Source organism: Lissotriton helveticus, chromosome 3_1 (genome assembly GCF_964261635.1).
Source record: "Lissotriton helveticus chromosome 3_1, aLisHel1.1, whole genome shotgun sequence".
NCBI lineage: Eukaryota > Metazoa > Chordata > Amphibia > Caudata > Salamandridae > Lissotriton > Lissotriton helveticus.
Window position 1 is genome coordinate 1,992,103,504 of NC_136061.1, and position 72,089 is coordinate 1,992,175,592.

Below are 72,089 nucleotides of genomic sequence, written 5' to 3' on the forward strand. Positions count from 1 at the left end.
GTGGCACTGACAAGCTGCGGCCTCCTTAAGAATGGATGGATGGATGGAGGAGCCTCTTGGAGGCGTGTGTGTTGCAGAATCAGGGCACTCGGTGTTGCGGTGTCACTGGGGAGGCAGCAGCAGGAATGTGTGAACACATGACGGCAGAAGGTGTGAGACACCATCTAAAACTAGCACACAAAGACAAGGATTTTTGCAAGGCACCATGTTACATGTGTATGGAAAGGAAGGAGTGTCTGGTTACTCATGGGTCACTGCAAGAAAATGGATGAACAATCACCGAATATGACGGGCACAGTATCAGGCACCAAAAGGCCAAGCGGGGCACAGGACAAACAGCGTCAGCAGGTGTTGCCTGCCCGTTGTGGGTATCAAGTTAAAACAATACATATACAACCATGTACATCATGCACATTATGGACCATAAGCCATTACACACACCATGCACGTTGCCACAGTACACATAACCACGTATGCACAATCATTGTAAAGTATGCCATAGATGACGCATGCAGACTGGCAAGAGATCTGCGGTGACAGTAATGAGGCACAATGTACAGTTGGGAACACATTTTCAACACAAATGGATCAAATTTGTTCTAAGGCCATGCTGCTTTAGCCAATGTACATGGCCAGTGGCATTGCTCTGAAGAAAATAACAGTCATGCAATGAGGTTACCTGTAATGCTGGTGAAAAAATCTCCACACGACTGCCAGGGACTGTGGTACCTTTGATCCTCAGAGTCATGCGATGCTGAAAGGGTCCATCTCTAGATAGCCCCTTGGTCTGAGTATAAATAACAGACTCAAAAGGGTGATCAGGCGAAGGAAGGAGAGGATAGGAACAGCAGGGAGGGAGATCTGAAACAAAGGTAAACAAGCATAACAATTCAACACTTCTTGTCACTGAATCACCTAATACCTCATTACCTATACTGTAACAGTTACACCTGTGTAGTTTAACCACAGCCACTATATCCAATTTGGGATCACAGGTTTTGAAATGATACTAGATCTGAGATTTGAACAGGGACACATAAAAGGTAGCAGAGTTTGTCATCTAAATGAAAGGGGTGTAACGCTCACCAGGATGCTTCCATGCAATTAGAACCATCCCCTCATCAACTAAGTCTCAGTGAATGAATGAGGCTCAAAATTACAGTAAATTGAATGTGTAGCAGTGCTACTCACACAAAGCCAAAATTCCGTAATTAGCCGTGGGAATCAGTGAGGGTCATGAAGGTAAGTTACACATCACCCTCAAGAGCCGTAATTAGCTCATCTAACGAGGAAGGGAATTATTGAAACACAAGGAAGCCCAGCAAGAGCCAGTCATTGGCTCTTCCAAATGTGCCTTACAATGCCGAACATGACAAGCAGGTGGGACCAAACTCTACAGAGAGTAATGAGGAACAAAGCCACTAAACCACCCCTACCGTGACCAGGATATGCAGCACGGCACAAGAGAATCCTGGGATTAACGTCAACCGACTGGTGTAACGGAAGTGTTTACATTTGCCACAACACTACGTTGGGACTTTATCAGTGCAACATTCCTGGCATCATGGGAATAGAAAGTTAACATCAACTTACAGAGAAGGCTTGCACAGCAGAGTTCTCTACCGGCACTGATGTAGCGACGTGACAGTGACATTACATACTGGCACAAGGGGCAATGCATCCATACGAACAGACTCACTGGACAGTTGTCAGAACATGTGAGACATACAGTGGCCCACACCTTCACAACATGTTTTTTGGTAAGCCAAACTTTACTGGGCCACAAGATTAATGGGATGAGCCAGACACATCCTGCTGCACACAGTGAGGCTGCAATTCCACACAGAGCCTGTGGTTGTGATTTCACACACAATGTCAACCGGTGACATCCGCAATGTGTCAGGCCGAAGGTTTACACACATTGATGCATTCACCAGAGTCAACACTCAACAACAGATGACTGTCAAGAAGGGTGACTGTCCTGTCATGGGAGTGTTGCAACATGCAATTTGATCCATGTTAATGAGACATGTATGTATGTATGGTTCTACAACATGCACAGAAACAGTTCCCACACATTCCCAAACCATACCAACCCAAAACAGCCTGTTTTGATTTCTTACCCGAACTGACATTTCCACATGTCCGTGCATGGAACGCTGATTCGGCACACGTTGCAATCATCAGGATGAATAGCAGGAGTACTAAGATGAACAGGCACCAGGCAGAGCAACCTGGGAATGACAGGCACACAAGGGGACACGTTCAAAAGATTTTCATACAGACATGGTCATGTAAAAAAACATCACAATGTAGTACACATGTACATTCCAAGATCTCTCATTGCGCATATGCGTGTGGCATGACATCATCACTTGTGTGACACATCACAACAAACATCAAAGTGACTTCGCATACAGTCAGCTGGACACACAGTATGCAACACATGCCACTCTATGCCACAATCTTGCACACTAATTCCCAGTGACTCACCATTAAGAGAAGAAGTTGCGTATCAGCTGACTCCGGATATCATCCTCCTCCTCCTCATCACTTTCATCGTGGCCAAGCCCTTCTTCTTTAACGGGTGGATGTTCCAGCACCTCAGGATCCAGGATGAGTGGCACGGTCTTCTCAACTGCCATGTTGTGCAGCATGCAGCACACGGTGAAGATGTTACACACCTTGACCGGGGCGTATGGGAGGGATCCGCTGGTCTAATCGAGGCACCGGAATCGGCTCTTCAGGACTCCAAACGTCCGCTCAATCAATCACCTGGTCTGCCCATGTGCATTATTGTACCGCTGGTCTGCAGCTGTTCTTGGGTTGCGGAGCGGTGTCATGAGCCACGGCATGTTGGGATATCCTGCATCTCCTACAAATATACATCATGTAAATAATTGGTTAATGAGATGCCGTCAGAGCAAAAAAAAAAATGGGACATACAGGACAAACAGAGTTTACCCACCAAGACATGCCCGATCGTTGCGCAGCTGCAGCACAATCTGTGGTACCCAGCTACGCCTCATGATGAATGCATCATGGCACGATCCTGGAAAACATGCACAAACATGGGAAATCAGCATGTTAGCAAGACACACCACCAGGGCATTTATTGAGTGGTAATGTTTCCTGTTGCGGTAGGCCTGCTCCTTAGCCTGTGGTGGCACCAAAGCCACATGTGTTCCAACAATGGACCCAATGACATGTGGCATCCCTCCCAGGGCATAGAATTCCTCCTTTACATCTGTTAACTCTTCAGGAGTTGGAGATTTGATGAATTCATCAATGTGCTCGAACATGGCAATTAACACATTACGTAGGACATGGCTGAACATGGTTTCTGACATACCCCCCACATCAGCTATGGTAAATTGAAACGTACCTGTAGCAAAACAATGTATGGCTGCCATCACCTTTAGCTTCGGTGTCAGCGCAGTCGGATACCTGTGTCACGGTTGGAGATGTGGTTCCTGCTTGTCCGTGAAGTCCTGAATCAACTCTCGAGTGAATCTTTAACGTCGGATGCAATCACGTTCCCTCATGGTCTCCAAGTCTGGAAAAGGCCTTGGTAGAGGCGGTGCCCTGCAGGACATATTTGGGAAGAATGGAGAACAACTGTCAGCCAACAAACATACCAATGTACATAGCACATGCAACACTGCGACTACACATCAAGTCACTATGGGATCTGTTGTACGCAATACATCCAGGACACATATGCCAGCTTGCTGGCACTCCAGCGAAAACCCAGATACAGCTGTCGTTTGTGAAATGAACATTACATGCACACAAAAGAGCTGCTGGGCTGGTCTACATGAGCAGAGCAAGATATCACTGGAGTGACGCACATCCCCAGACCTGCATTAGAAGGTTGCCATCCCATACAGACAGCTGACTGCAAGGCCCACACCCAGGTCACATGGTATATCTATTGTACATATCAGAAAACTTGCTAATAAGGTGTGCATGTGACAACGCAACACCACAGCCATTGTCAGGATGCAGACATGTATGCATGGGGATCAAAGATGTATGATGTCATCAGACCCAAATGCCGTTGGAAATGCACATGTGGCATGGTGTGCGTACATGTTAAACCATTTCAATCACAACACAGACCCATTATAGATGCACCAACAGCAGATGCATTTTACGGAACACAAACCGCAAGACCTATCTTTAACATGACACACACATGACATTGTCACATAGGGTCATGATGAGAATTGTCAAGTGAGAAAGTGCCACGGTCCCTGGCATCGTGAGACAGGTGCCCGTAGTGATGACTGTGCCATCCCAGTGTTGATATGCATGATGATACATATGGGACAAGTGTAAAGGTGATGTGTACCACACAGTGCCCCATCACACATGACATGTGTCAACAGGTCATCACACATCGATTGTGCAACAAGATCAGATGCCCTGTGTTATATCACTGCCTGGCACACCTAGGGCCTGCTCATGTAAGTTGTCAATCACAAGAACTTGATAGACATCCTTGTTTTAACCGTACACCTACATCCCTGCCATGTATCACTATTGTGATGGTGCCATACGTGAGCGTGTGCAACGTTCCGTCCCCCTGCTTTGACATCAGCGTGTGAAACGCACCGTGTAAAACGCACTGTACCCCTGCATTCACTACAGCGTGTGAAACGCACCGTGTAAAACGCACCGTACCCCTGCATTCACTACAGCGTGTGAAACGCACCGTGTAAAACGCACCGTGCCCCTGCATTCACTACAGCGTGTGAAACGCACCATGTGAAACGCACCGTACCCCAACATTACGCGCGTGTGTGCGCCTCGTTTCACGATTAACATGGTGCCATACGCGGGCGAACCGTACCCCGACATTACGTGCATGTGTGCGTCTCGTTTCATGCTTAACATGGTGCCATACGCGGGTGAACCGTACCCCGACATTACGTGCATGTGTGCGCATCGTTTCACGATAAAAATTGTGCCATACGCGAGCTTGAACGCACCGTAGACATGTGTTGATGTAAAAAAAATACTTAGAGGACACCTAGGGGACGAGTATTAGGCCCTGAATGCAGCCTGGTTGTCATGGATACTGAGATTTGAGTGTGTGCTACAGGTGGCCTGCAAAAGTCAGTTGGGCAAAAATATACAATGTTACAATATGTATTTTGAGCTGAGGCTCACATTTTAAACCATGCAAATGTGTGTCAGGGCCTTATGATTAAAGGGATTGGATGAAACGTAGGATGCAAAGTAATCTGGCCTATCACACTGTACTCCTGGAACTGAAAGCCCCTCAGCAGCACTGATTTAAGGCTGCATGTGTCTGTGAGAGAGCGCTTGCCTGCACAACATTGGAGTGGACCACACTGCTGCTGTCTCTGCATTCCCTGGACTCTGATTTTGCTTACCATGGAGAGGGCACCAGCATTCAGTGAGGAGGAAACCAGGCCCTGCTGGATGCCCTCCTACCACAGTACAGCAAGCTGTATGGGAGACCAGGCGAGCAGGTGAGTGATGACTGCACTAGCTTTGACTGCGCACCTGTTGTGTGAGTGTCACAACAGCCATTGTGTATTGGTTTAACAGACATGCAATGTGGTTTGGAGTGAGTGCCGGGTGTGTACATTGTGGTGTCTCCCATGCAGAGCATGATGTAGTTCAAGTGTGTTCACTCCTCACTTGCATTATGCTAACTGTGACATTCAATGCATAGTCAATGACACATTCTGTTGTGCCACACCTTGCTGTTTTTTTATTCTAATTTACTGAGGTGTAACAGTGTTCCCCCCAGAGTGACAGCTGAATGTACTCACTGATGTTTATGACTTTTGGGGACCTGTGGTGATGTTGTACAAATGCTGTGTTTAAACTCATGGACATTGAAGAGTGTGAATGTTCCTTGTCACCTGGGCGAGTGTGTATGTGATGTTTTGTAACACAGCTGCATGGCGTATGCAGCAGCTGTAGCCATTTGATGTGGCAAGTATGCAGTGTTGTGTGCCTGACTTGCACAGTTAGCCCAACACCTGTGGCACCTCTTTGTCAAGTGGGACATGTGCAAAGTGAGGGTAGTATACACTGTTGACACTGACAGGCGAGTGATCTGTGCCAGGGTGTGTATGTGTGGTCTGCTGAGGGTTCTTAGGTGGAGTGGGATAAGTGACAGCTTGTCACGTTCTGTCCCACACCCTGCAGTTGCATGTGTTGTACAGTGTGTGCCATGATCAGTAAGTGTGTTGCACCCCTTCTGCCATCTGTTGCCTTTCAAAGGCATGTAGTGCATTGGGGTTTGCCCACAGGCCGAATTCACATGGACAATGATGCAAGTCCTGTCAGCATTCTATGCCCTATTCACATCATCAATGTAGTACAAGTGTGTGTCTCTGTGACATGGAGCAGGTGTAGTGATGTTGTTTCACTTTGTCTTCCTGACGTAACTGCCTACGAGAAGGGCGAGATCTGGTTGGACGTTGTCAGGGCTGTCAGGTCTGTGGGGGGCTCTTGCCGGCGGGTGAGCAACATCAGGAAGAGGTGGCAGGACATCCGGTGCTGGACCTGGCGTATCGCCCAGGTCCAGCTGAAGCTGTCACCTCCACGCCGGCATGGTGGAAGCCGTCCCCTCACCCCCCACATGCTCCGGGTCCTGGAAGTGGTCTTTCCAGACCTCCATAGGCAGTTGCAGGAGAGACAGCAGCAAGGAGGAGGTAGGTACATGTCTGTTTGTAGTGTTGTGTGTCACCTGCTACTTGAGGTGCTCTGAAGCCTGGAAACACCGCCACAGTTGGGGGGGGGGTCTAGTCAGACAGGCTATTTGTGCATTGTAGTTTAAATTCCCCATATTCAGCTGATGCTCTTTTTCATCCCTTCCCCTCCTCCACATGTGTCCCCTCGTTTGTGTTTTTTTTAATTTGCACATGTTCTTCTAGGGTGCAAGGTAATTAGACTACACATGGATTAGCACATCATGTGGGAGGGAGGTCTGTGACATGTGTTGGTACCTTCCCTGTGCCATGACCTGTGCACTGTGTTTAGCCTTCATATTTGTCTGCACTGATGATGAGTCTCAACATAGGAGTGTGAGGTTTAAAATGCACACCCTAGCAGCATGCATGACCCATGTTGCGTACTCAGACATGATGTACATCATTTGCAAGATATGCATAGTGCCAAGACGGTTAATCATGAGACAGTCAGCAATTTCTAGACCCATGGATCTGTGTGCCCACTACAGTCCCCTACAACACCCTGGCCTCCTAATCATGTGTGTCATCCAACACTCTGCCCATTCTATGTGAGTTCAGCATGGGTCTGCCTCAGTGGCATTGGTCCCTGGCATAATTTGTATTTATCATGTGTCAGCTACATGTGCACACTGGCCATGGATACAGGATTTGGCTTGTGCATACTCGCACTGGGCAGTGCCTGTGTGCCTATTCACAAGAATATGTTGCTGGTTGTTTGTGACTAATATGTATTGCCAGCCCCACAAGGTGACCTTGGTTTACTTTAAAAAAGTTGCTGCACAGTTTTTGTTACCCTGATTCTGAGTGTTCACATCTTGAGCTGTATCAATCACATTAACTGAGTCATGGGGGTGTTGTGCAGGAGAGGTGTGATGGGCCTGCCTGTTTGGCCTTGGCAGTTGTGAGCTGTGGATGTAAATTGGGAGGTAGAGGTATCACCATGCACTTCCCCTGTGATGCTGGACAGTAATGCCATTAGGGGGTTTACAGGCAATGTTGTTTGCTTACAGAGATGATTGTGCCTCAAAGATTTTTGCAACATGTATGTAGTTCTGGTGCAACGCTGTTTTGTCTTAGTGTGCAAACTACTCTGTTGACATTTTCAATGTGGATAAGGGTGTGTCCACGATGCAGCAATGATTTTGTTCTTCACAATTTCAGGCACATTAGCTTAAGCATTGTCCACCCTCCACTCTTATGTCTGGGCACTGCTGGGAGTCATCTCCACCCACCACTCTTATGTCTGGGCACTGCTGGGAGTCATATCCACCCACCACTCTTATGTCTGGGTACTGCTGGGAGTCCTCTGCACCCACCCCTCTCATGTCTGGGCACTGCTGGGAGTCCTCTGCACCTACCCCTCTTATGTCTGGGCACTGCTGGGAGTCCTCTGCACCCACCCCTCTGCTGGGAGTCATATCCACCCACCCCCATACTGTTGGGCACTGTTGGGAGTCATATCCACCCACCCCTTTAATGTCTGGGCACTGCTGGAAGTATATCCACCCACCCCTCAGATGTCACGCACCGTACCCCAACATTCATGGCGTGTGTGCGGCTCGTATCACAATTGTAATGGATATATACGCGAGTGCGTGAACCGCACCGTACCCCAACATTCGCGGTGTATGTGCGGCTCGTATCACTATTGCAATGGTGATATACGCGAGCGTGTGACGCACCGTGCTCCAACATTCATGGCGTGTGTGCGGCTCATATCACTATTGCAATGGTGGTATACGCAAGCGTGTATGACGCACCGTACAGGTACACTTGCATTGTTGAGGTACGTTGTACTCACCATCTGCGCCGTCGTCAGTTTCTATGCACCAGGTCGTAAGCGTATAGGACTAGGATGACACGGCCGATGGGGTTCATGGCATGTCTGTCGCATTCCAGGGTGCGAAACGGGCGGGACTCTGCTTTTACGGACGTTTTCAGCTCCCGTAGCAATAGGGTTGTACCGAGTGTCGTCGACACGGATCGTACTTGCTGGGCAGTAAACTGCTGCCTGTTTACGTACGGACGGTGCGCACTGCGTGACCCGGATATGAATCGTATGTATTTTCTGGTCGTATGGGGTTAGGTACGAATCGTACGTAGATCTGCTTTGGGTTAGGATCGTACTTGATCGTACGTATGGGGACGTTGTAGGTGTACGAATCGTATGGGAAAAACGATCCATACGGCGAATCGTGGGGGATTTTACCAAATCGGAATCGGCCCCCAAATGTCCACTGTCCCGCATCAAATATTCAGCACCTCCCAAACAGTCACAATGTACATTGTCATACAGTCTGCATGTAAACAAGAACAATGCGCCAACATACATGTCAACACAATGTCAACATGCATCTCCCCTTCACATTGCAGAGGCACAAAAAACACCTCCAGCAGAGCAGACCAGACAACTCATCAGTGATGCTGGAGAGGACCACCACGCCTTCGACACTGACACCCTACAACAGCTCATGGACATCTGAGGCAACCCACCCCCAGGAGCAGGGCAGCCAAGCTACATAGAGGAGACCCCAGCCCTTGCACAGACCACACAGCAGGAAGCACCCGCCACCATGGCTGACTCCCAACACTTCACCGAGGCACACATCACGTTCTGATGCTAGGTGTTAGAATGCCAAAAGGAGGGGGCCAAACAGGTGCGGGTGGGGTCAGAGCTCATGGGAGCCGAACTAGATCACATTCTTGGGTGTCTAAGTCCCATCAGGTACCACCTACACCCCACAAAGGAGACCCACACTATGACAGAGACACATGCATTTGCACATTTCCTGTACTGAACCACGCCCAGAGCCCCACAATCATCATTCACACACCCATGCTGGACTTGCGTACCACGACCCAGTCTACTCCTCCTACGTATTGCATCGGGTGACGACAAAGCTACATGTCCAAGGTGTTACCCGCTGGCTGGGGTGACATGGTTGCGTCCACTGTTCAATACACTTCATACACCAGCGGTGTATGTCGACATGGATATATGTGTGGTCTGCATACTGCAATCTGGCCATCACATCCACGCCACACGTGGCATTGCGTACATTCTCATTCATGGGTCACTTGCCTCCTTCGCACATGCCTGGTTCCCAACTCTCCCCACAAGCTGCTATTGTGTGGCTGAGGTGCCATGCCGTTGATGGCTTATGTACATGGCTGACCCAGGCTCCCACAGTAAGTTGTGCTGTTGTGTCTGGTGGGTGAGCATGTTGTTTGACATGTTGTATGTGAGTTTGTAAGTGTTGTGAGTTGCATGATTGTGGAGTTGAGGTGTGTGGTGTGTTCATTTGGTACTTGCTAAAATGTAGTGCATTTCCATGGGTGCCATCCTGGTAGTGCTGGTTGATGATGAACGTTCGATAGATGTAGGAATCATGCACACTGCCTCGGTAGTTGGCGACGACGTTGGAGGAGATTCCCCTGCTGTCCACTCTTGCCTTCACATTGATGGAATGTGTGTGTTTTCTGTTGCGATAATTGTGTGCAGTGTTACCTGGGGGTACAAGTAGGACATGTGTGCAGTCAATTGCCCCCTGACATGTGAGGGAAGCCAGCTATGGCGTAGACTCCTTGCTTGGTCTCCAGCTGTTCCTGCGCAGTGTGGGGGAATTATAGGTAGTGTGGTACCAAGCTGATGATGGCATCCAAGACAGTTATGAGGAACTTGTATTGGGCTGCCTGTGAGACTCCTCCGAATCTGGCAGTTGTTGGTTGGAAGGTATCAGAAGCCAACAAGTGCAGCACGGCCAGCAGCTTTGTCTGAGGTGGGATGTTAGTTGTCCACTGTGTTGGTACCATCAGCCTGTGGGCAATAATGGACAGGATGCGGAGGATGGTTGTCCTTTTGAGCCTGTAGTGGGCAATGACATTCTCTGGTGTCTGGTCTGTGAGGTTGGTGCGTTTTCTGAAGATCCGCTGTCTTTGTCTGCGCTGCCTCTGTGGTGGTCCAGGGGAATGTGGGTGGGTGTCCGGGGTGGGATGAGGGGGGTCCTGGGGGTGGTGGGTGTTGTAGCCCTTTTGGGGCTCTGTGCTGCACGATCAGTGGCTCCATGGCATCTGTTGATCTTCAGGTGTGGCTCTGACCTGGTCTCCCTTTTCTGGTGCAGGTTGTCATGCGACTTTACACCAGGTTGGATCAGGTGTTCTTTTCCTGCTGCTAAAGCGCCTTATCACCTATTTTGGGTTCTTATCGCCGATCTGGCTGGTCATTGTGAATGTTGCGGAGTGGTGTCGTCAAACAGTGGTTTGCACAGGAACGCCTACTCTGCATCTAATTAGCGATCGTTGCCGGTGTCATCTGTGGCAATTTGTTTTGCGGCTGCTTTTGCAGGTAAACTCGTGATATGGGCTGTTAGCACCAGCTTGTGAATGGGTTGATAAATTTATCGCCACTTTGGCTGCGATGAAGTGCAGATAACTCGACGATAAATCCTTGAGAACATGCCCCTAAAATTTTAACATGTTACGTGAAACAGGAAGCTAACCAGCCTTTATAAAAGTGGAATATTTTCATACATTCTGCTGCCTTGAGAGTGGAGTGAAGCAGAATGGGTAGCCATATGTCATGTGACCTCTTGTACTGACGGTGCCATTTCAAAAATATGCAGTATTTACAAGGTCCAGCTCCCAGGGTATGAATGTCACTCTGCTGTGATGGCCTGCTTCATTTAAACCTTTGGTGATCCCAACATTTGCAAATTATTAAAATCATGTAATGTTGTATCGGCTCAAATTTCATGTCTGGTATTTTTATTTTCTCAGTAGTGGTATTTTTGTTTCACTATGAGTAACAGTGAACCCTAAGAAAAATAGGGTATACAGATGGGTGTTAGGGGATTATCTTTGCAACAGATCATTGTTTCGGACAGTGCAGAACAGTGTGGTCTGCAGTCAGAGTGAAGTAGGTGAAGAAGTAGGCAATGTAGCTAGATGACAATATGTTTACTGTGGGCACACACAAAAGCTCGCTGCACGTTGTATAGATGAATGGTGTATAAACAGAGCTTGGTAAATCCACACAGGTTGATATGTTGCTGACTGTACCTACAAATGTGTCTCATACGGTTGAACAGTAGAATATCGACAAAAATATTTTGATAAGAAAATATCTCAGAAAAGTTGTCAAAGTCCAAGATATCTACCTTACAAAAATATAATGTACAGTACCAGAATATCGACTACAACAGTAGCATGGACCAAATATCAATATTACATAGCTAAGTATAAATGTTTTTAATATACCTAACCTTATTGTCACCCAAAAAAAGCTACATTCATTTTTCCAAAAAGTAAAAGATTTTTAGAAAATATGTAAAAGAAAATAGTAAACTATATTTAAATGAATTAAAAAATGTTTAATTCATACAAATTAATATAATTTTAAATAACTTACCAAATAATATACAAATTTGAATATTTAATTATCAATTCAAATACTTGTACTCGACTAATACAAATGTAATACAATAAACTGATATATAACAAAGCGATGTAAACAGGTGCATTAAATATTGTTCTCAACATATATTAATATATTATACACATATATTGAACAATTAAATATACATTGTAAAACTAATAATTATCAAATAATAAAACCATAACAGTAATATAAAACAATGTTAAAAGATTATTTTTAAAACAAAACAAATAAACAAAAGACATCACAAATTCAATTAATTACAAAATTATTATTTTTAAATATGTTAAAAATATTTTATGAACAACGGAATAAAAAACAACTAACCAAAACAATGAAAAAGCAATAGAAATATCTACATCAATGTAACTATTGTAACTACATTAGAAACAACTACATGTGTGTTGGGGAGTAGGGGATCAGATTTACTATTGTAGGTCTAAGCAAAAAATGGTATGGGCAATGCATGGGGGAGACAAATATACTATTCTTACTCCAGTGCAACCAATGTAAGGAAAACTGGAATCATGAGAGGTGGGTCAGATCTACTGTTGCAGTCTAGTCTTACAAACGTAGCAGAAGTTTAAACAAGGAAGGGGTCAACGTTTCTATTTTAACTCAAATCTAACAAATGTTGGGGAAAGAACATACATTCGGGAGGGGTAAGATTTACTAATGTAGCTCCTGTCTAACAAATATTGGAGACACTGCTAGCACTGAGAGTGGGAATAAATGTACTATTCTAACTCCAATCTAACAAACTTTGGGGAACGTCTAAACGTGGGGGACAGGGAAGATTCACTATTCTAAATCCAATCTAATAAACATTGTGAAAAAGTCCAAGAAACACTGAGGAAGTGCATAGATTGAAGGATAGGTGTAATATTTACTATTGTAACTTCAGTGTAACCAACATTGAGGAAGGTGATACACAGGGAATGGGGGTGGTTAGGTGTAATATTCTAACTCTTGTCTAACGAACCCTGAGGAAACTAAACGGTTACTTTCAAAATATATTTTATTTATTTACTTAGAGTTTTCTATAGCGCGGACCAGTCCCAGGGTAGGGTATCAGAGCGCTTTACAATGTAGGCACAGTACGAATAAAACAATTAGCAAAATATAGCATACATAGAATCAACATGTTTTGACAAAGTTTGGGAGCGTCGCAGGTGTGGGAGTTGTTCTGAGCAACAGGTAATAGGGGCAAGGGTGTCCTTAGTGGGACAGAAGAAGCAAGTGTAAGGACGTAGAACTGGAATGGTCCATGAGATATAAATATATGTGTGTGTGTATGTATATTTATATATATATATATATTAATATATTTAGATATATATACATATTAATTTTTTATTTTATTTATTGTGATTTAGAACGTGCAAACACAGCCATCAAGAGTGCTGTACAAAGAACAAGAAGATGAGGGTTGCTGAATAGTGAGACAAACGATTAATAAAGATCCACTGTACATAGCATTCGAGAAGCTCAGTATAAAAATAATAGGATACAATAAGGTCAATGACTATTTAAGTATAGTTGTATTATGTCAACATATTTTCAAATAGTATGTCTCTAATTTCCATCTTGAAAAACCTGAGTGAGGCAATAGCTCTCGTTGAAGGTGGTAGGGAGTGCTATATTTTTGGAGCAGATCCAGTGAAAGTGTGGCTGTGGGTTTTCCTTTTACAAAAAAATCTGGCTGGTACTAGTATGAGTGATTTGGTACTTCTTGAATCTCTTATACCCAGTAGCGGCTCTTGGAGGGAGTGCCACGGGAGTGGGGAGGGTGGGGTTAGTAAACTTCAGCTCATGGCTGACAGAAGTAATGTAAATAAATAAATAAAAAATATTTTCATTGCGCAAAATGCGTTTCAGCTTGCACAATGAAATTCATTTTATTTATTTATTTATTTACTTTACTCCTGTCGGCCGTGAGCCCGAGTTTAGTACCCCCCACTCTGCCCCTCCCCTGCCCAGCCTTAGCACGCCTCAGCACCCCGCAGCACTCCCTCCATGAACGGCTACTGCTTCTACCTCCTGATAGCTTTATCCTAATTGCCAAGTTTTTGGGACCAGAATTGTTTAGAGATTGGTGTGGTATGCATGCCACCTTCAATTGGATCCTAGTTTCAACTGGAAGCCAATTGAGGGGCCTGTGTAATGAGTAAAGTGATCATAAAAATGTGTGCATGTTAAAAGACTTGCTGCTGCATTTAGTCACTTTCATTGGGGCTAGGCTGGATTTAGGTAGACCTATGAGGGTTGCATTTCCTTAATCTAATCTTGAGAGCACCTCAAATCTAGAGATTGAACCGCTGTTTTGAGGTCATCAAGTGGTATGATGGTTTTAGTATTTTTAGAAGGTGTAGTTGTAGGTTGGCGCTTTTGGTTGCCGCTTGTATTTGAGCTTGCATACTTAGATTTGAGTCAAGTGTGATGCTTAGTGATTTTACAGAGTTTGAGATGGTTGGGGTGCAGTTTAGCGATTTGAGGTGAGGGGATCAACATGTCGGTGGTAGGCATCTAAGGCGGGAGGGTGAAAAGAATGAATTTGGTTTTCTTTGGATTCAGTTTTAGCTGGTTGTGTGCCATCCAGTCCTGTGTTTTCCTCAGGGTGTCACCCAGTCTCCTAGCATCTTCATGACTTGAGATGAGAGTTTGATGTAGAGCTGAGTATCATTGGCATAAATATGGTATGGGATTTCTCAGTGTTTAAGGATTTCAGGAGTAGTTCCATGCATATATTGAAGAGCTTTAGAGAAACTGTGGAGCCTTAGGGAACACCCCTGTCAATATCTACTACCTCAGATAGGGCCAGATTCACAAAAGTAAACTGAGACAAAAGTCTAACTTTTTACAACTTTTAGTATTCACAAAGGACATTTACTACATGTAAATACCCTTTGTGAATACCAAAAGTTGAACTTTCCAACCTTTGGTATTCACAAAGTACATTTACAAGTAGTAAAGGCCCTTTGTGAATACAGAAAGTCATAAAGTTAGTCTTTTGTCTTATTTTACCTTTGTGAATCGAGCCCATAGATTGGTGCTGATTTTGACACTTTTTTCATGTTTTATCCTCATATCACCAAATAAGCGTCTGCAATTGTTATAGAGCCACCCATCTGATCTATGCGCCCGCGGCCACTGTATTCGCTTTGGTCTGTGAACCAATCCAGACCTGCACCCTTCTTGGTGTCATGGTATAATCATTGGACCATGAGGGGTTATTCGAGTCCCAAACCTCTACATCAAAATATAAAGGCATGCCAGATATCAAAGCAATTCTCTTTCCCTCCTCCCTGGTCCAAACAAGCCATTTTAGAAGCTGCTATTACCCAATCTTCCAGCTTAGGGGACAGGGGGTCTCTCCATTTCATTCTTATTCCCCTCCATGCTATCAAGCAAGATACAGCAGTTCTATGTGAATGTTTCATCTTCTTACTTATCGTACGATCTTCCCAAAAAGAACAAGTGCAACATTCAAAATGATTTACCTTCCAAAAATACCGCATAGGGCTTTCTCAATTCCACTCCAATAGACTCCCAGCCTGGGACAATCATAAAAAACGTGGAGGTCATCTGCTTTTATAAGATCGCATCTTGGACATTTGGGGATGGGAGATGGAACAAACTTTGCTATCTTAGCGGAGTCCAATACAGCCGATTGATAACGAAAAAGTGTTTCTTATTGAGGTTAGCCGGCTTTACATACTTATATAGAAGCTTCAAGGAAAGGTCATAGGTTGCTTTGATATCGCACTCCAATAAAACCTCATTCCATACTGAGAGTTGTGGAGAGTACTCCTTCTCATCTGCCTCCAAGGATTTCTTATACCATTGATCAATTTCCTTACTTTCAAGATTTACATTTTGAAGGAATTGCTCCAATTCCCAGTCATCACTGATTTAATTTTCCCAGCTGTGAACCAAGATACTATTTGCATATATTTGAATCTGGAGAAGTCACTTCCAATCCTAGCTCTTAGAACCTCCCATGGATGGACCCCCTCTGATATTATCAGGTCTGACCAAATTATAATGCCCACCTTTCTAATTGGAATAGTTAGGCTATCTTTAATGCATAGTGGGGTCGCAGGGAATCCCAGATTGGGGCAAAATCAGAGTAGTAACCTACCCCCATCAGCTTCTAATTTTATACCACAGGCTGAGGGTAGACTTGAGTACTTTTAAATATACTTTTTTGAAGTACCTTGGTGCCCCACATTTGTACAAAATTCCGTCCCCCCAGCCTGCCTTATCATTTCAGCCAGAAGTCTTCCCCAAATTGAAGCATTGGGCTTCATGAGCAACATTCGAATGTTCTTAAATTGAAAGGCTACACAGTACCAATTGATATCGGGGAGAGCCAGTTCGCCTTTGATAAGCCTGCATCTAAGATTCTTCCAGGCCAACCTAGCTCCCTTATAGGCCCAAACAAAACGTACTATCTTACTCTGTATTTTACTGATGTCCAGCTTTGGAAAATTGACGGGGATGGCATTAAACAAGTAAGTTAATTTGGGGAGAATAACCATTTTAACTAGGTTAATCCTTCCATAGATTGTTAAAGGAAGGTTTTTCCACCTTGCTAATAGACAATCGATTTCTTTTATAACTCTATTTAGGTTGATCTACGGAATATTCTCAATTTCTTTAACGATTCTAATACCCATGTATTTAAAATCTTGACTTGTTCTCCCCCCCAATAGCCGATATTCCAACACACCACCTCGGTTTTAGAGGTGTTGGCCAGATACCCCGTCAAAGAACCAAACTCTTCTAACAAGGTTTCAAACCTTGGAACTGCCACTGCGGGGTTATCCATATATAACAGCAAGTCATCAGCGTACAAAGCAACCTTGCTGCTATAATTGTGGGATTTAAAGGGGGGTACATCTGCTCCTATTGCCTGTGCCAAGGGCTCTATATAGATATTGAACAACAGGGGTGAAAGGTGACAACCCTGTCTCGTTCGTCTAAGTATGTTGAAACTGGATGTTAAAATCCCGTTCAGTAATATTTTATCAGAGGCCCCCTGATAGCATCTTTCCAAAGTCTGGATAAAAATAGGGCCAAAATCCATTATTCTTAACACTTCCCAAAGATATACCCAGCATACTCTGTCAAATGCCTTGGCCGCATCTAGTGCCACCACCGCCAAGGGTTCCGATCGAGTGATTGCCAAATCTATATTACCTATGAGTTGCCATGTTTGCTCTTGAATATACTTTTTAGGGATAAATCTTTTCTGGTTAGAGTTAATCAACCTTGAATGATTTTGACCAGCCTCCCTACTAGAATGCTCGTAAAGATCTTATAGTCAGCATTCAGCAGGGAGATCGGTCTGTAAGAATCGGTCCTTCAAGGGTCCTTAGTGGGCTTCAGAAGGAACACTATCGTTGCCTCCTTCCAGGACCTAGGTACCTGGCATGGGTAGAGTGCCCATGGTTGGAACCAGCTCCTCCACCAGGAGTTTATATACCTCGCTTGGAAGTGCATCTGTACCTGCTGCTTTATTCGTTTTGCATCTTCCAATTTGCTCTCTGATCTCGTCCTCTGTTATTGGGGAATCTCAGTTTTTACAGCTTTCAGCTGTTAGAGTAGGTAAGGATTTCTCCCTCAACCAGGTTTTAAGAGTCTCAATATTAGGTGAGATCTCCTCCTTATATAGTTCAGAGAATAAAGAGATAGACAAGCTTGCATGTCCTCGGATCTACTAGATGTCTCCCCATTTTCACTTATAATAAGTTTGTTTATATGGTTCTTTGCCCGATTTGTTCTGGCCTTCCAAGCCAGAAGTGCTCCTGCCTTCTCTCCATTCTCTCCATTCTGCATGGACTTTGTCAACCACTGTGCTTGACATTTCTGATCAAGCCTGATCCTATAATCTTGGTGGGCATTTTCAAACTTTCTCTGAGCTTGTTGTATTCTTTCAGGGGTCCCCTGATTGAGCGGGAGCAGGTCTACTTCCAATTGGGAGATTTTATCCTCGAGGGTTTTTAACTCTTGTGATTCCTCTCTTTTTTTAGTACAAATAAGACTATGCAGAAAGCACCTCAGATATGATTAAAGGCATCCCAAAGATAGTCTATGGACGTAGATCCAATATTTATAGTAAAATAGTCGAGGGGAGCATATTTGAACCCTGTAGCTATCTCTGGATCCGCCAAAATAGATCTCTTGAGTTTCCATCTAGGTCTTAATTTATACCTACTCCCCACTAAAGGAAAAGCAACACAGGAGTGATCGGATATATGACTTAGCTGAATTGTAACTGATGTTGTATCATCTATAATAGACCTATCGGTCAGAACATAGTCAATTCTTGAAAAATATCTGTGTTTCTTGCTGTGAAAAGTAAAACCCTGTACGTTGGCCTTCTTAGCTCTCCATATATCAGAGAGCTCCAAGTCATGCATCATATTATTTAAAGCCTGATGGACCCAGGGCGCCCCTACATAGTGACTCTGGTTCGAACTATCCAACAGGGGGTTAAGCAACACATTAAAATCTCCCCCGATTATTATAGGGAAACCTACTTCCATCAAGTTGCTTACGCTCCTCCACAGCAAACCTGCTGATTGTACCACTTACAAAAAAAGCATCCTGGGGCAATAGATCCTTCGTATTCGCCACCACTAAACTTTGGCACAGTCTCCCTTCCCATATCAAGACAAGTTCTTCCTTACTTACATTAAGGAAGCAAATAAAAACCTGGCTCTTTAACCAATAGTCACCTGTTTTGCCTTCCAGCTTAGTCCACAGCGCCGAGACACCTAAGGGTATTTGCGCGCTCTATAAATTGCATAAATAAATAATAAGTTCCATTGTAACTTGCATAGGTGCGTAGGGTCATCGATGTATGGAGCGTAAAGAAATACACATGCGGATCTATGATGTTACAACGCGTTATTTTACAACGCAGACCGTTACATCGCAATTTTTACAACGCAGGAACCATTACAATGCAAACCTTTACAACGCATGTCATTACATAGCAGATGCTATTACAACGCATGGCATTACATCGTAAGTATAGGTAAGTATACCTTTTTAAAAAAAATGTAATTAAGTTAATTTAATTAAATTAATTTAATTAAAATACATTTTAAAATAGTAATTATTTTTATTTAATAAATTTAAATTTATTTATTTAAATTAATTTTAATAAAAATTGTAATTAATTTTATTTAATTAATATAATTAAATTAATTTAATTTAAATATTTTTTTGATTGTAATTAAATTAAATTATTTAAAATAATGTATTTAATTTAATTATTTTAATTAAGAAATGTAATTAATATAATATAATTAATTTAATTTAACCTAAATACACCCCTGTACCCTAAAACCCAAACCCTGCCCTGAAACCTAAAAACACCCCTGTACCCCAAAACCCAAACCCTACCCTGAAACCTAAAAACACCCCTGTACCCCAAAACCCAAACCCTACCCTGAAACCTAAAAACACCCCTGTACCCCAAAACCCAAACCCTACCCTGAAACCTAAAAACACCCCTGTACCCCAAAACCCAAACCCTACCCTGAAACCTAAAAACACCCCTGTACCCCAAAACCCAAACCTTGCCCTGAAACCTAAAAACACCCCTGTACCCCAAAACCCAAACCCTACCCTGAAACCTAAAAACACCCCTGTACCCCAAAACCCAAACCCTGCCCTAAAACCTAAAAACACCCATATACCCCAAAACCCAAACCCTGCCCTGAAACCTAAAAACACCCCTGTACCCCAAAACCCAAACCCTACCCTGAAACCTAAAAACACCCCTGTACCCCAAAACCCAAACCCTACCCTGAAACCTAAAAACACCCCTGTATCCCAAAACCCAAACCCTACCCTGAAACCTAAAAACACCCCTGTACCCCAAAACCCAAACCCTACCCTGAAACCTAAAAACACCCCTGTACCCCCAAACCTTGCCCTAAAACCTAAAAACACCCCTGTACCCCAAAACCCAAACCCTACCCTGAAACCTAAAAACACCCCTGTACCCCAAAACCCAAACCCTGCCCTAAAACCTAAAAACACCCATGTACCCCAAAACCCAAACCCTGCCCTAAAACCTAAAAACACCCCTGTACCCCAAAACCCAAACCCTGCCCTAAAACCTAAAAATACCCAAACACCCCAAAACATATACCTCAGTACCCCAAAACATATACTCCTATACTCATACTTATTTTAAAAATTACTTAAATTAATAAATTTAATTTATAATATTTAAATACATTAATAAATATTTTTATTTATTTTTATTTATAATTAATAATAATTAAATCAATTATATAATATTAAATAAAATAAAAAAAAATTATATACTTACCAATATTTACGATGTAATGGTATGCGTTGTAATACCATCTGCTATGTAATGCCATGCGTTGTAATGGCATCCGATGTAATGGATCCTGCGTTGTAATAGCTGCGTTGTAACAGCATTACGACGTAAAAGTTGCGTTGTAAGTGATACACACCACACATGCTAACTCTTATCCTCCAAAGTCTAGTTTGGCTATTATCCATCTCCCAGTTTGATCTGTTTTAAATGATTTAATTGTACATCTCACCCCCTGTTTTATCAAGATAGCAACCCTCTTACAGTGGGCTGTCTGTTCTGATATACAGAAATATTTTATCTAAGGGTACCGTGAAAATACAATACGACACTCCGAAAGACTCAAATGGGTCTCCTGGATTAAGCAGAGCTGGGCTGGGCTTTGCTCTAGATATTTCATTGCAAACCTCTATCTCCGAAGACATCTTAAACCATTGATGTTCCATGAAAGGAAATTTAGATCTCTAACTCCCATCAAAAAGGGTCATTCATTGACGAGGCCCCCTTGGCATATCTACAACAAAGAAAAAACAAAACCAGGACAGGCTAACTGATATTGAGAGTGTGATAGAGGATTCCTTTTTTGACAACCATTTCCCACTGCTCCCCACCCCCACTCCCTACCCCCGTCCCATCCACGTGCTACACCAACCTCCGGGGAAGCCTCCCTACCATATTAGGCTAAAAGCCTAAAGGGTTTCGGTCCCTCAGGCAAAAATAAATTGTTTATTCACATTTTTCTTTTCCTGATCTCTCTAAGCCTCCCTCACTTCCGCATCTCACTACATCTATACCTCTACTCCTCCTCTTAATTTATTCAATAAGCTCATCTACCTCCTCTACTGGACGATGGACATACATATGATTGTTCCACATAGTACGTAGTGATGCTGGGAACTTCAGCTGTGCCCTTGCCCCCAGTTTGTTCAGTTTCTCCATCCGCTTGCCCATATCCCATTGTTTCTGTGCGGTGGTGTGGCACACATCTGATCTAATAGAAAATGAGAAAGAGTCGAATGTTAAGGTGCCTTCCTTGACTGCTGCCAATAGAATTGTCTCTTTTACGGTATAGGTAAGAAAATTAATCAGGATTTTCCTGGGCTTCTGTATTGCGGAATCACTTTTATAAGGATCTCGATGCACCCGCTGTATCTCTTGAGATAGATCTACATTTGGGGAGATTTTTAAAACTGCATTTTTCAGTAATGATATCACAAACCCCCTGATATCAGAGCCTTTAAGAGCTTCGGGGACATTGATCAGTCTCAGATTGTTTCTCCTGGAATGGTTCTCGAGACGCTAAAGATCTTCCTTCATTTTTCTATTTTGACTCACCAATTTAGCCATTTCTGCTGAAGTTGTATTAAGTGCCTCTTTGATCTTTGTAATCTCCTGCTCCAAAGAGTCCATTCTTAAGGACACATCTTCCAGATTCTGGGCTAACACTGCACAGGAGGCTTGGATTGCTACCTGGTTGTTTTTGGAGACTGTAAATCTATTCCCCATCTCTTCCTTAAGTGCTATAAGAATATCCACCTGAGATCCAGGACGTGTCATAGAAGAGTGTTGGAGAGATAGTGCCTGCTGTGTTAATTCTGAGTGAATCCCTGGCTGGACATCTTACGCCTCCAACACACTAAAACGATTTGAAGGGGAAACTGCAGGATGTACAGAAATTTGGGGGCAACTAAAGTCCTCAGATAATGTCACTGCCAATTGGTTAGGAATCATTGATGTAGAAAGAGAGTGTGGAACTTCCAATGGCGTAGTTGGCATAATTGGCGTAGTCTGAGGTTGACCCAATTCCGTTTTGTTGACAGTAGAGGGGTGGGAGCCTTCTTTAATAGGGACTGAGTTTGGGCAAGAGTAGCAAGGACTTTGTAGTAAGACTTTAACGAGGGTGTAATCTTTACTACAGGTGCTGATACTTTCTTCCCTCTGCCTCTTCCTCTAGTTCTAAGGCTTTTGGAGCATGTAGGGGGCTCAATTTATGCTCCCTTTTCCTTTGCTTTATCTTTCTCCCCTTCTTCTTATTTTGTATCTCAGAAGCGCTTACACTAGTTACGGGGGGTCTTGGTAGGTCACCTTGGTGTAAGGTAAAAGCTGTATGGCCCTTGTACGAAGAGTATATCTGCACACTTTCATTGAGGGATCGACTATAGGGTGCTGACCCTCACTCCTCTCCATATACCAAAAGTCTTCCCCTCCTTCTCCTCCTCCTAATCCCTCAACAGCCGCAGGGATCACACTCCGCCAATGCCAACTCAAACCAAAGAAAGATGAGGTCTCTGGGTGTCCAGCAAGGGTAGCCTTACCTTCTTTTCAGGCTAGATTCCTGCTCTTCTTGCAAATGGTCTCAGCCCCCTTCACAGCTACCTGTAGGGTTTGTTACCCCGCCCCAATCTGCTTGTGTCCCTGCCCCACCGCAGGATAGCTGCCAGTGCTGACTCTGCCCCCAGAGGTACGGACTTGGAAACATGCAGCTCGACCACCACGCCACTCCTGAGCCGTGCCCTCCCACCGCAAGGCTCGGACTGCTGAGGATGCTCCCCAGGGATCTGGAATCATCCGCCGAGCGAAGTCAATCCTCAAGAACAGGAGAGGTAAGGAAAAGAGACGAAGGTGCTTCGCACATGGGGAGAGGTGCAGGGAGCAAAAATCAATTTGTAAACATTACAGAGGACCCCTTAGAGAGATCATGACGACGCCCGAGCGGACTGCAGACCCGTGGGTGCTTAGCTGATGGCCGCCATGTTCCCCCTCGATTGGGGTAACCAATTTTTTTTGTCGGTTCATCAAGAAGGAGGTGTACCAGTTGAGGACAGCTCCTGATAGGCACAGTCTGAGTTCAAGAAATTCTCTGAGTCGCTTGTGGTTATCTATGTTGAAAGCCACTAATAAATCTAGAAGTATTAGTGGACAGGATCCGTTTTGGTCTAGTGATGTTTGTACATCATCTAGCATGTTGAGAATGGCACATTCAGTGTTGTGCCAGGCCTGAAGCCGGATTGGTGTTTGCCTAGTAGGTCAAAATTCTTGATATATTAACATAGATGAACAGGGGCGCATTTCTCTACCAATTGAGCCAGGAAAAGCAGACTGGAAACTGGTTGGAAGTTTTTTAAGTCTTTCTGGACAGTGCCCACTTTTTTTAGTAAAGGAGATACGTGGCCCATCTTCAGGCACTCTGGAAGGGATTCTTTCTAGAAAGATGCATTCACGATTTTCGTCCATAAGGGAGTGACGTATTGGTGGATCTCTTTCATTAGGTGGCAGGTAATGGGATTGTTGAAATATGTGGTAGGTTTCATTGACTGGTTAATTTTATGCATTACTCCCTCAGGCATAAATCTGAACCTGTTCCAGAAGACTCCGTTTTTTTAACATTTCGGAAGTATTGGTCTGTATTATTGCTGTGTGCATTGGATTAGAAGGTTCTGTAAGTTGGGTACTAGCTTGGCTGAGGAAAGAGTTGCTTATGGTTTCGATTTTTTCTTTAAAGAAAGTGGAGAAGGCATTACAGATGCTCACCGAGTTGTTTGCAATTGTGGGTCCCGAACATTTTCCTGTTTGTTGGTTTATCAATGCAAGTGTTTTTTGGGCCGTTCTTCACTTTGTCTAGTTGAGAATTGATCACTTTGTTTTGGCATTCAAAATAGCCTTTTTGTAAGAGATTCTGTGCCTTCTCAACTTTTCAAGATGGGTAATGTTGGGTCCTTCCTCCAAAGTCACTCCAGATGTCTTAATTATCTGCTTTCGTTGTTTATGTTTTGGTTGTATCATGGTACTGTAGGTTTTATCTTTTGCCTTTTTAGACTCAATGTAGCCGTCTTCTGAACTATGTTAGTCATGCTGCTCTTGTAGAGATGTGTGAGTTCATGAATCGATGTTTGGTTCGCGCGAGGTTCTAAGGAGGCTTGGCATAGGACCCAAAACCTCTGTTCTGTTTTTGCGGCTATAGTCCTTTGTCCACATTTTTTCCCTTCTCGTTTGACCCTTGATTATAGTTACTTAAGCGGATATATGGAAATTAATTTGATGTTGGTCCGACCAGTCTGTAGGGTGATGTCTACCATGTTAACTGATCCCAGTTTCGCCATGATAAGGTCAAGTGTGGCACCTTTGTTGGGGGTTGGTCCATTGCATGCTTGAACCATGTTGAGATCCTGGAGTAGGTTACTGAGTACAGCTTCTGTGGGGGCTGTTGTCATTGTTCAAATGCAGGTTGAAATCTCCTAATAATATTGTATTCAAGAGTGAAGTAGCATTGATAGTGACAGTTCCATCTGTTGCTACAAAAAAACTGTGTTGTACTCCGGTGGACTGTATAAAAAGAGGGTTTTCACAAGTAGTTTCTTTTCCAGCTGGATTTCAGCTCTCGAGTTCGAACATTGATGTATCTTCTAGAGAGAGTGGGTTTAGCGTAAGGGAGTTTCTGCAAATCATAGCGAGGCCTCTGACCAGCTTCAAGGAGATGTTTAGATGTAAGATGGCAATATCCGGGAAAACATGAAGATCCAGTATTGGAACTTTAGTAGGGGTGAGCCATGTTTAATTTAGGAAGAGGATGTCCAGGTCATGCTCCAAGATCACATCTGCTATATTGGTTACGTGTTTAGCAGCTGATCTACAATTGTGCAGCATGCATTTCAGGTTAGTTACTGTTTTGAGTGTTCCAGTGGTGGATGTTGTGTTTGTTGCGATTGGGATCAGGTTGCTATGGTTGACTTGTAGAGGGTTGCATCTCTAGTTTTTGTAGTTGGATGTCTTGATGAACGGATGTTGGCTGTAGTATCAAGGGAAAATTCCTATGTACCCTGGTAGTATATTAACAGAGCATTTATATCCTCTTTCAAGAGGTGATTGATCGTGCTATTTGACCTTTGAAGCTTGTTGTCTCGAGGAGTTGTGAGGCTGCTGTTATTGATAGGTTTTCTGTCAGAATGGGATTCAATGCATTTGAAGGTGGGCGTGTGCATCTTCTCTATTGTGATGACTTTATTCCTGACCCAGTCTAGGTCTTCTGTGAGTAGTCGCAAGTTGTCGTTGATTTGATTTGATGGGAAATTGTGTGTTGGACACTGTCAAATTACATTCTCGTTCTGTGTGAATGTCTGCAAAATTATGGGATCTTTCTGAACACAGAGGGGAGGTTGATGTTGGGAGAGTGGATGATGCTGGCTTGAGGTATCCTATGTGTGTTGAAGAGGGTCGTTTTCAGGACGGATCCTTGCGGGACTCTGCAGATGAAGTTACAGGCATCCAAGGTGTATGGTGCCAGGCTGACTGAGTCCCTCCAGCCCAGAGGGAGCAGATCCATCAAAGTGCTTATTCTTGGATTCTGTTGTCGTGTAGGCATTGGATGAGGATGGGGTGAGAGACTGTATTAAACTCAGTAGAGGTTAGTATCCTGAGCCATTTTCCAGTTAGAATATAAGTTCACAAACATTTTTCGTAGAGATTTTCTCCAGTTTTAAATCTTTTTTATTCCAAATCAGCTTGTTTACAGTAATTTCCATCAGAAAACAACTTCAGCCAACAGAAAACAACTGCAGCCAACACATGTTTCGTCTTGTGGAAGTGTCCACTGACTTCCTCAGGGCTACAAATAAATAGTTAAATTCAAATTATTCTAGCCATAACCTAAACTAATATTAGTCTGGTGTCACTCCAATCGTGGCAGAAGCAGAGGAAAATAAGGGCAGGTATGAGCCAAAAGTGAGAATCAGTGGTTAAAAAAGAATAGAAATACATACGTGAAACAGGGGCTTTTACCCAGAGCACAACTTAAAAGTCACCCCTAACACATCATTATGAAGGCAAATTTAGAGAAAAGAACCTGAGTGTGAAAAAAGGAAGGAAAGATAAACACAACTACCATGCCATGATGACCCCGTAAATAGGGGGTCTAATATAGACTCACCAAAAGCATCTTAGTAAGTGAAAAACATAATTTACATCCGTATTCTCTTAGTCTTTTTTATCAAATCCAGTAGAAATAAGGAAGTACGCTTCCTGAAAAATAAATAAATGCTACGGTCACAATATAGTACACCCTGGGCCCAACCATAATATATATAATATATACTAATAATCACTAGAACACATTAGCCGATAGTCTATACGTAATGAGGAATAGCATATAAGCTCTTCTATCCATCATAAATAACGAGATTGATTAAGACTTTTCAGTAAACCTGACAAGTGTGCAAGTAATATTAGTAGTAGTCTTAACTGTGAAAGTAAAACAACACAGTCAGAAGCGAAAGTTCAGTGAATTAAAAGCACAAGGCTAAACGAGAGAAAAGCAGCAAAAATGTCGACCTCGTAAAGGTACCACAAGTACCTGTCTATCGGAGGTTGCAGTATGGATAACCAACAACTGCTTAAAGCTGAATGCAAGTAAAACAGAGATCCTTCTAGTGGGCAGAGCTCCCTCTATCTGGACATCAACGTGGTGGCCAGCATCTTTGGGGGAACTGCCCATGCCTAATTTGAAGACGAAGAACCTGGGAGTAATTTTTTAATCTAAGTTAACTTTTGATGATCAGATTAGGAAGATGACAGAGAAATGATTTGGCACCCTGAAGGTCATAAGGAAAATCCTTGATTTAATTCCCACAACATAAAAAAAAACATAGTCCATGCACTTATGACCTCTCAGCTGGACTGTGGGAATGGACTCTATGTAGGTGCTCCCAAAGGGAGCCATAATCGCTGCAAAGGGTTCAGAATGCAGCTGCTAGATTGGTCTTAAACCTTCCTAAAAGGTCTTCAGCCTCTAGTGACCTTAACTCTCTGCCCTGGCTCCCAGTGATTCAAATAATTCAGTTTAAATCCTTATGCATGCGCCAGCAAATTCTCCAGAAGCAGGGCCCCACTTACCTTCACCCAATTGTGCATATATATGTTCCCTTGCGAAGTCTAGGACCCTCGCATGCAAACCTAGCCAGGGTGCCTAGGGTAAATTGGGCGAGAATGGGAGCAAGATCCTTCTCCTATCTTGCACCTAAATTGTGGGACTCCATCCCTAAGGCTGTAAGAGACTCCCCACTATGAAATGGATTTCAGAAAAAGATTTAAAATGTGGCTCTATAGCAACTGTCTTCTAACACAGGTGAATTTAGGTTCTATCTCTATTCCTTCTAACCCTCAGAGTCCAGCGCAGAGATGCACTGTTCGGTGTATTCAGGTGCTTTATAAACTATGTTATGATTATTATTATTATTAAGAAGAAATCATCCAGGAGAGTGCTCCTCGTGATTCAATGGCGTTTGGCAACCGCACCTTCTTTGAGTTTCTTTTTATACCTACACCCCCAAAAAAACAACATCAGGGAAGGACTATCGCGATTTGGAAGTACACCCTCCCAACTCCATAATTCATCTAAACAGGCAAATAAATTAGCGGAAAAAGAGGAATAGAAAATTAATCCATACCTTACGTCCTATTAGTATAGCATTCATTAATATTATCACGTTCAAACGGCACTCCTGTAATAAGAACATTACAAGGTAACTAGCACTCGATAACATAACAGACTATAGTTAATGTGTTCCGATATGCACCATCTTGAAAGTTCTATTTATTGTAAATATGTGAGTTATAGGTACTGTATTTACTTAACAAATCCTCTAATATTTGCCACAATAACGTCTGTTTTTTTTCAAAAGTTATAAATTGAATTCAATGTTAAACTATAACAACTCTTTTACAATCAAATGCCATAGTGCAACAGGGTACAGTACATACGTAGGCAGTTAATCATATGACGCGAAAGACAAGGAATTAGAAATTGGTCTATTGATGGTATGTATATATTTAGTCAAATCCGATGTGCAGGGGGAGCCCCACTCCACATCGGAGGAATCTTGCAATAGAATTGCCGACTTCTTTGCAGAGAAAGTGACAAAAATCTATGATGCTTTCCCTAGAGAAGAACGCCAGGCCACTAACTCCAAAGACACTACATACACAGTAGTCAAAGTCGCAACCCTAGAGGAATTTATAATGCCAGAGCCAGATGTAATAAGGAAACTAGCAAACGGAATCAAATCAGGTTTACCTACGGACCCAGCCCATACCGAAATCTTATTACAAGGAGCAAAATATATTGTACCTTTTATATCAGAACTTATCTCCCGCTCCTTCCAATCGGGAGAAGTTCCCTATGAATGGAAGCAAGCTATGGTCCGCCCATTAAGGAAAAAACCACAAATAGATCATGAGGTACTAGATAATCCTTGCCCCATCTCGCTCCTACCTTTCTTTGCTAAAATTGCAGAAAAAATAGTTAACACTCAGCTCACAAAACACAGCGATAGTAATGACCTACTACACTGCTCACAATCAGATTTCCGTGCCGCACATTCCACTGAAACTGCCTAACTCCTGGGCACAGAAACTCTAAGACAACAGGCAGACGAAGGACACACAGCTGCACTGATCCTGTTGGACCTCAGTGCAGCATTTGATACAGTCTCCCATGGCCTCCTCCTGCAGATATTAGAATCTTGTGGTATCAGGGGTATGGCTCTGAGCTGGATGAAATACTTCCTGGCGGAAAGGGGTTTCCAGGTTACACAAGACACATTAACTTCCAAGACAGCTCCCCTATTACAAGGAGTTCCCAGGGGTCAACACTGAGACCCACATTGTTAAACCTATATATGGGACCCCTTACTAATATAGTGAAAGGCCACAAAGTGTCCATTGTATCTTACGCTGACGATACTCAGCTTATCGTCACACTATCGCAAAACCCAGAACATAATGCACATCAATTTTCCCAATGTATGGAGGTAGTAACAGCATTGATGGCAAACCACTGCTTAAAACTTAATGGCAGTAAGACAGAAGTGATGGAAATGGGAAGAGCACCTTCTATCTGGACATCAGCTTAGTGGCCGGAAGCACTTGGCCAGCTTCCAACCCCTAAAACCGAAGTCAAGACCTTGGAGTATGGCTGACATATGAAAATCAAATTCGAAAAATAACAGGCAAATGTTGTGGAACGCTGGAAATCCTACGGAAGGTCATTGACCTACTACTGGTTCAAGCCAGAAAAAGTAAAATACATGCAGTGGTCACCTCTCAGATTGACTACGGCAAAGTTCTATACCTAGGTGTAGCAAAAAGAAGCTGCTGAAGCTGCAATCAGTCCAAAACGTCGCTGCCCAGCTAGTGCTGAATCTACCCAGAAGATCGTCCAACACAAAGGCCCTGGCCAAATTGCATTGGTTGCCTGTGGGCAAGAGGATCCTGTTCAAGGCAATGTGCTTCTGCCATTGTATCCTAGCAAATAAAGGCCCAAGTTATCTACAAGACATGATTACACCCTACACCCCAAATAGAAGCCTAAGATCTGAAGGAAAGTCATTGGTAATAGTACCCAAATTTAGGAAGGCCAGGCTAGGAGGCTGCTCTTTCAAATACCTGGCAACAAAACCTTGGAATTCATTACCAATGGATTTGAGGAAAGAGTCATGTGAAGCTGCCTTTAGGAAAAGGCTGAAAACATGTTTTTTCTCCCACCTATAAACCAGAATAGACCTTAAAACATGACAGCCAGGGCTCTCCTACCTCTCTCATGTCATTTCTGAGTTTCTGCTCAGCACGGGGACACACCGTTTGTGTAACCAGGTGCTCTACAAATGCTGATGATGGTGATGATCTCAGTGTCATACTATACCGAAAATTGCTCGCATCGAGTAATTATCGTATTCCACTAAGTGGATGGTACCACTAGTACGTCAAGATATATTGATTTAAAATTGTAGGAAAAAAGAAAAAATTGACAATTCTAAGCTTGTCCCACTAAAATTGAGAAAGGTCTACTCAAATATCAATAGTGGCTACGAAAATTAAAACAAATTGAATCATAAACAATGTATGAGCAATGCTCCAATATATATCAAACAATCTAATAGAGGTCAGCATAAATGTGGCAATAACTGCATTGCTCTAGCGCTTTCTCTGTTTGCGTTCCAGTTGTTTGTAGTGGGGTTTCAACAGTCTGAGTTCCTCCATGTTTCAATTGGCCTGAGGTCTAGATCTTGTTGTATTGCTGTGTTTCAGAGTGTTTAGGGATTTGGCACAGGAGGAGATCCAATTTTGGAAATTCTTGATGGGTTTCAGGATACTGTTGCTGTGTTCAGGTTGGAGGGTTTTGAGAATTGGGTTCCAGATCTTTCTGGATTTGACAGGCTGATCTGGTGGTGGTGTGTTTGCGTTGGACTGAGACAGGAATGCTGAGCTTGACCAGGAAATGATGTGTCTATGAGAATGGTGTGAGCTTGTCAGATGTTGTCAGAGGTTGTGAAAATAGGGTCTAGGTGTTGTCCAGTGACATGTGTAAGTCTCTTTAATTGTTAGATAAGGCCCAAGCTTATAATATCTTCGATGATTACTTCTCAGTTTGGGTCGGCGTTGTATTGTAGATGGAAGTTCAGGTTTTCAAGTTTGATGTAATTGCTAACATTGAGGGTGAGTGGTGGAATGAAGTCTGTGATGGTGTCAGTGAAATTGGTGCATGGTCCCAGTGATCTGTAGATGAGAGGGATGCTATGTGTGAAGTTGGCTGTAATGTGGAACTCGAACGTCAGGTGTTTTTCTATGTTGAAGGATGACTTGTCCATGGTGCATCTGATGCCACTCTTGTGGATGATGGTGATTCCACCTTTGGGCTTGTGAACTCTGTCTTGACTGGAGATTTAAAACCTGGGGGTTGGCTGTGGTGATGCCAGGTGCTGATGCGGGGATCATCCAGATTTCTGTGATGAAATGAAGGTCCGGGGCATTGTCATGAGGCAGTTCCCAGATGTCTGTGAGGTATTTGGTGAGTGAGCGGTTGTTGAGGAGCATGCATGCAAGTGCAGGTGTTGTATGGGTGGCTGCAAGGCCATATGGGTGTGAGAGAGTGGGGTGGAGTGTTGTAGCGGGGTAGTGACAGGAGGGTAGAGGACCATGTTTCCCGGTGCTGGGTGCAGTCCTGGCACAGACAGGCTTGCCTTTGGTGCAGAGCCTGCATGTGTCTGTGCTGCAGCCACAATTAAGTAGGTCCTGGGAGGAGGGAGAAAGTATGTGACTTCCGGCTCAGATGGATGATGGTAACAAGTCCTCTTGCTTTGCTTCTTCTTTTAAAGACTGTTTTGACAGGAAACCAATGATGTTACTTGCTGTGCAGATGAATGATGGGAAATCTGTGGCACTTCCTATGTAGATGGATGCTGGTAAAATAAAAAGTGAAAATAGACTGGGCTTGTGAAGCAAGTTAGTGAAATAAAAAGTTATTGTGGAAGGGCAATCTCGTTTTCTCAACACTGACAAAGACGCCATTGATTAGATTGCTGATTGGGAGAATTCACTGTGTGGCAAAGGGGAGCATCACCATACCAGAAGATGGAGGACTCAAAAGAAACAAAATTATGGCTACAAGCCTAAAGAGCAGGCCAGCTTCTGCTAAATGGTCTTTCAGTGAGTAATGGCAAGCCTGAAAGACAGTATTTGCTTCCACAACACCTGATGAGTGACTCTGATAAAGATTTGACAAGTTAGAATTCTGGATCCAAATCTAAAGACAACATCCCAGGAGTCCCAAACGTAAAGATCATAACTGCAGACACAATTATCTGACAGATAATAGATGTCTGTTAGCCTTAATGTGCTAGGCTTCTATTTTCATATTGTGCTTGGTGAGATAATGGGAGAGTCTTCTCACTGAAAGACTTAGCAAAAGGCTAGAGGTATACCGCAGGAATGTTGAGCATGAAAGACCCTGCTTCATGCATTTGTTCTCTGTCTTGATGTTGTTGTCTAATGTTTTTTAGCTGAGACTTATAGAATGAATGACTGGCCTTACTTGGCTACCATTTCCTGAGGTAGGGCTATAAAATAGGTGTCCAGAAGTGTTCTGAGTTAAAGTTGAGTATTCACTTTTAGATTGAGGAATAATTGACTGGGTAGCCTTTTACCCAGTCCGAGGGGTTGTTGCTGATATGGGAACTCTGCTAAATGGCTCCACATACTCATCAGTGACTCTGCAATGTACAGAGTTATTGAAAATTGGTCATGATCTCACTTGGGAGATGGCTACTGATTAATGATTTCTGGCAGAGTGCATATAGCTATACTTTAAAAGACAAACATTACAGCTACTGAGGGGTTATGGTTAGAGAAAATATGGAGGTGAAAGTTGTTTTTCACAAGGTATTCTTCTTATTCTAAGATGGGGTCCTTGTGTGGGTTACGTTTGGAGTACTCAATGTTTGCTCCAGTCGTATGGTTGATTAGGAGAGAAGATATCTTCTACTGAAGGGTAGACTGGAGGGTAAAACCTTAATATGACTATGATTGTACTCGTTGAATGTAGCGTCAGGACAGTATTTCTGTGAACTATGGTCTTGTTATCACAATTTCACATCCATATGGTGGTGAGTTTAACTGTGTAACTGACCAGGCATGGAATAGGTCATATCTTCCTTTGCCAGGCGCTTCTAGCGTTAAGAGGGTAGCTGGATGTACCACTGAGCTTTGAATGACGTATGGAGGGGCACACACTCATAGGATAGAGTGCTCCTTTTATTCTATTGTGTTTGATTTACATACTACAGCAGATCTCGTTCTGACCTTCACCCACATGGTAGGATCAATGACTAATATGGAATATTTGGAAAAGCGCCTGTCCCATTAATCTCCATCGCTGTACTAGTTTTCTTGAGGCAAACTCATTGACATGAGCACCAACCCTGCATATTACAACTACAGGCTTTGCTGGATCTGGTGCTAAGGGAACAATAAGGGAAGCTGAGGAAAATTACTTCAGGGTCATCCTCCCTTGGAACTTGTCCCGAGCCGTCTCTGGTTGCCAGAAACTTGGGGGTCACCTTCGACACCACACTGGCGTTTGATAAACAGGTTAACAAAACTGTTTCGACCTGCTGTGGGGTTTTGAGGATTCTCAGGAAAGTAGTACACTACCTCTCCCCTGATGCCTGGAAACAGGTTGTTGTGGCCCTAGTTTCACCCCGCCTGGACTATTGCAATGCCCTCTACCTTGGCATTTGCAAAAAGCTTATTCATTGCCTCCAGATTATCCAGAACGCTGCAGCCAGGTTTGTGGTGAATGCCCCCAGACGTGTCTCTGTTACAGGAATCAGAAAAAACCTCCACTGGCTACCTGTACAGGCCAGAATTAACTTTAAGGTTCTGGTTCTGACCTACCGTGCTCTACACGGCCTGGGTGCTGAGGACATTGGGTCTCTCGTGTCCTTCTATACCCCGGGCAGGGCCCTGAGATCGGCTCACAAAAATCTTCTGGCGACCCCCCGGATCGTCAAGGCCAGGTGGGGAGGGAGGGCCTTTTTCTCCCTCGCCCCCAAATTGTGGAACAGGCTTCCAGCTGACCTTAAGGGCCAGCCATCTCTTGCCCTTTTCCGGAAAAATCTAAAAACTTGGCTATTCGCAGAATCCTACCTGTAAAATCCGCTTCTTTCAGATGCCTCCGACCACTCAGTTGTTTTTACATCTTATGCGCCTTGATGCCTCCGGTTTAAGTAGTGCCATATAAATTCCCAATTCATTCATTCATTCATTCAATGAGGTGTATGTGAGTCATATGAGGACTAAAGTGGGAGACCTAGACCCACATTAGTCCGAGGGGCTGGGAGACAGTTAAATAGTGAACTGTACAGGTTGGAGAAAGGCGTAAGATTCATTGTAATAGTTCTAACACATGATGACTCCAAGAAAACAGATCTGAAAGCTCAGAAAGAGGAGCATGCCTCCACTTTGGAGAGATTGTATTGCATGGATTACTAGAATAGATACTGAGGGAGGTAAACCTGGCAGATTGCAATTGTGCCTTCTAAAAATAGATAGTGATATACACCCACTGATTTCTTTGAGAAATCACAGAGGGAGATGTCAAATATACAGAGTCAAACATTAACAGGATTTTCTCATCCTATTATTCCCAGATGTATGATCCCCACCAATTCCTAGAGCTGAAGACCTCAAGAGTTTTCAGATATAGCACATTTACCTATACTGACTCCCTAAGGCTTGGGATGATGTAGAGATCCCTATTTTATCAGTAGATGTTAAGAATGCCATATGGTCTTTAAATCCTGTGAAAACTCACAGAATGGTTTCATGACTGAGTTGTATGCAACCTTGAGAAATATAGTGATGGAGCAAGGTGGCAAACACAACATTTTGTGTACCCCTCTCAAAATTAATGCCCCATAACGTTAATATTTACTAATTGTATGTTTTGTGAAATTAACCAACCATAGAGTAAGATGCACACATTATTTTATTATTATACACGGGAAAACGTACTTTGTTTGCGTGTTGCAATAAAAACTAGCTAATATGTACTGTTATTGTGTTGTGAATTAATGCACAGCTTAAATATAAACAAAACACAATTTAAATGTGCTTATTGTTTCCTTTGTGTTGTGGAGTTGTCAAAAATGTAAGTATAAAACGCATTTATGTGGCTTATTTGCTAGGTAACAACTAATGGGGAAAACATTAGTAAGGTGGGAGGTAAACAGAACGGGTTTAAATTCAATAATTAACATGAATCTGTGTTTGTTTCTATGATAGTACCAAAGTGGCTTCTGAGGCCTAAATTAAAATGGACGCTCCGGTAAACTGTGAGCAAGAGCTGAACAGCGCTGGCGCGCCAAAACCTGCAAGTCAGAGTGAACTGCCTGTGCTCGAGGAGGTTCAAGGCTGCCTTAGCCCGGAACCTAGGATGGGTGCCAAACATGGACGCTTGGACGTTGTGATCATGGGAAAGGGTGTCGATGTATCTAATAGAAGAAATAGTTACGCTATGGACTGTCCTAAAACAAAGACCCTTTATTTTTCTGCTGAACCATCGAGAAAATGATGTTGTAATGGTGAGATGATGCTCACCCACCCCGAAATTGTCCAATGAAATTCTGAATAAAGAAATGACAGTTACTTTTTAGATTGATTAAGTTAGGGAAATAGGGTATAAAAACCCCTGGATTTGACTAGAAGGGGTTGCTTTTTCGATTTCTTCTGGAGATGCTGCCCGATTGCTGACCGACTCCTGGATGTAAGATTTTAATGCTTTTTACTTGTTTGCTTTACAGGACTGAAGGATGAGATTAGGGTGATAGTTAGGGATGTTAGGAGAGAATGAATTTGGAACTATCTGTTCTTTGCTAAACTTTAACTGTCTTCTAAAATAAAGCGATTTTTTTGAGCTCTAAATAAAAATGATCATTTTGAAATAAAGTTTAAGATTTTACTGAATAAAGAATTTACTAATGCATAAATGTCAGACATAATAAAGTTTTGCTATTAATAAAATTGGGAAATGGAATTTTAAAAGCTGGTCTTGTGATTTTCCTACGCCTAATTTTCATTCTAGCAGATCCATTGCCACTATGGTGGTGTGTCTGAATAAATTAAATGTTTGAATAAAACCATGGTAAAGTGTAATAATCGGCAGGTGTAAATAATATATAGTTAAATAAGTTTAGACGCTCCAACAAATGTTACAGCATTTCTTCTTTGCTATTCACCAAAGCCTTGAAGCCAAGTGTAAGTGAACAGGGAAAATGCGCAGTGTTATGGGCCCCACTGATGCATGATTTGTGAGTTTTAAGGTTTCAGGGAAATGGTGAGTATTGATTAGAAATGATTTCTGGAGCCGCGCTGTAGCGATAGCATGCCTCAGTAAGTGGAGTCCTGTGTTTTCTGGAAGTCTGGAAACCTTCCTCTTACAACCAGGGAGGCTCTTGTTCTCCCAAATCCTGACCAGGATGCTTTGGAACATGTTTCTTATATGGAGCTATCAATGTTGAATGTGGACAAAAAGGTCCTAAGGAAGATTCTGCTTGCCCTACTGTTGAAGATCCTGATAAATTGGGGTTTGGTCTCAACAGGAGTAAATCTTCTAAGCTCAGGAAATTGCTTCACATATTGGAAATATGGGGGGGGTGAGTAGGAAGCAGTAATGCATCTCTTGACACTGAAAGACAGACATTTAACACCATTAGTTGGGGCATTCTTTATGCAACATTGACTTTGGATACATTTTGGTGAACATTGAGTCAAATAGTGTATTCCAATCAAATGGTGAACATTAGAAAGGGCAGGGCTATTTTGGATAGCTGGCGTCAGATAGGGTTGCCAACTCCTGTTGCGGCTAACATAGAAAAAACTTAATAAAACAACATTTTAAAAATGCCAATCACAATCTAATTTAAAACACAGTAAACTGGAATAATGGCTTCAGGCAACTTACATCTAATAAGAGTAAATTTGACAGATTCCTCAATTCCATAAGAAATGGTTCCCAAAAACATTAGTCAAGATTGCGCCAAAGTGCTTAATTGTTTACAGTTCTTTAATAACATTATTATATGATAAAAAAACGTTTAGTCACCAAACAAGTTTAGATGGTTTTTAACTCATTCACATGACCTAGAGCTCCAAATTTACATTACTATTCGTCTAGGAATGATAAGATGTAATAGATACTCCAAGTCTATAAGAAATATCCCCTAGAAGACATTACTAATCGAATTCAAGAGTCAGTACAAGGTGGCACTGGAATGCATAAGGTTTTCCAATTAATTGCAGGTTTTATAAGATAATAAAAACCTTTAAGGTATTAAACAATTTCGGTTAGGTTTGAACTGATTCATACAACCTAATGCTAAAAATACCTGATTAAACACTAAAATATTAGGGGTAAATCTAGTAAATAAACATTATTTGAGGTACTGCATTTTGATAGTAATTTTGGATAAAACAAATAAAAGGTAGAGTTAAAGTGCTTATCTTCCTATCGCTGTTTCACCGTGAAGCATAGATTGTTTTAAACAGGTGAAGCGCAAGAAAAATAAGCCTTGTAGATTCAAAAACGCAATAAGTCGGCACATCAAATGAATTGACCTGTCCGATAAACATAACATAATAGCTTGTCGGCAAGTTCTCACTTCTTCTTCTAAGAACAGTGGTTTTAACAGGATTCATTGTACATGTAACAGGATAGGGTCCATACCTCGAACAATGACTGAGCTGTAGGCTAGCTCTGGAATCAATTTTGCCCCCATGATTTTTACTAAATGATCATAGGTTGGGCACATTAGTTTGTCACTCAGTGATTTGAAAATAAAAGTAGAGGAACATGATTTAGCTCTTAAAAGATTAAAATGTCCTTTAAATGAGGTTTTACAATCAAATAAGATGCCTAGATATTTGTAATTCCTGACTGACTCAATAGGCTTTCCCCTTAATTGCCAGGTTCGGTGTCTGAAGGTGAACTGCCCCATAGTCATTATTTTGGCTTTCCTAATATTCAGTTCCTGGTGATTGTTGTTATCTAATTGTACAAATACTTAATTAGTTGATGTAAGTATTTGGCCTTATGGCTAAGTAAAATGATGTCGTCAGCATTTTGTAGGCATTTTAAATGGCAGTTTGCAAATTTTGGAAGGTGTGCATTAACATTGTCCAAATGCTGATACAAATCTGCCATTTAAAGATTAACTAAACATGGTGCAAGCACACATCCTTGCTTACGGTCATTAAAGGTTTTGATTTGCAGAGTCAAGCTGGTTCTATCCCCCAGCTTGACATGAGATGTAAGCCCTTATTATTTCCTTTGATGAGGGGTGAGGACAGGTTTCTGCCTTGGCTAGCATATTGGGCATACAACGATAACCTATCACCTTTACATATTTGGGAATTAAAATGTATTAGGGAAGTGTTGGGGGTTAATTTTACCTAAGCCATGAACTTCCGGTGTTGCCTCCCACTATTTGTGATGAGTATTCGGTAATTAGTAGTCTATAACTTCTACCTACAAAGATCTGGGGTGGCATGCGAAACACTGATTTTGCCTTCTGTCTGGGATTCTGCATTCAAATGTTACATCTAGAGATGCCCTTCTGTGGGTGGCATAATGGTGAGGGGAGCCTAATTCAATGCAACACTTTTGTGAACAGAGCACTTAGACCATACACACTTCCATTTACCGCTTGGGCGGTACAAACAGGAAGCACTCCACAATATTACTGGCTCATACACAAATAGAGTGTTAGGTCAGATACAATATAGGAAAGGGAGTGAAAGTTACTTATGCACCCCATTTACATTTGTGGTGCATGGACAAATAGATGACTAAGAACGGTATAAAATAGTGGGATATGTGCCGCTGTGCGCATTGCAAAGTTCAAACACTTAGCATTAGAGGTACAATGGCTTCTGTTAAGGAGCATACCCTGAAGTTTGTCTTGTCAATGAAACAGATCTTCATCTGTGGCCATCTGACACATTCTGAAGTGCTGTGCTGTGCCGCAAGCCCCACTCTGGTATGGTTCGATCCTGCTCTCTGCCACTTATGCTTGCCTTTTGCTAACTCTGCCCTGTGTTTTGCATTGTATTCTCTTCCCTGTGTTTTTGCATCCTACTGTTTTTGTAATGTTCATCGTACTGTTTCTGTAATCTACCCCCAGGTGGTTATTGTGCCTTTCTCTTTACCCTATTGTGGTTTTCTCCCGTCACTGGTTTTCTGCCCCCGCCTCCCAGCTGCACGTCATTCCCCCCTCCCCTACTTATGGCGAACGATGTGCGGTCGCGCCGCAGGCACATTGAAGGCGTGCCTAAGTCAAGTCGTCTGCGCCCGATGCTGCTACGACGCCAACATCCTCCACGAACTTAACACCGGCTGATCTTCCACTTGCTTCCAGGCCACCCTGAACTCACCCATTGACTCTTCTCCTGCAGTAACTGCAGCTTCACCATCCAGCAAACACCTGCACGCCCTGCTTCCCCCACCATTGCAGGCCGCAATCATCTAAGATGCATACTACTCAACACCCGCTCTGTACACAAGCACGCCATCGAACTCTGCGACATACTCGATTCATCCTCCCCGGAAATCGCCTTCCTGATGGAGACCTGGATGAACCCCTCCTCGGTGCCCGACATTGCCATAGCCATTCCAGAGGGCTACAAGATCACCCGCAGGGACTGCACCAACAGACCGGGAGGTGGAATCGCCATCGTCCACAGGACTAACCTCAGATTCTCGACCAGCACCGCAGACACCCTCAGCGCTGCCGAACACCTGCACTTCCAGATCGACACCGATCCCAACACCACACTCAGAGGAACCCTCGTCTACAGACCCCCCGGACCCTGGGCACTGTTCAGCAACGCTATCACCGACATCATCAGCACACACGCCCTCGCATCCACAGACTACATCCTCCTCGGAGACCTGAACTTCCAGCTCGAGAATGCCAACAACAGCAGCTCCACCACCCTGCTCGACAACCTCGCCAACCTCAGACTCAAACAGCTCTTCACGACACCCACCCACTCTGCCAGACACACACTCGACCCCATCTTCTCCGCAGGCAACCACGTCACCTTCAGCCACACCACGAACTCCACTGGACCGACCACCGCTGTGTCCACTTCTCCTTCAAGAAACACACCATGCACATGCACCCGCAATGAATCCCCCATCTCAGCTGGAACAAGGTCACCGAAGACCAGCTAATCACCATCCTCTCCCGAGACCCACCAATCAACACGACCGATACCAACACAGCAGCCCACAACTACAGACAATGGATTGGTGCCTGCGCCAACACTCTCGCCCCGATCAAGAAACCCTCAAACAGACACACCGACAGAGGGGGCCTTCTGGTTCACCACCGACCTCCAGGCATCCAAGCGGACTTGCCGAAGACTAGAGAAGAAGTGGCACCACAAACAGACACCAGACAACCTCACAGCCATCAAGAACGCCAGACGCAAGCGCCACCAACCTATCCGAACCACCAAATGGACCTCCTTCAAGGAACGCATGAACAACAACGCACACAACAGCAAAGAGCTCCTCAACATTGTGCCAACTCCAGCTCCAGCTCCAACATCATCCCAGCGTCGCCAGACCTCTGCGACTCCATAGCCACCTTCTTCCACCACAAGATCGCAGACATCCATGACAGCTTCAACACCCAGACCCCCCGACACCCCACACTCACCGTCCTCCAGCATCCTGGTCTCCTGGAACCAGGTCAACAACGACAACACCATCAAAATCATGAAGACCATCCACTCCGGCTCACCATCTGACCCCTGCCCTTACCACATCTTCAACAAAGTGAGTTCCACCATCATGACCCTATCTCCGGAAGATAGTCAACAGCTCCTTCGACACCGCCACCTTTCCGAAGAGCTGGCAACAAGCAGAGATCAACGCCCTACTCAAGAAACCCAAGGTGGACCCAAAGGACCTCAAGAACTTCCAGCCCATCTCCCTGCTCCCTTTTCCGTTGAAAGTCATTGAGAAGATTGTCAACAGGCAACTGACTCGCTTCCTTGAGGAGAACAACACCCTGGACCCATCCCAATCCGGATTCTGCAGCAACCACAGCACCGAAACCACCCTCATCAGCTCCACCAACAACATCAGGACCCTGCTGGACAACGGCGAAACCACAGCCCTCATACTCTTGGACATCTCGGCCACCTTCGACACTGTCTGCCACCACACCCTACACACACGCCTCCACGATGCAGGGATCTGCGACAAAAACCTGGACTGGATCACCTCCTTCCTCACCGGGAGAACCCAGAGAGTCCGCCTCCCTCCATTCCGATCCAAAGCCACCAAGATCACTTGCGGCGTACCCCAAGGATCATCTTTCGGCCCGATCCTTTTCAACATCTACATGGCACCACTCACTAACATCGTCCGATCGCATGACCTCAACATCGTCTCATATGCTGACGACACCCAGCTGATCCTCTCCCTCACCAAGGACACCGCCACAACCAACTTCCACAAAGGAATGAAGGCCGTCGCCGAATGGATGAAGAACAGTCGCTTCAAACTGAACTCTGACAAGACGGAGGTCCTCATCCTCGGCTCCACCCCCTCCAACTGGGACAATTCCTGATGTCCGACCACGCTGGGAGCTGCTTCAACTCTCACCGATCACGCACGCAACCTGGATTTTTATCCTGTACTCATCACTATCAATGACCCAGCAAGTCAACGCCGTCTACTCCTCCTGCTTCAGCACCCTCCGCATGATCAACAGATGGATCCCCACCGGAACCAGAAGGACGGTCACCCTGGCCCTCATCAGCAGCAGGCTGGACTACGGCAATGCCCTCTACACGGGAACCACGGCCAAACTCCAGAAAATACTTCAACGCATACAGAACGCTTCTGCACGCCTCATCCTCGACATCCCCTGCCACAGCCCAATCACTGCCCACCTGAGAGACCTGCACTGGCTTCCCATCAACCAGAGGATCACCTCCAAGCTCCCCACCCATGCTCACAAAGCACTCCACAACACACCTCAACAAATGACTCACCTTCTATACCCCGAACGGCCAGCTTAGCTCCACTGACCTCTCCCTCGCTGCCGTTCCATGCATTCACCGCACTACCTCCGACGGCAGATCTTTCTCCCACCTCGCTGCCAAAACATGGAACACTCTCCCCATCCATCTGCGACAGACCCAGGACCAGCTGACCTTCAGGAGACTTCTCAAGACCTGGCTGTTCGAGAAGTAGCATCACCCCCCCGCTCCGCACCTTGAGACCCTCACGGGTGAATAGTGCGCTCTACAAAATGACGGCAATGGCTGAAGTCTGCTGAAATGCCAGAAACCGGTCCTAGGAAGCTTGTTTCCGGTCCAGGAAAGCCATGGCTTGGCGGTTCGGGCTGGACTGTTCCCATGAGGCACAGGGTCAGACTGATTTGCATATGGCCATGTCTGAACTGGGGTGGCAGAGTGGGCTAAAGAATGGTGATGGATTAAACCCAGATCTGTTGAATGGGTTTGAGTGTGTGATTGGTTCAGATGCTCCATCCATCACCACCCCCTTTTGTACCGCTTTGTTTGCCATAAGTTGGCAGGGTATGCTCAGACGTGAGTCCCTTGCTCACTTTGCCACTGGATTCAAGCAAGCCTGGCTGAAGACGGCTGAAATGCCAGAAACCTGTCCTAGGAAGCTTGTTTCCGGTCCAGGGAAGGCATGACTTGGCGGTTCAGACTGGACTGTTCCCATGAGGCAAAGGGTCAGACTGATTTGCATATGGCCATGTCTGAACTGGGGTGGCAGAGTGGGCTAAAGAACGGTGATGGATTAAACCCAGATCTGTTGACTGGGTATGAGTGTGTGATTGGTTCAGATGCTCCGTCCATCACCACCCACTTTTGTACCGCTACAAATGACATCAATCACCACCTTGCTGTCTGAATTAAGGCGTTAGAGCAAGAGTACACACTGGAAACGTGTCTATTTACAATCATGGTAGGACCTCAAATGTCTATAGCGAATGCAGATTTATAGATTTTGCATTATTGATGGCCCACGCCTAACTGATCAGTCTTGGCGGTCCACTGAGGATCCAAAATTATGGTGCAATGGAATTATAGAATAGGAAAGGTGACACTTGTGGATAGGCTTTGGAGTGGAATACCCTGTCATATTTCTGCAAAGGAGTTTCTTGCCCCACATGTTACATATGGAGTAACCATGGACACTGTTGTGCCTATCATACAACATTCAGAAAACCACCAACAACTATAGGTACTCTGGTTAGTGGGATATATTTGGGAAGGAGCACCCTACAACACATTGACATTGAAAAGAGCTGATTTGATGTTGGATGAGAAACAAATAGGAGTATTGCAAGAAGCCAGACAACACTATTTAGACATCAAAGTGTAAGGGTTTCTCTTTTGGGTTGGATTGCTGAATAATGTCATATTCTTAGTGCTGCATGGTAAGAGCAATTGCTATGTCTTACTTATATCCATGGCATTATGTTAAAATATTAATAAAAAGTTTTTTTAAAAGAGAAGAATGTAGCCAATGGTTGGGCAGCATTTTAACCAGCTAAGTTTTTGGTAGTATCTTCTGAGAAGTCAAGTGGGTTAATTGAAATATGATTACAATGAGTCATATCAGTGGCATCACTTCCTTTGCTCTCAATTATTCATTCAAAAATTGTTTCTGTTTGCAATATTACTCGTCACGAAGATTGTCGTGGTGTGGATGAACATAACATGCCAGACATAATATTGATTTTTGGTAGTATCTTCTGAGAAGTCAAGTGGGTTAATTGAAATATGATTACAATGAGTCATATCAGTGGCATCACTTCCTTTGCTCTCAATTATTCATTCAAAAGTTGTTTCTGTTTGCAATATTACTCGTCACGAAGATTGTCATGGTGTGGATGAACATAACATGCCAGACATAATATTGATTTTTTATTATCGACCTACAGTAATATCGAGTTTTAAATATCAGCACAGATGGCCTTGCACCTGAAAAACACAAATACCCAATGTATGAAAGAAAATATTGCTCATAATCCAAAGCAATTTGAACTGTATTTCGATAACTTCCCAAGCTCAAATACGAAGAAAAGCATATTTTTGATTGTAGGAGATGATGTCTTTATTCTTTTATTCCATAAAAAATACAGGTGCACAATCGACAAAACTGCCAACGCGTTTCGTCCCTTATGAGACTTGTTCAGGGCTTAAAAAGTTTGTTATTTTCTATGTAATGTATTTCCTATGTACAGGTTACAATCAGAGAGAAAGTAAGTAGATAATTTGTCTCCTAGTCAAAGTCATGTGTCTGAAAACAGATAGAGAGCCAAGCATCACCAAGACGCACTGTTCATGGCCCCTCCAGTATGAGGTTATGGGATATGTATCTCCCCCACAAGTATGCGGTTGTCCTGTTCGAAAGGAGTTAAAAACTTTCTCTCTGATTGGAACCTGTACATAGGAAATACATTACATAGAAAATAACAAACTTTTGAAGCCCTGTTGCACTTACGGGAGTGGGAATAGTAATTTTTACCCCAACGCTATCCAACACTTCCCTAATGTTGCACTCACTGGAGTTGGAATAGTATTTTTTACACCTACGCTATCCAACACTTTCCCTACTATTGCACTCACTGGAGTGGGAAGAGTAATTGTTATACCTACGCTATCCAACACTTTCCCTACTGTTACACTCACTGGAGTGGGAATAGTCATTTTTACCACTATGCTATCCAACATTTTCTCTGCTGTTGCACTGTTTGGAGTTGGAATAGTAATTTGATTTCCTCCGCTATCTAATATTTTTTGTTTTATTTTAGTTATTGTAGTATATAATTCATTTTAAAAATAATAAAAATAATAGTAATTTGTAATATTTGTTATATATATTTATTTAATTTTCATTTATATTATTGTTTTATGTGTAGAGTTGTATTTGTAATTTATAAGATATTTTTAACAATGTATAATTCATTAAAATAATTAATAAAAATGATATTAACTAAGTATATATATATTATATGTAAATGTTTAATTTATTTTTACATTATATATACATAAATATATATATATATATATATATATTAGTTATAATTTTTAAACATTTAAAAATATTTTTAACTATGTTTATTTTAATTATATGTATTATTTACTTTATTTTTACATTGTTTTTGTAAATTTTAAAACAAACAATATTTTTAATAACGATATTTTTGACATCAATATTATTTTTTGATATTTTTGTACTTACCATAATGTAGATAGGATGTTGATATTCTTGATTTCAATATTTCTGTGTTGATATTTCTGTAGGTCGATTTTTTTGTCTCTCGATATTCTGTCTGTGATTCACTTAGGATACCTTAAGAGATATGTTTATTGGCCACCGTCTTCGTCAGCTTCCCCCAGCAACTGACTCTGGCAACTGACAATGACAGAACTTCCAACCCTCCTTCGCTCCAATTTATTTCACCTTCCATGGAACGCGATCACAGAATATGAATTTAGGTGGAAGTGTACATCCCCACACATACCCTTGCACAATACAGTCTTTTGCAAAGGAGAAGAAGAAATAGACAATGGCTGGGTGACTTATTGGTAACTTTGTTAAACTGACCCTTTTTTTTCCACATCACAATTCTACCTTTGAGCCCCCTTTTTCAAACAAAGTGACTGACTTTTTGATTTCTCAGGTATGGCTTAATGCTAAAAGAAGTAAGATACACTCATTGTTTATCTTCCATAAACCAAGGATGTTTAAATTAAATTTAAATTTAAAATTTAAAAATTAAATTTAGTTTATAAAACTTCTGTTGCTGTTCAACAGTTTGCCTGTCTACCGAAGTGCACACAGCTAACCGAATAAGAAAATAAGGCTATAATTATGAGTGGGTCAGTGTTTTTTCGACCCCTATTGGTAAACCCCTGTTTGTGCATGGGCCCAAATTATAAGTTGGGTGTTATTTATTGCATCTGGTGTTAATGGATGTGCTATATATTTCACTCTTTCACGCAAACCTGCCAGAATTTAACAAGGGAATAATGTACAGTACTTGCTTTTAAAGACGGAAATCCGCATGTTATTCCCCAGAAACTCATAAAAGGTATTATTTATCACACTCGAGGGTTTCATTATCTATCTGTTACAATCAAAAATAACCTGAAGTCCCTGACTCAACAGTAAAACGAATACATGGGGCACAGTGTAATGAAGATTCCCTGCATGTGATTCATTCATTTGCTGAACCCACAATCTAGCAAGACTGATCGATGCTTATGGAAAATGTAAAAAGTGTGAAACACATTTCTAGCATGAGGATATTCTAATTAGGATAGTTTTTGGACCTTCTGTTCTGTAGCAACCAGGTCAAGGCCACTGGGGAGAGTAGGGATTATTTCAGTGTCTAAAACACATTCATAATGCCTGGTGGCCCGCAACACAGCATAGTAACCAGTTAAAGCCTGGGGCCAGAAGCACACCGTTGCACCTACTTGCTTTTCCAGTTACTGTGCAAGAAAGGCAGTACGTTTGTGGATTTGTTTTCCCCACAGAAATATTTACTGAGGTCCCGGTGGTTCCAAGCGAAGGCTATTTTCGTGCAGTGCCTAAGGATGGTTGCAGGGTCATGACTCCAGAACCTTAGCTAATAGGGGAACGTCTTTCACTTAGCTAGTGTTAGAAAATATAATTTCTTCCATATATGAGACTGTTGGTAAATCGTAAAACTTCGAAAATCTACAATAAAAAATGCATGATTTCCCTCTGAGAGAGCACAAGTTTGGGGAAAAAAATGTATAAGTGTACCATATTTACAAGCACGTAGTTAGTTAACATGTACTTTGCACCAGAGTGTTTATATTTAGAAGTGAAATACACCGAGTGTCTTATATTCAGTAGTGAAATGCATAGAATGTTTGAGTAGAGTAACAATAATCATAACTGTGTGAGACTAATGTAGAAATGTTTGGGATGAATATGAAAACCTCACGTTCTCATGTTAAAGGAATAATGTAAGAGTTGAATGTAACTCTAAAAATCCAGTATATTGTGTAGGCCTCATGGCAATTCACAAGCAAATCTAAACGTGCTGCTAAAATAATGTGGGATGGGGTTAACGTGGTTCTTCCAAAATGTACTATCGAATTTAGTTTGAAATATATGCTTTATAGATGTGTACTTTAAGAAATGTATGTTAGTTAAGAATGCTGTTTAAATCAAGTAAAATGGTTTCAGAGTGCAGGGACTCGCTTCATGTAAATCAAGTAGGCCTGAACTGATAATGTCATCTCCTTTGATGTGCCATGTGCTCGTTAGAGGAGAAGTCGAGAGGTGTCAAGTACAGAGCTTCGCTTATATTTTATGACCTATAGATATGGTGGAGTCTGGAATTTGAGGCCCACTGCAAGACGAGCTGTATGCAGGTGCGAGGGTCTTAATCAGCTAGAATGAAAGGGGCTTTGTTCAGTGGCGCCTTGCGCAGGCCTGTAGGAGTTTCCAGGAATTTCAGGGGGTATCAGCGCACTGGAGAAGAAGCCTGGGAACCAAGGTCAACTTTAACGAGGGTCTTCAAGAGTACCATCATGGAGTTTGCCGCGCAAAGATGTACCACGTGAGGGGCGTCCCAAGGGGCGTTTCTATTGGAAATGTGATTTGGTATTAGGGAAAGAGACCCGGGAGGAGAGCAGAGCAGATGATTTTGGGAGCCTAAGGAAGCGGATGGGTAGGCAGATAGGCTGATCAGGAGAGACCCATTATCAGAGAAGAGACAAAGAGAAGTGCGTGATCTTCTTAGGAAGTCACCACGGCTGACACCTAGAGGGGTAAAGATCTTGCTAAGTAGGGATGTCACTTAGTATAGGGTAGGGACAGACTAACCTTAATTTTCTTTTCTGTAATGACTTTGAGGTTGCAACTTGTATCCATTTTGGCAACCCTGATGGTTTTCGAGCTTGTACTTATTATTCTGTTTTTCAGACTCAGACTATTCAAAAAGTTCATGTTCATAGTGATACCGATTTATCTTCTTAATCTCATTTTGAGAAGTTTGTATCTTCAGTTATCTTTGACTTTATATTAAATCTTTGAAACTTAAAATTTGGTCAGTGGTCATTTAGAGTGGTGTAAGTTCTTAAATTTATTGATTCATTGTAAGATTACCTTTTACTCAATGACAGGTATCAACGATTCAGTCGACATAGTTTGGGATTTGGTAAGGTAACTAGTAACCAGTAATCCCGCGTTAACAGTTGGTAGCAGAGTGAGGATGGTTATCTTCTTGAGGAAGGTAATCTAGAGAGGTTAGTTTACCCCAAGGCCCCTAGACGTCGAGAGACGAACAGCGGAAGAATCGTGTGCCGAAAGGTGCAGACGGTGCGAGAAAAGCAGCAGTATCGGAGAGTGAGTATAAAAAGGGTCATGCGTGAACAGATTGCGGTGTTTTGTGTTGTATTTGTATTGTAATGTCTTGCGAAGTTGAATGCCTGTAGTGTGAATGAGAGAAGGTTGTGAGCGCGCGCAACCTGGTAAACTGGTTACCTGGTAAACGGGTGAACTGGTGAAATCTTAAGTTCAGGCCAGAGCTTAAGTGGTTTTGGGTGTATCGAACATCCAGGGTAGTTGTCGACCATAGTACGGAGGTCACGAGGTACCATTGACCGCCGTGGATCCAAGATAGGGGGAGTGTAAGAGTGAGTGTATGAGTAACGGACGCTGGTCGAAAGTTACTGTGTGTGAGTAACCTATCGGAGAAGGCGATTGTCTGGAAGTAAACGGAAAGATATTTCGCTAAGTTAAGGTGACAACTACAGAAAGACTGTGGGCGTACAGTCAAGAAAGGTGATCGCTTGGACGGAAGTAATCATTTTTCAGAGTATGAATGGGACGCGTGCATGACTGAGGAGACGAGCTGAGAAAGGAGGGGAACTGCTGCGAAGGGGGACGCTGTGATTGAGCGGTTGGTGTGACGTTAGCTAGAGCCGCGCTCTGGTTGGGCGGCTAGAGTGACGTCGGAGGAAAGTCGCGTACGGATAGGCCAGTTAGTAAGAACGGCGCTGAGATTGGTGGATTGTCATCAGGAAGTAAACAAACGCGGAGAAAAGAGAAATCATGAAGTGTTTTAAGTGTTTGAAAGGGATTTTTAAACGTAAACGAAGTGAGCATTATTACGGGGAGGAGGCTCCGCCGGAGGGTACACCAGCTCACTATATGGCAACGAATGTGGGGCTGCATACCATATTATGGATTGGGGCTTGGAATAAGCTTACGGAAGGGAATGAGGAAATGCAGTTCCCGAGGTACGGGACGTTTAAGTTAGAGGTGTTACATCGGCTAAAAGCAACCATGTCCTCATTGAAACCCTCGCCCAGACCAACTCAGTTTGAGGCCCTTAATGCATGGATTAGGGCTGCACACGATAGAAATTTGAACAGGCGTCAACAAAGGCTGACGCGATCGGTAAGAGCAGTGCGAGATTCCAAATGGGATGAGGAAGCAAAGCGTTGGAGGGTACAGGTTATTGAGGTGGAAAAAATGTATCCGATGAGGGAGGTGGCAGGAGGAGGAGGAAACCTCATGGAAGAAGACGAAGAAAGCGAGTCGGAGGACAATCTGATAAACAGATTGCTAATGGATAGACCACCTCCGAGAGTTAAGGAGATAGAAGATAGAGGGCTTGCAAGGGAAGATGGGAATGCCATAGAGGGGTATACACCACTCCCTATATCGGAATGGACACCTATCAAAGGTGGGGAGACACCTCAACCTAGTACAGCACAGAGTGTAGTGGGAAGGTTTGTGGTGCAGAAAATGCCAGCCACCGAAAGGGTTGAGTCCTTTGGATTGCCAGATGCTCTTCAAGTGCCTGTTACCATAGAACCCATAGTTTCTATCTATAACCCTGAGAGAGATAGAGAGGAACAACAGAGGCAATTGGATAGAGAAAGGATCGAGATGGAAAGGAGGAATAACGTGACAAATGCATGGAAGCAATTGCCAGGATCGGTAACATGGAATTCCCCATTAGACACAACTGTCGGTCCCAATTCAGAACAGGGAGGTCCGAGAGGACCAATGGATCTAAGGGGACCGCGGCCAAGACCCTATTCAGAATTAAGAGCTGATTTGAGGGAATGGGACGGATCCACAGTATCCCTGAGTAACAGGACAAGAACGGAACCAGAGTGGGAAAGCAGGGGTAACGGGACTGTATCTCACTGTGGGGCCAGCGAAAGCAGTCAGGGTCGGGAAGGCCGAAGTCCCGAGAATAGAGGGGATGCATGTCCTACAATTCAGAGAGAACAGCAGGAACAGAATACGAGGAGTATGGAGTGTGAGGAAGTGTCTCGCCTCACGCAAACAGAGGGAGACCAAAGAACGCAAGAGTACAGAGATAGGTTTAGGTGCACTCATCACTCACACGCACCTGGGGAAAATGTACAGCACTGGCAAAGAGGGAACAGTGAAAGGTCACGTCATACATCGAGTGATCGGAGGACACAGATGCATGAGGAAGAAAGAGGGAGTAATGGAACATCTTGCCCTGCATCCCGTGAAACTAGCCAGGATGGGGAGAGAGAGGCTAGGAGGCATGAAGGAGTGTTTCACCACCCACCCCGAGAAGATGGAAAGGCATGGGACCTAGAGAGATGGGAACAGGGGAGGACTCCCTATAATTCACCAATACCTAAACGTAGATCTCGGAGCTGGGATGGGAGAGATGCGGATGGAGGAGCTAAATTGAGTGTCTTGAAAGCTGAAATTAAGGCAAAAAGGCTCGATGTTACTAGTTTAAAATCAGATGTTGATGAGATAATAGATGGAACATTGCCTTTGGAAAGGATAGAATTGTATGAACAGGATGAGTTATTGTTCATGGCAAAGGATATTACTAGGAAAGCTAGAGCGTTTCATGAGAAACTGACTGATTTGGCAGACAGGTATGCCGTGGATTTATCTAGGACAAGGGCATTACAGAGTAACCACAGATTACAGTACGCAGACCAGGATCTAGATGAGAAGAGAACTACTGGATTAAAAACACACATAAGAGAGCTGGTATCAGGGATAAGAGTGTGGAGAGAATTGGACAAATGGGAAGAAAGGTGGTCAAAAAAGGGCACAGTTAGGCGAAGTACAAATGTGATGACCCCTGAGGGAAGGGTAATGCAGATGGAGGCATTCCCTTTGCGAGAAATATCAAATGGAAATTATGTACATGTGCCCTGGAGTAGAGGAGACTTAGCTGCATTTACCAACTCATTTCCGAAGTTGAGGGACAATCCAGTAGAATGGTATAAGCAGGTAGAGAGGTTTGTCAAAATCTCGAAAGTACTGTGGATAGATTTGAACACGTTGTTTGACATCGTGGTCCCATCTGATTTATGGACCCCGTGCAAGACTAGTGTTGAATGGCCAAATACTGAACCAGTGAGGGATGCTCGGACTAATGGACCGTCCGAGATTGTCATGCGAAAGTATGAAAGGGTAATAGCATGGCTGAAAGATAAGGTACCACCACAGGACATAGATTGGGTGAAAATAGACCGAACAAGGCAAGAACCCAAGGAGACCGTTCACGAGTTTTATGAAAGATTATTGAAAACATTCAAGCAATACAGTGGACTAGATGTAATGGATCCCAAAGATATAGGGCAGTTTGTGTCAAAGTTTGTCTTGGGGTTGAGACCTGATATTTGTTTGATGATACAGCAACATTTAATCTGTTGGCAGAACAAACCACTAGATGAGATTTTACGTTATGCGAGGTACTGTAGTGACGAGATAGATTCGAAAGCCAAGAATCTAAAGGAGAAATTGATGGTGGTGCAAATGCAGTCCGCTGGGAAGGGTGGCCAGCAGAAGCAGGGGATGGGACGAAAACCAAACGGTCAGAACAAGGATAATGAAGAAGGGCAGAGACCTAGGATAGACTTTGCCACTTTAAAGAAAACAACAAAGTGTCATCAGTGTCACCAGGTGGGGCATTGGCGACGCGAGTGTCCCTTTAACCCTGAAAATGGAGAGCTAGAAGCAGAAGAGCAGGTTCAAGAAGTCCCAACTCCAAGGGTGACAGTTCCAGGAGGCAAGGTGGCCAAAGGGGGGACTTCGGCCCCACGGGCCCAGTTCCCACAGCCGCCGAAAGTAGCGACAGGGGGTAAGGTCTTTAAGCAGATGCCTCTCTTCATCGAGGAAGAAAAGTGTTATTACATTGATCCATTGACAGGACAACGTGTGAGCAGTGAAGAGGACTGTACCCTCGGGGCAGTCCTAGAAGTGGATCAAAGAGGGCCATTTGTTGAGGCAGAAGTGGCAGGGTGTCCCACTACGTTCTTAGTGGATACTGGGGCTACTCGTTCGACTCTGAGATCAGCGGTGGTTCCAGACTTGCCGATGTCAGGGGAAACAATTCAGGTGGTAGGAGTCGCGAACAAAAGAATGACTAGTCCCTTGACAGAACCAGTGTCTGTGAAAATTGGAAACCACATGAACGAACATCAGTTTGTGGTTTGTGACTCGAGTCCGGTATGTCTGTTAGGAAGGGATTTGTTGTGCAAATTGAATTGCACCATATACTGCACCCCGCAAGGAGTGGAGGTACAGACTACCGATGATGATGCTACCTTTAAGGTGGCCAATTCAAAATTCTGTGTAGAACTATATCCTACTCTGACTGTAGAAGATCTTCCCCAAGATTTAAGAGATGCAGTGGCGTCAGAGGTGTGGGATTTCACAGGAGAAGATATAGGATTGATTAAAGGGGTAGAACCGGTAAAAATTTTGGTAAAACCAAATGTTGAGTTTCCAAGAACGCCTCAATACAAATTGTCCCAGGAAACGATTGCGGGAATAAAACCTGTGATCGAGTCAATGATACAACAGGGAATACTGAAAGAAATCGTGGGTAGTCCTTGTAACTCCCCGATTATGGGTTTGCAGAAACCTAGCGGGAAATTCAGGATAGTGCAGGATTTACGAAAAATTAACAACATAGTCGTTTCATGTTGTCCCGTGGTACCGAATCCTTCAGTGATATTGTTTCAAATACCATGTCAAGCAGAATGGTTCACAGTGATAGATCTTTGCCAGGCTTTCTTTTCAATCCCATTGGATGAAGAGAGCAGGTATCTTTTTGCTTTTAAAATGGAAGATCGCGTTTTAACATGGTGTCGAATCCCACAAGGATTCACAGATAGCCCATCCATCTTCAATCAGTTGTTGAAGAAGAATCTCGAAAATCTAGTACTGCCGCAGAACTCGGTTCTGGTCCAGTACATAGATGACCTACTTGTTGCGTCAGAGACAGAGGAAGCCTGTAAAGCAGATTCAATTGCCTTACTGAACCATTTAGCCGAAAATGGACATAAGGTATCTCCAAGCAAGTTGCAGTATTGTTTGACAGAAGTACAGTATCTAGGACACAGGTTAGAAAAAGGGAAACGTAAGGTGTCCCCGGAGAGGATTGAGGCGATAATGAAAATGAATGCGCCTACAACACAGAGAGAAGTTAGAATGTTCCTAGGAATGGTGGGTTACTGCCGACAGTGGATAGTTAACTTTTCACTGAAAGCAAAGCCCTTACAGAAACTGACGCACAAGGAGGTGAGTGATCCGGTACCATGGGATGAAGAATGTCTGGTGGCGTTCTTGCAGCTGAGAGACGATTTATGTCGTGCTCCGGCTCTGGGAATGCCCGATTATGAGAAATCCTTTTCACTCTATTGCTGTGAGAGAGAGGGATGTGCTTTGTCAGTCTTGGCACAGACCCACGGAAATGCCCGTAGACCAGTTGCATATTTTTCGGCTACATTAGATCCAGTAGCCGCAGCGTTGCCCGGATGTCTCAAATCCGTTGCTGCAACGGGTGTCAGCATTGAAAGGAGCGAGAGTATTGTGATGGGACATCCAGTAGTGGTGTATGTACCACATTCAGTTGAATTGCTAATGACCAGGACGAAGACGCAGCATCTGACCAATAGTAGGCTCACGCGCTACGAGCAAGTTATCCTTGCTGCGGAGAACGTGACCCTCAGGAGATGCTCTGTCTTGAATCCTGCTACTTTGATGCCATTACCTACTGTAATAGAAGGCGAAGGATGTGAAGACCACGATTGCCTTGATGTGACTGAACTATGCACGAAACCCAGACCAGATATTGTGGATGAGCCGTTGTCTGACCCCGATGAAATTTACTTTGTTGATGGCTCATGTTTGAGAGACGATACTGGTCGGTTGAGAGCAGCTTATGCTGTTTGTACTATTACTGGAGTTGTGGAAGCCGCTTGCCTGGAAGGAGTACATTCCGCACAGGTAGCAGAAATTATTGCCCTAACTCGTGCCTGCATAGCAGGAAACGGAAAGAGAGTCACCATATACACTGACAGCCAATATGGTTTCGTTGTGGTTCATGATTTCGGGCAGTTGTGGTCTCAGAGGGGTTACATGACCTCCTCTGGTTCGCCCATTCGAAATGGAGAATGTGTGCGGCTGTTGTTAGAAGCATTACAAGGTCCAGTGGACATCGCAATAGTAAAGTGTGTAGCACATACTAAAAATACAGATTTTGTGTCACAAGGCAACAGATACGCTGTTGAAGTCGCACGCTATTGTGCGGAACAAAATTATTCTTTCTCAAAGGTGGAAATAGAAGGTGCAGAAGAAAAGACTGAATTAAGCATGATGTTAGAAACTGTAAACACTTGGGAGGATTTAAGAATAATGCAGGAGAACGCACCTGAAACAGAGAAAAAGGCATGGGAAATAGCAGGTTGTGTGCGAAGCGAAATGGATTTTTGGGTTTCAGCAGATGGGAGAGCTGTGTTACCTGAAGAATTAGCTAATCCCATGGCGAGAGAAATACATGGTCCAGTACATCTAGGAAGGGATGCTATGATGAGAGTGTTTAGGCAAACTTGGTATTGCCCTAAATTTAGAATAGCAGCAGAATCAGTATGCAAGCGATGTGTTACCTGCCAACAACTGAACGTAGGCAAACGAACACCAGTCACCCAGAGTCACATTGGGAGGTCGGGGGGGGCCTTTCAATAGAATGCAACTAGATTTCATCGAAATGCCAAGAGTTAATCGCCTTCGGTATGTGTTGGTGATTGTATGCGTATTTTCCAGATGGGTTGAAGCGTACCCTACACGTAGGTGCGATACACTCACAATGGCTAAATTGTTGCTCAGGGAGTTGATACCGCGCTTCGGGGTGCCTGCCTCTTTGGAATCTGACAGAGGAAAACATTTTAACAGCGAAATAGTGAAGATGTTGTGCTCCACACTGAATATCGATCAAAAGCTGCATTGTAGTTATCGACCAGAAGCTTCAGGAATTGTGGAACAAGTAAATGGCACATTGAAGAATAGATTGGCTAAAGTAGTGGCATCCACATCTTTGAGTTGGCCAGATGCTCTTCCTTTAGTGCTCATGAGCATGCGCAGCACACCTGACAGGAGGACAGGTCTCTCTCCCCACGAGATCCTGATGGGGAGGGCCATGAGACTTCCCACAGTTCCAACTACTGCCCTATTGAATATTACAGATGATCTGATCTTGGATTATTGTAAAGGACTGTCTGACGCCATCCATTCTGTGTCCCTTCAGGTGCATGCGGCTGAAGTTCCAGCATCGAGGAACCTGTGTCATGACCTGAACCCAGGGGACTGGGTCTTGGTTAAAAAACACGTCCGGAAGAACTGCCTAGATGTTCGCTGGCGTGGGCCCTTTCAGGTAATCCTGATAACGAACCCCGCGGTGAAGTGCGGGGGGCTGCCAAATTGGATCCATGCATCCCATACTCGAAGAGTTCCAGCACCTCTAGAAGGAACAGCTCCTACCCCAGACGAAAGCCCGGAAGTGGAAGAAGAGTCGCAAGAAGGGATTGAGGCAGCTGAGGGGGTGTCGGAAGAAGTTGGGAACGCATCGGATTCAGAAGAAGAGCGAAGGCAGGACGGCAGTGAGACGGAAGACGCAACTGAAGGAGAGAGCAGAAGTGAATACGACTCAGACTCAGATCCGTATCAGAGCGACCAAGAACCAAGTGAGAGGACAAGGAATAGGAGAATAAGGCTTGGAGCTGCCACTTGGCCAACAAGGAGAAGAAGGCTAAGTTTGAGGTCGGCCCAGGAAGAAACGCTTACTCCTATATCCGAAGACTCAGATCCAGAAGAAGATATCCAGGATCAAGCCGAGGAGGGCCTTAGAAGATCAAGGAGGGTGCGAGTGCCTAGTAGAAGATACTCTACTCCCGACTGGACCTACCTCGTTGCAGATGTCTGGGGGGCACAGAACCGGGAGGATCCGGGAAGTGGACCTGGTCAGAACTGACCCGATCATCACAGTGCAAATAAGGTTTCTACTGCCAGGAGCGGAGACCGAAAGGTTGCTGACACTCAACATCGTTCATCCTGCTCTCCTGAGCGGAATAAGAAAATTGATTTTAGAGACAGTTGAGTTTCCAGTTTGCTGTTCACGTTATCCAATATTGGAGGGAACTCTTCTTCGTTTGGAAATGCTTGAGCGAGTAGTAGAAATTCTAGGAGCACTCATTGTTGTGGATTAATACCATATTGCGAATGTCTTCAAGGGGGCGCAGAACTGGAAAGGTGAAGAAAGTGATCCTGATTAGAACGGACCCCTTTGTGATTGTGGATGTAGAGCTGATAGTACCAGGAGTAGAAATTGAAAAAACGTTAACTCTCAATTTCGTCCGTCCACTTGTCCAAAGCGAAATAAGGAGAATAATCCTAGAAAAAATTGACTTTCCATGTTGTGGTACGAACTGCCCAGAACCTGAGGGAATGATACTTCGGATGGACATTTATGAAGACGTAGTGTCCCTCCTTGAGCCATACATAACCTTAGATGAAAATAAGACTTCTGAAAAGAAATTGTAAACTTGTTGCAAGATAACCTAGCGCCGAGTGGAAGAAGCAAAGTGATAGGGGTTTCCTTTTAGTGGATGGAGAAGGGCTAGGGTTGTCTAATTTCTACGGGACTTTGAACTGTTTTGCGGAAATAAATTGTCAAGCTTCCAAGTGTTCAAAAGAAAGACATTGCGAGAAAGAAAGACTTTTGGCTCAGGAAAGAGAAGAAGTGAATGCTGGAAGAAAGTCAAGAACTGCACTGTTTGAGAACATGGAGGCTGGCAACCCGAACCGCAGGGCAAAATGTATAGTTGTTACATTTTTAGGAGTAGTGGTTTCTCTTATAATTTTAGTGGTAACTATTTCATTCCTAGTGGGACACGAGAGGGATGAAACTGCAGTCAAGGAGGTCAAGGGAGTGTCAACACCGAAAACTACCATTATTAAGGAAAAGGGAAACATCAATGATAAAGACAAAGCGTTGTTAGATGCAGAAATAAAAAGGCTACATACAGATGAGTCACAGGGAAATTACAAGTCAAATGCTTATGCTAAATTGCTTTATGAATATGTTGATGCCATGGAAGTGAAGGATTGTTACGTTTGTATGCAATTACCAGCTTCTGTGGAGGAGGGTATCAGGTACCATCATCTTCCATTGACATATGGAATCACATGTAGTTTGTTGTTGAGCATATTTTATGGACGAGATGGATTTGAGTATTATTTCTCGAATTTCGACTCGACATTGCCAGAGGTCCCGAATTTCAAGCATTTGAACAAGTGGGACTATTACAAAAGCGAAGACAGATTACACAAATGGTTTATTCCATGGAAAACGTTAGATACTTCACATGCTCGAAGAAACAATCTGACTTGTCAAATATCAGAAGTTGAGAAAAAGTTTATAGGACAGGTAGATACTAGATACAGGAGGCAGAAGATTTTGAAGGCATCAGGACAATGGGAAACAGATTGGACCAAGGAGGAAAGGGCACATCAAAGAAAAGGTAGTATTGGTCCAATTGCTTTAGATAAGGAGAAACGGGGGAAACTGTGCATACACAGGAGTTACTCCTATTATGAAAATTTTTATGTAGGTCAAGTCAATTGTGAACATGCCTTTCAATTGGAGTACTATTCTAAGGACTTTTTGAAGGGGATGCAAGCCATACCAAATGTATATTTTGTATGTGGAAGAAATGCCTATGTGAAGCTACCAGATAATTGGTACGGATCATGCTATCTGGCTGTTGTCTTCCCTAAAATATATCATGTTGAGAATTTAGACACGCCAAAGAAAGAAATACCAACTAGATGGAAGCGAGGGCTGGGTGCAGCAGAAGTAGTTGGAGATGTACTCGGTGCTGCATTCCCTTTCTTGGGACTGATATTGAATGACATTAAGATCAGGAGGTTAGCTACAGTCGTAGATAGGCTATCTGCCAGTACTGCAAGATCATTGATGCTGATAGAAGGGGAGATGCAATCGATTAGGGCAATGGTTCTTCAGAACCGACTTGCTTTAGACGTTCTGTTAGCTAAAGAGGGAGGAGTCTGTAAGGCTTTGAAGGTCCAGGAATGCTGCACTTACATTCCAGACAATTCAAAACCTCTAGAGAAGTATATACAAAACATCACTGCCATACACTACGAAATTGAGGACCTGGCAAAGGTAAATGTGTGGGAAAAAGTAGGTCATGGAATGGGTAAAGTTGGAAGTTGGTTTGCCAACTTAGGAAAGGGTATCGTTTGGTACATACTGAAACCCATCATCATAATAGTGATTTGTGTAATCACTTTGTGGGGATTGGTGCGTTTGTATCAATGTTATAGAGCAAATAGGTTGCAGAGAACTATGAGGAAACAGGAGGAAGAGTTGACAGCGATGCAGGACACTCAATACAAGAGTCTGAAAGCATTAGAGAGTATGAAAAGAAGTGGCACAGCCATGACTTCACTTTGAAGGGTTCTACATTTTTAGGCCCACATGCATCATTGTGTCTTTTTGCATTTCTTAATTTGCGAAAAATAAGGAATCGCAAATTAAGAAATGCAAAATTATATGCATCAATATTTTCGGTATTCTTGTGGGATTCGGTAAAAATCGCATTTTTTACCGAATCCCAAAGAAATACCGATTTCTTAACTTAATTTTCGCAATTCCCATTGATTCCTATGGGCCAAAGCCCATAGGAGTCAATGGAAATTGCGAGTGGCACTTAGAAAATTTCATGGGTGCAGGGGGGGGTCCAAAGGACCCCCCCCTGCACCCCTGAAATGTACTTTTCAGCATAAGTTACATACACACATGTCCTAAGGACATGTGTGTGTGTAACTTTACAGTTTAAAAAATGCATTTTTGTGCATTTTGAATCAATTTCGCAATTTACCACGAAGTTGAACTTCGTGGTAAATTGCACTTCCAATTTAAATAAACGCATATTTTTCTTTAATGATGCATAGCATTTAAGAAATCGCACAATTGCGATTTCTTAAATGCTAACGCAATTTTAGAAATCGTAAAAAAGATGCGACTTCTAAAATGGCATGATGCATCCCAACAAGCACTTTTGCATTCGCAAACGGCCGATTTTAAGGAATCGCACCGTCTGCGACTGCAAAAATGCTTGATGCATGTGGGCCACTGTGTCTTGATGGTGATGACCCCAGAAGGTCATCAAAGGGGGGACTGAGAGAGCACAAGTTTGGGGAAAAAAATGTATAAGTGTACCATATTTACAAGCACGTAGTTAGTTAACATGTACTTTGCACCAGAGTGTTTATATTTAGAAGTGAAATACACCGAGTGTCTTATATTCAGTAGTGAAATGCATAGAATGTTTGAGTAGAGTAACAATAATCATAACTGTGTGAGACTAATGTAGAAATGTTTGGGATGAATATGAAAACCTCACGTTCTCATGTTAAAGGAATAATGTAAGAGTTGAATGTAACTCTAAAAATCCAGTATATTGTGTAGGCCTCATGGCAATTCACAAGCAAATCTAAACGTGCTGCTAAAATAATGTGGGATGGGGTTAACGTGGTTCTTCCAAAATGTACTATCGAATTTAGTTTGAAATATATGCTTTATAGATGTGTACTTTAAGAAATGTATGTTAGTTAAGAATGCTGTTTAAATCAAGTAAAATGGTTTCAGAGTGCAGGGACTCGCTTCATGTAAATCAAGTAGGCCTGAACTGATAATGTCATCTCCTTTGATGTGCCATGTGCTCGTTAGAGGAGAAGTCGAGAGGTGTCAAGTACAGAGCTTCGCTTATATTTTATGACCTATAGATATGGTGGAGTCTGGAATTTGAGGCCCACTGCAGGACGAGCTGTATGCAGGTGCGAGGGTCTTAATCAGCTAGAATGAAAGGGGCTTTGTTCAGTGGCGCCTTGCGCAGGCCTGTAGGAGTTTCCAGGAATTTCAGGGGGTATCAGCGCACTGGAGAAGAAGCCTGGGAACCAAGGTCAACTTTAACGAGGGTCTTCAAGAGTACCATCATGGAGTTTGCCGCGCAAAGATGTACCACGTGAGGGGCGTCCCAAGGGGCGTTTCTATTGGAAATGTGATTTGGTATTAGGGAAAGAGACCCGGGAGGAGAGCAGAGCAGATGATTTTGGGAGCCTAAGGAAGCGGATGGGTAGGCAGATAGGCTGATCAGGAGAGACCCATTATCAGAGAAGAGACAAAGAGAAGTGCGTGATCTTCTTAGGAAGTCACCACGGCTGACACCTAGAGGGGTAAAGATCTTGCTAAGTAGGGATGTCACTTAGTATAGGGTAGGGACAGACTAACCTTAATTTTCTTTTCTGTAATGACTTTGAGGTTGCAACTTGTATCCATTTTGGCAACCCTGATGGTTTTCGAGCTTGTACTTATTATTCTGTTTTTCAGACTCAGACTATTCAAAAAGTTCATGTTCATAGTGATACCGATTTATCTTCTTAATCTCATTTTGAGAAGTTTGTATCTTCAGTTATCTTTGACTTTATATTAAATCTTTGAAACTTAAAATTTGGTCAGTGGTCATTTAGAGTGGTGTAAGTTCTTAAATTTATTGATTCATTGTAAGATTACCTTTTACTCAATGACAGGTATCAACGATTCAGTCGACATAGTTTGGGATTTGGTAAGGTAACTAGTAACCAGTAATCCCGCGTTAACACCTCTTATATACCAGCGACACAGAAGGTTTTAACAAATAGCTTTATCTGAGCCATGGTCGGTCAAGCCTGTTATGTGCTCTTTTGAAGATATATTTTTTGTTTGCTTTTCAAAGTCATTGTTTCATAAAATAGAACATAAATCATTAAAACATTCACATACGTATCCAGTAAACGTTTTTAAGTACATGCATAAAGTTCGGGATCGTCCTGATTGCATAATATCAAAATGGTTGCATCATTTAACAAGCATTTACAATGCAATAGGTCTCGCAGCATTAATGTTTGAGTTATTGGCATTGTGTATGACAATGCGTTGCATAAAATTTTTAGCAAACTTTGAATTGGTGAGCAGTGAGAGTGTGTGCAAGAGTATGCTGTTTTTGAAAGCAGTGTGGTAGAGAGTGCAGGAATTTGGGTGACCTGAGCAATGTGGATGATGCACCTCACGCACAGGGCTGACGCAGTTATTATTCACACAGCTCTGATGGTGCACCTTAGGCACGGGCTCACAGCTGTTATTATTCACACAGCTCTGATGATGCACCTCACGCACGGGCTCACAGTTGTTATTCACACAGCTCTGATGATGCACCTCACGCACGGGGCTGACGCAGTTATTATTTACACAGCTCTGATGATGCCCTTCAGGCACGGGCTCACAGCTGTTATTATTCACACAGCTCTGCTGATGCACCTTAGGTACGGGCTCACAGCTGTTATTATTCACACAGCTATGATGATGCACCTCACTCACGGGGCTGACGCAGTTATCATTCACACAGCTCTGATGATGCACCTTAGGCACGGGCTCACAGCTGTTATTATTCACACAGATCTGATGATGCACCTCAAGCACGGGGCTGACGCAGTTATTATTTACACAGCTCTGATGCACCTTAGGCACGGGCTCACAGCTGTTATTATTCACACAGCTCTGATGATGCACCTCCGGCACGGGATCACAGCTGTTATTATTCACACAGCTCTGATAATGCACCTCACGCACGGGGCTGGCGCAGTTATTATTCGCACAGCTCTGATGATGCACCTTAGGCACGGGCTCACATCTGTTATTATTCACACAGCTCTGATGATGCATCTCACGCACGGGGCTGACGCAGTTATTATTTACACAGCTCTGATGCACCTTAGGCACGGGCTCACAGCTGTTATTATTCACACAGCTCTGATGATGCACCTTAGGCACGGGCTCACAGCTGTCATTATTTACACAGCTCTGATGATGCACCTCACGCACGGGGCTGACGCAGTTATCATTCACACAGCTCTGATGATGCACCGTAGGCACGGGCTCACAGGTGTTATTATTCACACAGCTCTGATGATGCACCTCACGCACGGGGCTGACGCAGTTATTATTTACACAGCTCTGATGCACCTTAGGCACGGGCTTACAGCTGTTATTATTCACACAGCTCTGATGATGCTCCTCCGGCACGGGCTCACAGCTGTCACAGTTTTTACTAGCAATGTTCAATCTTCAAACAGTGTTAAATGCCCCTAAAACCACTTTACTGGGCCTCAGGCACTGTTTCTTCTTTTAGGGGGTAACAAGAGGCTCCAAACACGCCCTCCCTAGCTTGCACGATTCAGAAAAGGGGGTGGTGATGGACAGAGCATATGAATTAAGCAGAACACTCCTACCCAGTCAAAAGATCAGGGCTTGATCCATCACCGTTTTTTAGCTCACTGCACCATCCCAGCTCAGAACCTGGCTACATGCAAATTAGTCTGACCCTGGCCCAGTGCATCATGGGAACAGGGCAGACCAAACTACCAAGCCAATTCTTTACTGGAAAGGAAACAAGCTTCCGGGGACCGGTTTCTGGCATTACAGCCGTCTTCGGCCCGGCTTGCTTGAATCCTGATGGTGCAGTGAGCAAGGGACTCACATCTGAGCATACCCTTCCACGCTTGTGGTGGCCAAAACGATTCAGAAAAGGGGGTGGTGATGGACAGAGCATCTGAATTAAGCAGAACACTCCTACCCAGTCAAAAGATCAGGGCTTGATCCATCACCGTTTTTTAGCTCACTGCACCATCCCAGCTCAGAACCTGGCTATATGCAAATTAGTCTGACCCTGGCCCAGTGCATCATGGGAACAGGGCAGACCAAACTACCAAGCCAATTCTTTACTGGAAAGGAAACAAGCTTCCGGGGACCGGTTTCTGGCATTACAGCCGTCTTCGGCCCGGCTTGCTTGAATCCTGATGGTGCAGTGAGCAAGGGACTCACATCTGAGCATACCCTTCCACGCTTGTGGTGGCCAAAACGATTCAGAAAAGGGGGTGGTGATGGACAGAGCATCTGAATTAAGCAGAACACTCCTACCCAGTCAAAAGATCAGGGCTTGATCCATCACCGTTTTTTAGCTCACTGCACCATACCAGCTCAGAACCTGGCTATATGCAAATTAGTCTGACCCTGGCCCAGTGCATCATGGGAACAGGGCAGACCAAACTACCAAGCCAATTCTTTACTGGAAAGGAAACAAGCTTCCGGGGACCGGTTTCTGGCATTACAGCTGTCTTCGGCCCGGCTTGCTTGAATCCTGATGGTGCAGTGAGCAAGGGACTCACATCTGAGCATACCCTTCCACGCTTGTGGTGGCCAAAACGATTCAGAAAAGGGGGTGGTGATGGACAGAGCATCTGAATTAAGCAGAACACTACTACCCAGTCAAAAGATCAGGGCTTGATCCATCACCGTTTTTTAGCTCACTGCACCATCCCAGCTCAGAACCTGGCTATATGCAAATTAGTCTGACCCTGGCCTAGTGCATCATGGGAACAGGGAAGACCAAACTACCAAGCCAATTCTTTACTGGAAAGGAAACAAGCTTCCGGGGACCAGTTTCTGGCGTTACAGCCGTCTTCGGCCCGGCTTGCTTGAATCCTGATGGTGCAGTGAGCAAGGGACTCACATCTGAGCATACCCTTCCACGCTTGTGGTGGCCAAAACGATTCAGAAAAGGGGGTGGTGATGGACAGAGCATCTGAATTAAGCAGAACACTCCTACCCAGTCAAAAGATCAGGGCTTGATCCATCACCGTTTTTTAGCTCACTGCACCATCCCAGCTCAGAACCTGGCTATATGCAAATTAGTCTGACCCTGGCCCAGTGCATCATGGGAACAGGGCAGACCAAACTACCAAGCCACTTCTTTACTGGAAAGGAAACAAGCTTCCGGGGACCGGTTTCTGGCAGAAACCGGTCCCCGGAAGCTTGTTTCCTTTCCAGTGAAGAATTGGCTTGGTAGTTTGGTCTGCCCTGTTCCCATGATGCACTGGGCCAGGGACAGACTAATTTGCATATAGCCAGGTTCTGAACTGGGATGGTGCAGTGAGCTAAAACACGGTGATGGATCAAGCCCTGATCTCTTGACTGGGTAGGAGTGTTCTGATTAACTCAGATACTCTGTCCATCACCACCCCCTTTTTGAAATGATTTTGGCCACTATAAGTGTGGAAGGGTATGCTCAGACATGAGTCCCTTGTTCACTGCACCATCAGGATTCAAGCAAGCCGGGCTGAAGACGGCTGTTATGCCAGAAACCGGTCCCCGGAAGCTTGTTTCCTTTCCAGTGAAGAATTGGCTTGGTAGTTTGGTCTGCCCTGTTCCCATGATGCACTGGGCCAGGGACAGACTAATTTGCATATAGCCAGGTTCTGAACTGGGTTGGTGCAGTGAGCTAAAAAACGGTGATGGATCAAGCCCTGATCTGTTGACTGGGTAGGAGTGTTCTGATTAACTCAGATACTCTGTCCATCACCACCCCCTTTTTGAAATTATTTTGGCCACCATAAGTGTGGAAGGGTATGCTCAGACATGAGTCCCTTGCTCACTGCACCATCAGGATTCAAGCAAGCCGGGCCGAAGACGGCTGTTATGCCAGAAACCGGTCCCTGGAAGCTTGTTTCCTTTCCAGTGAAGAATTGGCTTGGTAGTTTGGTCTGCCCTGTTCCCATGATGCACTGGGCCAGGGACAGACTAATTTGCATATAGCCAGGTTCTGAACTGGGATGGTGCAGTGAGCTAAAAAACAATGATGAAACAAGCCCTGATCTGTTGACTGGGTAGGAGTGTTCTGATTAACTCAGATACTCTGTCCATCACCACCCCCTTTTTGAAATTATTTTGGCCACCATAAGTGTGGAAGGGTATGCTCAGACATGAGTCCCTTGCTCACTGCACCATCAGGATTCAAGCAAGCCGGGCCGAAGACGGCTGTTATGCCAGAAACCGGTCCCCGGAAGCTTGTTTCCTTTCCAGTGAAGAATTGGCTTGGTAGTTTGGTCTGCTCTGTTCCCATGATGCACTGGGCCAGGGACAGACTAATTTGCATATAGCCAGGTTCTGAACTGGGATGGTGCAGTGAGCTAAAAAAACGGTGATGGATCAAGCCCTGATCTGTTGACTGGGTAGGAGTGTTCTGATTAACTCAGATACTCTGTCCATCACCACCCCCTTTTTGAAATTATTTTGGCCACCATAAGTGTGGAAGGGTATGCTCAGACATGAGTCCCTTGCTCACTGCACCATCAGGATTCAAGCAAGCCGGGCCGAAGACGGCTGTTATGCCAGAAACCGGTCCCCTGAAGCTTGTTTCCTTTCCAGTGAAGAATTGGCTTGGTAGTTTGGTCTGCCCTGTTCCCATGATGCACTGGGCCAGGGACAGACTAATTTGCATATAGCCAGGTTCTGAACTGGGATGGTGCAGTGAGCTAAAAAACGGTGATGGATCAAGCCCTGATCTGTTGACTGGGTAGGAGTGTTCTGATTAACTCAGATACTCTGTCCATCACCACCCCCTTTTTGAAATTATTTTTTGGCCACCATAAGTGTGGAAGGGTATGCTCAGACATGAGTCCCTTGCTCACTGCACCATCAGGATTCAAGCAAGCCGGGCCGAAGACGGCTGTTATGCCAGAAACCGGTCCCCGGAAGCTTGTTTCCTTTCCATTGAAGAATTGGCTTGGTAGTTTGGTCTGCCCTATTCCCATGATGCACTGGGCCAGGGACAGACTAATTTGCATATAGCCAGGTTCTGAACTGGGATGGTGCAGTGAGCTAAAAAATGGTGATGGATCAAGCCCTGATCTGTTGACTGGGTAGGAGTGTTCTGGTTAACTCAGATACTCTGTCCATCACCACCCCCTTTTTGAAATTATTTTGGCCACCATAAGTGTGGAAGGGTATGCTCAGACATGAGTCCCTTGCTCACTGCACCATCAGGATTCAAGCAAGCCGGGCCGAAGACGGCTGTTATGCCAGAAACCGGTCCCCGGAAGCTTGTTTCCTTTCCAGTGAAGAATTGGCTTGGTAGTTTGGTCTGCCCTGTTCCCATGATGCACTGGGCCAGGGACAGACTAATTTGCATATAGCCAGGTTCTGAACTGGGATGGTGCAGTGAGCTAAAAAAACTGTGATGGATCAAGCCCTGATCTGTTGACTGGGTAGGAGTGTTCTGATTAACTCAGATACTCTGTCCATCACCACCCCCTTTTTGAAATTATTTTGGCCACCATAAGTGTGGAAGGGTATGCTCAGACATGAGTCCCTTGCTCACTGCACCATCAGGATTCAAGCAAGCCGGGCCGAAGACGGCTGTTATGCCAGAAACCGGTCCCCGGAAGCTTGTTTCCTTTCCAGTGAAGAATTGGCTTGGTAGTTTGGTCTGCCCTGTTCCCATGATGCACTGGGCCAGGGACAGACTAATTTGCATATAGCCAGGTTCTGAACTGGGATGGTGCAGTGAGCTAAAAAACGGTGATGGATCAAGCCCTGATCTGTTGACTGGGTAGGAGTGTTCTGATTAACTCAGATACTCTGTCCATCACCACCCCCTTTTTGAAATTATTTTGGCCACCATAAGTGTGGAAGGGTATGCTCAGACATGAGTCCCTTGCTCACTGCACCATCAGGATTCAAGCAAGCCGGGCCGAAGACGGCTGTTATGCCAGAAACCGGTCCCCGGAAGCTTGTTTCCTTTCCAGTGAAGAATTGGCTTGGTAGTTTGGTCTGCCCTGTTCCCATGATGCACTGGGCCAGGGACAGACTAATTTGCATATAGCCAGGTTCTGACCTGGGATGGTGCAGTGAGCTAAAAAACGGTGATGGATCAAGCCATGATCTGTTGACTGGGTAGGAGTGTTCTGGTTAACTCAGATACTCTGTCCATCACCACCCCCTTTTTGAAATTATTTTGGCCACCATAAGTGTGGAAGGGTATGCTCAGACATGAGTCCCTTGCTCACTGCACCATCAGGATTCAAGCAAGCCGGGCCGAAGACGGCTGTTATGCCAGAAACCGGTCCCCGGAAGCTTGTTTCCTTTCCAGTGAAGAATTGGCTTGGTAGTTTGGTCTGCCCTGTTCCCATGATGCACTGGGCCAGGGACAGACTAATTTGCATATAGCCAGGTTCTGAACTGGGATGGTGCAGTGAGCTAAAAAACGGTGATGGATCAAGCCCTGATCTGTTGACTGGGTAGGAGTGTTCTGATTAACTCAGATACTCTGTCCATCACCACCCCCTTTTTGAAATTATTTTGGCCACCATAAGTGTGGAGGGTATGCTCAGACATGAGTCCCTTGCTCACTGCACCATCAGGATTCAAGCAAGCCGGGCCGAAGACGGCTGTTATGCCAGAAACCGGTCCCCGGAAGCTTGTTTCCTTTCCAGTGAAGAATTGGCTTGGTAGTTTGGTCTGCCCTGTTCCCATGATGCACTGGGCCAGGGACAGACTAATTTGCATATAGCCAGGTTCTGAACTGGGATGGATCAAGCCCTGATCTGTTGACTGGGTAGGAGTGTTCTGATTAACTCAGATACTCTGTCCATCACCACCCCCTTTTTGAAATTATTTTGGCCACCATAAGTGTGGAAGGGTATGCTCAGACATGAGTCCCTTGCTCACTGCACCATCAGGATTCAAGCAAGCCGGGCCGAAGACGGCTGTTATGCCAGAAACCGGTCCCCGGAAGCCTGTTTCCTTTCTAGTGAAGAATTGGCTTGGTAGTTTGGTCTGCCCTGTTCCCATGATGCACTGGGCCAGGGACAGACTAATTTGCATATAGCCAGGTTCTGAACTGGGATGGTGCAGTGAGCTAAAAAACGGTGATGGATCAAGCCCTGATCTGTTGACTGGGTAGGAGTGTTCTGATTAACTCAGATACTCTGTCCATCACCACCCCCTTTTTGAAATTATTTTGGCCACCATAAGTGTGGAAGGGTATGCTCAGACATGAGTCCCTTGCTCACTGCACCATCAGGATTCAAGCAAGCCGGGCCGAAGACGGCTGTTATGCCAGAAACCGGTCCCCGGAAGCTTGTTTCCTTTCCAGTGAAGAATTGGCTTGGTAGTTTGGTCTGCCCTGTTCCCATGATGCACTGGGCCAGGGACAGACTAATTTGCATATAGCCAGGTTCTGAACTGGGATGGTGCAGTGAGCTAAAAAACGGTGATGGATCAAGCCCTGATCTGTTGACTGGGTAGGAGTGTTCTAATTAACTCAGATACTCTGTCCATCACCACCCCCTTTTTGAAATTATCTCCCTAGCTTGCAGGCAAGACCTAAGGCGGGGACGCACTGTCCGTGAGGCCTGAACACCTCTGTGCGCCTCGTACGCCGATCGGGGCACGAACCTACCGAGTCTCACGCATCCCGCGTGAGATGCATACTCGGGAGCGTACTTGGGAGATGGTACGATTCGAAGTGAGTGTACGAGTCGTACCAGGCAGGTGCGACTCGTAGGGTGGTGCGCTTACAGTGCCCACGCCGCCTGGCGTACGCTCAGTGACCCAGGGCGCAGGCGAGGCAGAGAGGCTGTGCGAGTCGTGATGCGGGTGAGACTCGCACAGCGCACACTTCAGGACTTCAGGGGGCACATCAGGTGCGGCAGATGTAGCCAGGTAAAGGCTGCTGAGGAAGAGAGCTGTCATCGGCGCGCGGCGGAGATGCCGTCGCCGCCGTGAGCGTGCTCCCGACCAAATCCGCGCGTGGCCAGCTCTTGTCGCTCCCTCTCCCATTCACAATGCTGGGCGCGTGGCCAGCTCTTGTCAGGTTTGTCGGCTGAAACTATTGCTATAGTTCTCTGGCGAGAACGCGCTTCGCGCGTCTCTAAGCCGAGACCTCAAAATAATGCTATTAGAGTACAAGGACAAAATAGAGACCAGTAACTTAACAACATTGCAAAACTATTGATGTCATTGCCTGCACATACCTTAAAAGAATTCTGGAGGTAGAATTGTCTGGTGTATTGCAGAATTAGTCATGCTAAATCTTGAACTCATTATTTGCTCTTTAGCTTTTCTTTATACCAAATTCGTTTTGATAAGTTAGTAGTGGCAAACCAGTGCTCATTAGCAGCTCCATCTCCATGCATTTGTGAGAAAAAAAATATGTGGCATTTGCTGTAAAAACTTAAGGAACACCACCAATGACAGGCAGTCGGTGGCGGCGCGTCTAACATCCTGGGAAATTATCTGGCCGCAAGATTAAAATACAGTCAGTCTAAGGGTAGAGCTTTGGGGATAGGTCCACCACCTCCGACAGGATCAAAGATCCCGTCAGGATGGCGGTCTGATTCCTAACCCTACAATGGGGGTGGTGCCTGTGCAGGCACCACATTAGAGATTAGGATATCACTTTCTGACTGCCTTTTCATGGCAGTCCCACCACCATGAAAAGGCAGCCGGCAAGAGACTTTGGTGGCCCAAAACAGGGACTATCCCGTGTAGGTCACTGCTAAGTGCTAAGTGGGCTGGGGGACACATGAAGTACTCCCCACGCATCCATGGACCGTAAGCCAGCCACCACATGGTGCCTGGCACACAGTGCATGGATGTGCACAAACTGCCCTTTTCCTGTGTGCCTGCACAAGCCGCAGTTGAAAAAGGCAGTTTCTGACTGCCTACACAGCGATCTAATCGTTATCTGGTGTGCCGGACCTCCAGATAGGCCTCTAAAGTTTGAACTTTGCCCATGTAGTTTGGTGAAGTCAGAAAGCATGACATATGGCAAAGGTCAGAGAACTTTTCTGAGTGCCTGCTAAGTTTGAGGCACCTGGACATCATCCGACGATGATTTTTTGCTCCAGGTTTCCAAGGTTGGACATCTGGGAGAAAGTAATTGTGGTTGCCTCCAGCCTTTCCCACAAGGTGTTTGGAAAAAATATTGATTTAAAAATATCTGGAGGCAGATTTATCGGAAGATAAATATTGTGATACACAAATATTGTGATGCACAAATATCATTGACAATAATACTGTTTTTTGAGGTAAGTAATATCGTTTGAAATAATATCAATGTTTTGAATAGTATATTCATTAATGTATAGCACAGCACTGTCAACCCTAGTGGAGTGCTGTAGTTGCAACGTCTCCTTTGAAGGGTCGGGTCAGTTTCTTCCTGAAGTCTGCCAGTGAGAGTGCTTTTCAAAAATGGAGGGGTAGGTCATTCCTGTTCTTTGTGGCATTGTAGGAGAAGGAGCGGCCCCCGCTGCAGCAGTGATGGATGCAGGGGATGTGCGCACAGGTTTGTGAGAGGGAGCACAGCTGTCTATCGGGTAGGTGGAATTTCAGTTGTTGGTTAATGTACATTGGTCATGCAGAGCTTTGCAGGTGTGCATGAGGATCTTGAACTGGCATCTCTTCTGGATGGGGAGCCAGTGGAGATTTCTGAGGTGAGAGTGATGTGGGTCCGTTTAGGGAGGTCCAGGATGAGTCTGGCTGCAGCATTCTATATGGTCTGGAGTCTTTTGAGGAGCTGGGTGGAGAAGCCGGGGTAGAGACCTTTGCCGTAGGCAAGGCGGAAGGTGACGAGGACCTGAGTGACAGTTTTTCTGGTGTAGATTCGGATCTATCTGAAGAGTCTGCGGAGCATGCAAAGGGTCTGAAAGCAGGAGGAGGCAAGTTTGTTGACTTGTGTGTATGGTCTGTAGGTGTGGGTGTTTGTCTGAGTTATTCTGGCCACCAAAATGTGGTCCATACGGTTGTGTTCTTCCCAAAGATCAGTACTTCTGTCTTGTCGGAGTTGAGTTTAAGGCGGTTGTCTCACATCCAGTTGGTAACATTGGTCATGGCGTAGCAGAAGTTGATTCTGGTGGTGGAGGGGTCTTCGGTGAGCAAGCAGATTAGTTGTGTTGTCTGCATAGGAAATTATGTTGAGGCCATGGGATCTGACGATGTCTGCGAGGGAGGCTATGTATGTGTTGAACAAGGTGGGTTTGAGGGATGATCCTTTGGGTATGCAGCATAAGATTTCCTTGGGTTTGGAGGTGAAGAAAAGCAGCCGGATGCTCTGAGTGCATCCTGTGAGGACAGAGGAAATCCACTTGAGGGCGTTTTGATGAATGCCAATGTTGTAAAGTCTGTTGATGAAGGTGTGGTCGGAAACTGTGTAGAAAGCAAGGTAAAAGAATTGTTTGATCATTCTTTCCCCTGTCGGAGTCTGATATGTTCTCCTCATAGTGCTGTTCCTACAAGCTTTACCGTGGCCACAGGGAAAACATCCCTGCAGACCAAACTGTGTCTTTAAATGTGTATTAGTGATGTCCCCCCTAACTAGAAAATATCTAAGATTTCTTCCTTTTCTGCATGTGATGTGTGGTCGATCCTGTATTGTGTGACCTAGGGATGGGTCACTAGAAAGGATGTTCCAGTTACGATTTCGGATTCTTGCTATCGTTTTAGATTCTCTATTGTGCGTGAGGATTACTCTGGAGGTAGTGTCTTCCTCTGGGTGGGTTTGTCTTCCAATGTTTCCTCTCTTTTGATTTTGCTAACTTTCTCTTTAGCTTTAGACAGTAACCAGTTGGGATACCCTCTTTCTTTGAATCTTGTGATTATGTTCTCTTGTTCTGCTAGGAATTTTTTTAGGAAATGTTCTTGTGTGCTGCAGTTTCTCCTTGCTCTCAGCAGCTCACCAAATGGAATACTCCATTTGAGTATCTCAGGGTGGCACCTGAAAGCATGGAGACAACGGTTCCTTGCTGTGGTTTTTCTATGGAGTTTGGTGTCCATTTGGTAATTCTCTATTTCAAATACCACATCAAGAAATGTGATCTGTTTCTTGCTCATGGTGTATGTGAGGATAAGGTTGAAAGTGTTGTCAT